Genomic DNA, 71426 nt, shown 5'->3' on the forward strand with positions numbered 1-71426 from the left:
AGTCGACATATGATACAAATAAAATAGATAAAATAGATAAAATAAAAATGAAAAAGAATTGGGACGACATCACATAAAAGTTTTAAGAAGTGATTTAAAAGAGATTCAATCTAGTTTCCGACTGTAATAAATCACTTGTTTTGAACGGTCTGTGTGACTTTAAATGGACCAAAATGTACTAAATGAACATCATGCTGTACAGGAAGTGACCATATCTGGACTGAGGAGGAGTGACGTAGAGACCTGTCAATCAGCGTGTAGCCCCGCCCCTAAAGCATCCCCTGCTTTATGGTCTGTTTGACTCTAAATGGAGCATAATGTACTAAATGAACATCATGCTGTATTGAAGAAGACTGTAAACTAGAGATTGAGACCATAAACTCATGTTTACAATGTTTACTGAGGGAATAAATCAAGAGAGAAGTAAAGTCATTTTAGACTAGACTTCTATACAAGCAGAGGAGTCGCCCCCTGGTGGACACTAGAGAGAATGCAGCTCTAACAGCTTTGACTTCACTTTAAAGAACAGGAGCTTGCCGCCTGGTTAAAAAACAATCTTTTCTTGTGCAACACGAGTTCGCTCTGAGCTCTGAGCTCCTCATGTTTAAACCATCACAGCGCTGAAATCAATCAGAAGCAAAAACACGAGTTCAGCTGGATTCTCATTAAATCAGAAATCTCTGAGATTAAAGAGAGAAAACACGGTGTTCCTCCATCGATCGGCTCGACGTTAACCGCCTCTCTGCTGGCTCAGCTGGTCTCGTGGATCACGGAGGCCGAGCCATGCCCGGAAGGCGCCTCCTGCCCCCCCCCCCACACACACCTCGGGCCATCCTCAACCTCTTACCACGCAGGATGACAGATGGCCGGCTTCCCACAACAACAAAATGTGCGCCCGCGAGCGAAATGCCAAAAAACCTCCTGCACGGCCTTTAATTACGGAGAGCGTTTTAGGTTAACACTCATGAAGAGTGCGCTGAAGGGGGACGGGCAGCGACAGACGGATCGGTCAGCAGGTTACTGAGCAAACTGGAAGTACTGATGCAACATGGGTAAATGTGTCTTTAAGGCATTACATCAGAGTCCACTGATATCCAGAATCCTCAAAGGATGATTCCTATTAGTTCTGGTGATCTCTTCATCTTTTCTATGGTGAGAAAACTGTTTCCATGACATTTATCAATGAATATCTAAAGTTCTAGACATGGATTCCTTATAATTTTATCCTCACTTGAATCATTCTAGATTACAAACCCTTTTCTGTCTCTAGCTGCTACTCATCATCGATATAAGAAGTGGACGCAGTCGTCACGACGTCTCAACAAGTTCAGCATTTTCTCAAAAAAGAAAAACATCAGCGTCTGATGGTCTGAACTATTAAACTGGGTTCTCACAAGAATAGAGCATCTTCTGCACACACACACACACACACACACACACACACACACACACACACACACACACACACACACACACACACACACACACACACACACAGTGGGAGATTATGCACATGAAGCCTCCAGGGAGCCGGACTGTTGCTGAGCTGAGAAGATTATTTTTGAGTCGAGGAAACAGAAACAGACAAACACAGACTGAAGGCCAACACACACACATACACACACACACACACACACACACACACACACACACACACACGGAAAAATGAAACGCAAGATGCCATTTTAATTAAATAAGCCCTATTTTTGTTATTTATACTATTTGATGTATTTGCTGGTTCTTACTTATTGGTTGAGTGTAAAGGACTTTGGTGACCCTTCAAATGGAGGACATCAACACATTACAATAAGTGCAACATGAAAAGATACAGTACAAGGAGTTAAGGGGTCAACCTGAGCAGCAGTGGTGAGGAAGAGGAGGTGAAGGGCTCAACATATCTACTAGGGTTGGTTCAACATATTAACTAGGGTTGGTTCAACATATTAACTAGGGTTGGTTCAACATATTAACTAGGGTTGGTTCAACATATTCACTAGGGTTGGTTCAACATATTCACTAGGGTTGGGTCACTGGAGGGACCTGGAGGCTGTTAAAAACACCTGCAGTGCACGTGACAATATGTCCTCAATGAGACAGGACGTTGACAATATGTGGAAGATGGAGGACAACAACCAGAGTGTCAAGAGGAGGAAGCTCAGGGAGGTGAAATGAAGTGGAGGGGAAGCAGACTGAACAGTCCTGGAGCAACAAGTCTCCAACGAGGATAAGAGAAGGTTTCAGCTAATGGAGACGGTCTCTAAAGACCTGGAGACCTGGAGCTGGTCCGGAGGCTGAAGATTGAAGATAGGATGAAGCTCCAGACCAGGACCAGCCAGGTCCTCCAGAAACAAGTCGAGGAGCTGGAGACGGACCTGAAGGTGAAGATGTTTGAGGTAATGAACGAGTCTCTAGAGAGAGAATATAAAGTTTTCTAACTGCTGATTTGAAGATGAAGTTTCCAGTGTTTTTGAAAGTTCTCACAGAGGGTTGTTGCTACAAACCAAAATCACACAATAACAATAATGACATTTAAAAAATAAAATGAACACTAATATAATTCATTCAAACAATACAAACGCTTCAGCTGCCGTCATCCATCACTGTAACGTGACAGGAAGGGAAGAAGTAATGATCTGTGCAGGAAAACCTCAAAGAAGAACATGTTGTACTTCAAAGAGACGCAGTATTTGCACATTTGCACACTGGAGTGTTGTGTGTTTTTAAAGTGTGAGAGCTGACTGATGGAGTCAGAGGAGGAGAGTTAGCTGAACATCTGTGCTGGTGTGCTACAGATCCTGGTCCATCAGCAGGAGTAAAACACGTCTTTCGTAGATCATAGGAAACAGGTGGATGTAAAAGCACCAAGTGTGTAATGTGAGCGGTGTCTCAAGACTGACGTGATGAAGCTGGTCGGATATCTACGAATTACAGCACATCCATATTTAGAGGAATAGGATTTAGTAGCTAAAGAGACAGATGTTTGTCTCAGGAGGTGGTGGAGACCAACAACAGAGCAAAAAGAGAGAATACTGGACTCCTGATGAATCCTCATGTTGATGATGTTACTGTTGGATGTGGAGATAAACAACTGTTTGCTAACAAATCAACTTAAAACGTGATGACATGTCAATGTGTTCACTACTTGTTTCTGCTGGAAACGTCAGTCATTGCCGGTTTGAGTTGCATCTGAATTGAATTCCTGCAGTGGGTTTTTGGGACCTTCAGCTTTCATTTCAGGTGTTCTGCATGTAAAAAGCTGGCGGTGTCTCTTGAGTATTAGCATTAAGCCTGTCATGCATAAGCCTGGAGTCTTTGCACACTTCAAAGAGAGCTCATCGTCACATCCAGTAAAACGTAATCCTCCCACACAAACAGCTGTCAGTCCACAGTCGCTCCTCAACGTCTCCGACTGGAAGAACTCCAGATCACAAACTGGCTCAGGTCACGAGGATGCTAGTTTGACTAAAGTTACACGTCTCGGATCTATTTTTACCTTTTAGCTTCACGAGTTAAAGCTGCATTCTCTCTAGTGTCCACCAGGGGGCGACTCCCCTGGTTGTATAGAAGTCTAGTCTAAAATGACTCTACTTCTCTCTTGATTTATTCCCTCAGTAAACATTGTAAACATGAGTTTATGGTCTCAATCTCTAGTTTACAGTCTTCTTCAATACAGCATGATGTTCATTTAGTACATTATGGTCCATTTAGAGTCAAACAGACCATAAAGAGGGGATGATTTAGGGGCGGGGCTACACACTGATTGACATGTCTCTACGTCACGCCTCCTCAGTCCAGATATGGTCACTTCCTGTTCACTGGCTGCAAAAAAACCAACAACAAGCGATGTCACGATGACTACGTCCACTTCTTATTAACATTAATGCATCGTCGTTTCTGTAATTAGCATGCACCATTTGAATTCCTCTGTTCTCTATTCTCTATTGCTTTAGCTGGTCGCTGCTTCTTCTAACAAAGACGATTAAAACAAACAAAACATTTGCACCAGATCATTGTGGTTCAGAGGGTTCATCGGTTTACCAGTATGTCTACGTTCAGACCCTCACCTGTGGCCTCCAGCTTTGGGTTGTGACTGAATGAGATCAGATACAAGCGTCTGAAATGAGCTTCCTTCGTAGGGAGTCTGGTCTCAGCCTTACAGATAAGGAGACAAGCTCAGAGTAGAGACGCTGCTCCTTCGTCTCAAAAGGGACCAGCTGAGATGGTTCTTGACGCCTCCTTTAAGAGGTTATCGGGGAACGTCCAACTGGTAAGAGGCCCCAGTAGACCCAGTAGACCCAGAACACACTGGGGGGAGATTATATATCTCCTTGGGTTTCATCAGGAAGAGCTACTGGGGCCTCGGATAAGAGGAAGATGATGGATGGATGAAGAACAATAAGAGTTATAAATCAATACTCTGCTGGATCAGCCACCAACCAAACTCTGTACATGTCACACTCTTTTATTGATTCATTTAACGTGATATTCTCTGTATATTTCATCCTCCTAAAAACAATATTAGAACCAACCTAAAAAGACTCACGTGTACAACATGTATTTCTCTCTTTCATGGAAACCTTTTAATTAGCTTTTAATGTTTTTGTTTTTGTGGAAGATAATGGAGATCCAAATAAAGACTAAATGTGTGTTTTAATGGAACATAAACACCCAGAAGTGTGACAACAAAACAGCACTGTGAAATGTGAGTCCAGCTTCAATGTGTTCCTCTAATTGAGGGGAATGAACTGCTGGGTGTGTTTGACCGAATGCTTGTTTACTCAGGATAAACTCAGCCTGCTTGTGTGAGGAAATAACACGGCGGCCATGTTTGTCCTCGTGCAGCCTTCGTCTGCTTATTTTACGCTCATTATGTGTGTTTTTTATTTTCCCATGAGGAGCGGCTGTGGCGCCGCTGTCTTCCTGCCAAACGTTCGCCCTAGTTTGCAGTTGGCAGCGCTCGAACACGGAGCACCTGTCGGCTCGGACAGAGCCGCTCTGTGTCCACCTGAGAGGGTTCAGGATCACTTGAATCGGGAGTCGGTTACGACTCACGAAGCAAAGTGACCAACCAAAGAACCGAAGCCGTGTCGGCAGCTTTAGACTTCAAACCAGTTCATGATCATTCATTTTAATGAGGTTAACGGGATCATGAAGCGTCGTTCGGTATCCGTGTGATTATTTCCACAGCAGCAGACTTTCTCCTGAAACACACTCAGGAATAATTCTAAAAATAGCTTCACTGTGTTCCCGTCAGGAGGCGCCCACTAATCTCCCTCTGATGTTTGGAGATGTTTGGAAACGTGCTGATAAGAACCAGAGATAAAAGACTCACACTTTGTTTGTTCCAAGCTCTGAACGTCTGGTCAGCTGTTCAGTCTTGTTGAAACATTTATAAACTGGACATTTACTGATTCAAATCTTTATCTTGTCAAATTTTAGATTGTATTTACATGACGGTGGTGCATCTGAACAAAAGTTGCATTTCTTAGAGTAAAGTTTTTTTGTACACACTCCTATCACCTCCTAGAGATGATTACCAGCTACTCTTGGTCTCCTTAGATCCACGTTGACCTTCCAGTTTCCTCTGTCAAGATCAGTGTGTGTGTGTGTGTGTGTGTGTGTGTGTGTGGGGGGGGGGGGGGGTCCTTGTCCTCTCTTATACTCCAAAGGGATTTTTCCTGACACCTGACCCCAAGTGAAAACCATTTACTGTTTGGTTTTAATCTCATAGAGGAGTTGTTGAGGCTGCAGGTTTGTTCAATTTACCAGATTATAACCAGATGACGGGGGGGGGGGGGGGGGGGGTCAACTGCCATCAACTGCTCACCAGGAACATGTCAAGATAATACAAAATAAAATAATAACAACAACAACAATAATAGTATAATAGTAATAATAATAATAATATAAATATTTATAATGACTGAAAAGGAGTTTTCTCTCCTGTGAGGAGAGAAAACACAAAGCCTCCAGAGAAGAAGACAAGTTAGTGATGTGAATTAATGGAGTGTGAATTCATACAGAAGGAGAGAGAGAAGAAGAGAGAGGAGCTCAGTGTGTCCTAGGAAGTCCTCCAACAGTCTGGGTCTTCAGCAGCATAACTAGGGCTGGTCCAAGCCAAGGCAAACCTGAGTCAGCCCTAGATATAAACCTGAACCAGCCCTAACTATAAACCTGAACCAGCCCTAACTATAAACATGAACCAGCCCTAACTATAAACCTGAGCCAGCCCTAACTATAAACCTGATCCAGCCCTAACTATAAACCTGAACCAGCCCTAACTATGAACCTGAACCAGCCCTAACTATAAACCTGATCCAGCCCTAACTATAAACCTGAACCAGCCCTAACTATAAACCTGAACCAGCCCTAACTATAAACCTGAACCAGCCCTAACTATAAACCTGAATCAGCCCTAACTATAAACATGAACCAGCCCTAACTATAACCCTGAACCAGCCCTAACTATAAACCTGAACCAGCCCTAATTATAAACCTGAGCCAGCCCTAACTATAAACCTGATCCAGCCCTAACTATAAACCTGAACCAGCCCTAACTATAAACCTGAACCAGCCCTAACTATAACCCTGAACCAGCCCTAACTATAACCCTGAACCAGCCCTAACTATAAACCTGAACCAGCCCTAACTATAAACCTGAGCCAGCCCTAACTATAAACCTGATCCAGCCCTAACTATAAACCTGAACCAGCCCTAACTATAAACCTGAACCAGCCCTAACTATAACCCTGAACCAGCCCTAACTATAAACCTGAATCCGTCCGGAGTCCACAGCTGCTTCCTGCAAGGACCAAAGGTGTCAGGTGAGCCGGAGTACTCGTTTAAACATCACATGAGTTTTATTCTCGTTACATGAAGGTCTCCGGCATCACGTTTGTAAAGCTCACAGGATTCACGTAGAACACGAAACATACACGTCGACCTGTGCGCCATGAAAACACATTATCACATCAAAGAGCTGCAGTAGACTGACGATCAGACGCCAACAGGAATTAACATAAATGTTAATCTACACTCCTAAACCGAGTCTCTTTGAAGTACATTTTCTTTCTTTTACTTAAAGAACTATATGTATATTGTTTAGGAGGCTTCTCACCATCTGCTTCAGAAGAGAATCTGTGTCACATCTCATTGTGTCTCACAGAGAGCTCAGTAAAACTGCATACTCTGTGAAAGCCACTAGATGGTTTTAAGTTATACATTTATTAAAAAGACAAACCCTGAGGGAATTCAATCCAACTGCTTCAGCCTCTGTTAGCTCATCTTGGAAGTATATTTATATACTAAACTTCCAACAGTAGACCGCGGACTAAATGACGTATGAATAACACGCAAATGTATTAATTTTATCCCTTCGCATTGTTTGTTTTTTCGTGTTTTAATTTTGCACGTTTCTATATGATGACTTGGGAATGAGGACATTGTTGGTTGCTGTCCGTGGTGCTGAAGTAAGAGACGGATCCTCCTGGATCCGTAATAGACAGAATACAGAACCGAAAGAGTCGTTTGTGAGGCTGTCTGCTCGTTGCAGATAAACAAATAGAAAACAGGACCATCCCTCCTGTTAACACATTAACAAATCACCTTCTAGGAACAAGAACTTCTGCATCACATTTGATGTTGATTTGAGTTATTAAGATTCATCCTCTGGGCAATAAATCTGCTCCCTCACCTGCACCAGCTGATCGTCCAGGTTTAAACATTTAAAATGTAGTTGACTCGCTGCAATCAAGTTGATTTCTTATCATAACATCATAACCGATAACACCAACCAACGATAAAATGATAAACAATGAACGATTCCTCCCTAGTTCTTTGAAGCACAGGCCAGTTCACGTCAATACATTCACATCATCTCGGTGTTAAAGGTCAGAAGTTTAGTGCTCATGTTTCTGCTTGTCCGCCTTCATTTGCTCACATATTCCCGGTTTGAGCTGACGGGACGCGTCACTGTTTCTGGGTCACCGCTTGACTCTCCGCATGCTTCTGTGGGAACGTCGCTAAATGTCACGGATTCATCCGCTCAGGCTCAGATCACAGAGAACATGAAGGAAGACATATGTAAGTATCGTTCAGGACCTTAAATGAGAACGCTACTTAAGGCGCAACGCTCACGCAAAACAAATTATTTTAATTTTTTATGCCTCCATGCCAGCGATAGTTGTGGCATGAGTTATCATGCTTTTGGTTTGTCCGAGAAGTAGACGTAGTCGGTCTGACGTTTTGCAGCATCAAGTTCACCATTTTAGCCATCGCCATCTTGTTTTTTCTGAACAGGAAGTGACCGAGGAGGAGTGACATAGAGACGCCGTATACGTCTCTGGTAGAGACCTGTCAATCAGTGTGTAGCTCCGCCCCTAAAGCATCCCCTGCTTCATGGTCTGTTTGACTCTAATTGAAGAAGTATTAGTATTATTATAGTATTGTATTGAAGAAGACTGTAAACTAGAGATTGAGGCCATAAACTCATGTTTACAATGTTTACTGAGGGAATAAATCAAGAGAGAAGTAGAGTCATTTTAGACTAGACTTCTATATGACCAGAGGAGTCGCCCCCTGGTGGACACTAGAGAGAATGCAGCTTTAACACATGAAGCATCGGCTTCATTTAAAGAACTGGAGGTTGACATCTGGCTATTTCTCCTATATTTGTGACTTTAATCTCAGTAATTTTCAGATATTCTTCTCACAAATGTATGACTTTATATTCTCAAGAGAATTAAAGACAAAATTTTGTGCAAGTTTCAAATATTTTTCTCATAAATGTACGACTTTAATATCGTACATTTAGGGTTGTTTTTCTGTATATGAAAGGTACCGTTTGCTTTTCTCATTGATAATAATAGAAGCTGACAGAAGTCCATCGATGTGTCACTGCCCATTTAAAAGCGGGTAAACAAGACAATCCCCCCCCCCTCCTTCATATTAAAGCATTCAGCCCCGCTGATAAGGGAATGCTGGTTGCCTGTCAACAAACACTCACAAACCAGAGGGATGAGCAGGTGCCGAAGACTTCTGCTGGCGCGAGGCGGGCAGGCGGTTGGCACAGATATGGCTTTCATTGGTCAGTGGGGCTATTTTTACCTACCGAGCGCCGCCCATGAAAAAGAAACACGGCCTGAAGAAGTTCCACACTGACGACAAACGTCGAGGCCGGTTGACCCGAGCTGGAAGGTTTCACTGAAGCTTTAAACGGCAGAAAACAGCCTGAACGTGATAACGTGTGAGGACTGACACTCTGACAGCTGCAGCATTAAAGTACATCAGGAATATAAATAAACAATATGGTGGCTGACACCTGTTTCAATCAGGGGGATTTCCACAGAGAGACGAGGAAAACTTATTTTATTTAATTTCTAATAAAAAGTACAGTTTGCTGGATGATTATTTGTTACTTTTTACTTTACTACAAACTTTCAGACAAACTACACGAACATGTTATAACCTAAAATGTTGCTTTGGCTAGTGTTATAACCAGGAGACAACCTGCGTTTCTGAGTGAAGTCACAGCTTCAAGTGTTAAACCTGCATTCTCTCTAGTGTCCACCAGGGGGCGACTCCCCTGGTTGTATAGAAGTCTAGTCTAAAATGACTCTACTTCTCTCTTGATTTATTCCCTCAGTAAACATTGTAAACATGAGTTCATGGACTCAATCTCTAGTTTACAGTCTTCTTCAATACAGCATGATGTTCATTTAGTACATTATGGTCCATTTAAAGTCAAACAGACCATAAAGCAGGGGATGCTTTAGGGGCGGGGCTATAACGGGTTCAGACCTTATGGTATCAGCTCGATGATAACAGACCCAGCAGACGTACGCCGTCGGCTCGGACTAGGAACGACAATCAATCGCTTTATTCAGTGTTGTATTAGACCGTGCTACCCTAAAAAAATGTCTGTATGGTCGTCTGTGGCAGCAGCCGATTACGACCCATATTTAAATATTAACCATGACACGAGCAAAGAAGGAAGTCAGGTGACGTAAAGAAAGATGAGGATGTTGTTCGTTCTCAGGGTGGAACTGTGAAACTAAGTAAAGGTTACGAACAGAAACACAACGGCATTCTTGTTGCCAAACGTCGGTCCACACCTCCTCCTATCCCGATGACATCACGCTCTTTGTGAATGAAACCAAGCTACGATTGGTGGGCGGAGTCATGGCAATAATGTATGACACTGTCACCATGGTCACAGAGAGTGTTTTAGGCTCTTTGTAAACCAAATGTGTTTCATAGCAGACTGGTAGAAAATGATCTTTGAGCTTTATATTAATGTTTAAACATTCTCAGGAAAGTTTGAATGTGTTTGTGTTTCAATCGGGATCCAGCTGACTGACATTTTCCACCAATAAGAGATGTTTGTAGATGGCAAAGGTGGATGGAGTTCAGTGGACCATCACACTAATGATTCCCTGATATTGGACACACCATTACTCATCTGTGTGTGTGTGTGTGTGTGTGTGTGTGTGTGTGTATTGACACTAATTACTTCAAGACGTAGTTCCTCCTGTTCAGTGAGTGGGCCTCTAGAATTACCCCGAGAGCTCCGTTGTCTCCTGAAACCTCAAAGAGACAAGCTTTTTCTCTCGCTGCTTTGATGAGTAATCAGAAATGTGTTAGGATTCCTCTGCTGTGGACCCAAGGAGATCACAAGCAGGAAGGAGACAAACACCTCATGAGTATTAGGAGAAGATAAGAGCGTGAATGCAGTTGGAAACAGTGTTCAAGCTCCATTCTCTCAGTCAAAACGGTAAAACTACAGATTATTGGAACACGATTTATATTTTTAGTCCGCTAAACAAACTGCATCCAACTCAAATTAAAATAACAAAGATGTTGTTTTGTACCCGGTGGACATCAGGAGAAAGAAACAGAGCAGCAGACTGAAAGCAGCTTCTAAAGCTGAGCAGCAAATCAGACCAGCTGAGCTGAATTCTACCTGATGACAACAGGAAGCAGAGACGCCTGCTTTTCCTTCCTTAAACTCTCAACTTCATGGTAAAGAAGCCACAAATGTAATCAGCAGAACAGAAATAAAGATGTCTTCAAAGAGAACAAAGCAGTTCTCTCCTTTTTTTTCTTGCATTCAAACTTTATGTAAATACAAGCTGGATGTCCAAAAGTTAGAGGTGAAACCCTTGGTCTGTTTTTGTCATTGAACTTTAACCCTTTCACAGTGGGTTTTCACTGGTCGCCCAAAAATGTTTTATTCAGCGTTGGGTTGAACTAAGCTCGACCCCTCTCACTTCTGGTTGCAAAAAAAAAAGATGGCGACAGCCAAAACCAAGATGGTGAAGATAAAAACACAACATGGCACCTGCCAAAAATCAAGATGCAGACAGCCAAAAATCACGATGGTGACGGACAAAAATCAAGATGGTGACAGCCAATAAATAAGATGGCGACAGTCAAAAACCAAGATGATTGATTTCCGAAAAAGACCAAAAACCAAGATGACGACAGCCAAACATCAAAATGTTACGACCAAAAGCCAAGATGGTGATGACCAAAAGCCAAGATGGCGACTGTCTAAATGCCGAAAGTCAGTCCAGAAACCAGTTGAGTGACGTCACGGTGACAACATCTGCTTCTTATTTACAGTCTATAACTAAACATATTCATCTAAGGGTATTGAAGATTGCTACTTATGTTTCTATATATATTATTTTGAATCCTTCACTTGCTTCCCACCACACATCACTGGTCCCTGTAGTTCATGTTTTCCTGCATTATGTGGCCACTCGAAATCAAGTCTGCACCTTAACTGACTTTAGTATCTTTCCATCAGGATGACGTGGTAACAGTTTGTATCCTAATCTACCAAAAGATGACTTTGTACCATCATCAAGAAGGTCTATTATGAACTGTTAGTCGTGCTTCTGTGAATATTTAACTATTTCAATATAATATAAGCATTCTGTCTGTTGGATGATCAATAGATGAGTTGATCATTGACAAAATTATCTGATTCCGGTTGCATGTTAGAGCCACAGATGTTCACAGAATCCACAGAGGCGTGTCATACTTCCTGCTCCGTGTTTGTCTTTCAAATTCCTTAATAACCGTGCTGTAAAATAAAAGTCTTTTACTGCCGCTCATTTATGTGAAGTCATCTAAATAACACGCCCGACACCAGATGAACACACCGCAGCCGTGTTTTACCTGTGTTGTCTAAAGGAGGTTTATCTATAGGACTGATAATGGTGACGTCATCCTAATGAAGCATCTGGAACAGCAGAGCCGGTCTGATGTTAGAAACATGGTGCACTCGTCTGTTTTTGCTTTTTAAATGTACACCATACAAGAAACACAAGTTATTTAAATGACACTAGTCAGTATTTGCGGTGCACATTGTCCTTTTCTAAAGTCAGAGCCAGTGGAAGAAGTCTGATATTTATATTTGGTAGAATATATATTAGGCGAGGGTGTAGATTTTAGGTTAAAGAGAGATTTTTTTTTTTAAAGTGTTACAAAGAGGTAAGATGATTTATCTTGTTGCATTGTGCTGCACAAGAATTTTCTGAATGTTTTCGTATTTTTTAAAACATTTTTGCACTGCAGTGACAAAGAGACGGTTAAAAATCAGCAAAGTTTCCCTTGTATGACTTTAGAGAAGTTGTTTTGGAAATGAAAACAAAGTTTTTGCTCACCATATTGCTTTTAGCTACCGAGTACCACAAACAGTAAAGTGTGATTTTATATGACCAGTGGGGCTCGCTATAATCCCCTAAAGGCTCATTTGATTGGAAACGATGAGCCATCAAACATTTGAACCCGTCAAATAGTTTACTGATAAAAGCACTATTAACATATCTGAATATAGTCAATTTGTTCTGAACTGATCTTAAAAATGTACATTTGAGTAACTATTTTGCAGCCAAATTAAATTGTTCAACCTTCGTTTCTTCATAATGCATTTAATAATAAAGTAGACCATGAATATTGATATGAGTTTACAGTTAATCACAATTCCTCCTCGACATAGTGGAGGTTGGTTTATGGAGTTCTGCTGGTTACAAAGATGATTTTGTTCATACGCCCTCTGGCGTTTTGGAGAATAATGCAACAAATAGCACATATAAATCTGTGGAGGCCTGTATATAAGTATAAAAAGCTCAATAATTCTCTCAATAATAATCAATAATATTTTATACGTCACTTATTTAGAGCGTAGCATACTCAGTTCACATGGTGGAAAAACGTACACACAAAAAGCAAGAACAGCGTTCTTCTTTTCACCAGAACGACTTTCAATAGTCGTGCCATTCATTCACTGATTGGTGAGAGTGGGCGGGACTTTGAGGGTACTGGTTTTGGTACTGGTGTCGTCATTTTTTAAACCCAGCCAAAATGATCCTTCTGTTTTTGACACATCATAAAGAAGCAGCAGAAATACTGAATGTTGCCATTTCTTTTGTAAGAAGAACCCTGTGAATAAAGTTTAAAAAGTTTTTCTTCAGTTATATTTTGCGCCAACAACTCCCTCAATGTTCCACAGCCGCCTCACGAGTGTTTGATTCCCAAATGAATTTCACTGGATCAACATCTAAGCAATGAAAACAGCTGAATGGCTTCATACAAAATCAAAAGCCTCTTCACTCGTCAGGTGAACAGTGACCTCAGAGAGCTAATTAATGACCCGACCTGTTAAGGTTTAATAAATGGAGGAAATAAAAGCGGCACTTCAATCAGCGAGAAGGTGTTTATGGCGGCAGTAAAGCGTCTCACAGGTTCACTGCCATTACTGGAGACGAGCTGTCAGCCAATGACAGCGTCACCCTCCAACACATCAGAGAGAAGAAGGAACTCTGCAGCCTTCACTTTGGATCACAGCGAAGACCTCACCTGAAAACTGATGTGATCACATCAAAAAGTTTCAAACACGATGAAAGAGAAGTTGATCCTGGTGAAAGAATCAGAACAAAGTTTCAGTTTAAAAGTGAGCTGAGAACCAGATATGGTTTAGAAAAGTCTTTAAAAAAGGTCTTAATCAATGATAGCACAATTCATTATATCACCAGTTACTGTTGTTATACTCTGCTGAGACAGAAATATGGGATATAATTTGCTTACTTTGACCTTTACGATCGGTAAAGAGGTATTTAATTTCATTAAATGGGGTATTAAAAAGACTTACAGAATCCGTAAATGTTATAAATATATTGCTGTTACTGAAGGAAGTAATGCTGCGGCTGCGCTTTTTTTTAATAGCCTCAGATGTTAATCAACGTAGATCAAAGCGTTTTAAAAAGCTTTAATATCTTTAAAATGTATTCATTTTTTGTGTCATGATGTTCTTTTCTCTGCACTTTTTATACTTTTAACATTTGGACATAAGTAAAAGCAATTAAAGCAGTAATGTGATGAAGATGCTCCCTTTAGAAGAAGGATTTATTTATTTATTTTTAATAAACTGAAACTAGAAAAACAATAATCTGGATCCAGATGTGACGATTGATGCTGATCTTCTTCTGTAACGTTAAAATTAGAGAAAATTAAAATGAACATTTCCTCAATTACTCGTTTCTTTGTCTATGGCCTATACCTTTCCACGAAATGTTATAAAAATAAGTAAGTAAATAAATAAATAAATTTAAAAAAAGATGAATAATTCCCAGACAAACAAACCTAACAGAGGTAATAACAGTGAACGGGCCTGTTTATTTTAAATCACAAACATCCCTCCAGCCTTATTATCAGCATTCCGGCAACATGAACGTCTGCAGGCTTCGTTGCGTCACATCTTCATCTGGAATCTTTTATTCGTTTTATTCAGATTCGCATCATTTCCCTCGAGATCTTGTGTCAAATGGACTTTGACTGCAGAGGAGCCGTCTCTCGTCTTCATCACCGAGATCACGAGAGACGAGGACGAGCTCTCCTCAACGCTTCGCCGCATCGCTGCAATCACCCTGAGTGTGTGTGTGTGTGTGTGTGAGTGTGTGTGTGAGTGTTCACATGAGCATGTATGTGCTGTGTGCAGGAAGAGGGAGGGGGGGTTCGCACTTTCAATCTACAAGGCCATAAATCATGTGATGAACACCACCTTCACTTCCTCTCTGCTGATCAATAACAGATATTAAAGGTGGAGAAGTCACTGATGTTTTGTTCATGGAGAACTTCTATCCTGTTTTATTTCTCCTGTTTTATTTAGTTCAAATTAAGGGAACAAACTTGATTATATACAGTAAATGGTGAGTACTTTATAAAGTGGAGGAAATGCCAAAATAGTAGCTTCCTTAAATGGGTTATAAAGTAGTAACAAACACAGTCTCTTTCTTTATTCACTCCTAAAAAAAGGAACCAGTTCTTTAGGTTGAATGGAAGTTTCACAGCAGCTGTTAATCAATAAAATCAAAAACAGAACAATTCGACCATAAAGAACGAGCTGCTGCTGGTAAAGGAAGTGTTAACACAAAAGAGAAGGGGACCTACAATAGAGCCCTGAGGGACTCCAGCACCATCTAAACCAGAATAAAGAAGCATTATGTTGAGCTCAACATGTTGTGAGACGAATGATATCAACGGTTTCTCTTCTTTGATACTCCAGAGTTCTTCTTGGCTGAACAAACAGCTGGTTTTTGATTTTGTTAGAACATAAAACTTAATATTCAAGTAAAGTAACTGACTGTTAATGTCCAAATATTAAACAAACCAGAAAACCTTTTATTATATATTATTATATATGATCATTTTCACATTTGTTATACTTGTTAGAGATTAAATTGTCACATTACACCAGGATGAATGTGACAATTTAAGAAAACAATCATCATAATGTACAATCATTGTGTTGTTGACCATCCACTTTGCTTAAATATGCTGCACTGTGACTTCTCACTCTTCAGTTGGTGTTGTGAGGAGCAGCTTCAGTCAGTTCTTCTTGTTTTCTTGTCTTCACAGGAGACCACGGAGCTCTAACCAGGTGTTTACCTCAGCAGCTCCGAGTGCTGCCAGGAAAACCACAGCAGCCAATTAGAGCACGGCAACACCTTCGACTCAGAGTCCGGATCCAGGAGACAGACTGAGGATCAATGTCTGCACTGTCTGAGGTTCAGTAATGATGCTGCAGAGGACGTGACTCGCTGAGAACTCGCCTCTAACTGGAGCTAAAGTTAAAGGCTTTTCAGCGTCCGTCATCTGAGCCGCATTGTTGTTGTTCCTGCAGCGAGAGGAGCGGCAGGAATGCTGCTGGTGGTGGAGGGAGTCTAAACTGAGAGGAGTGACTTCATGCTGCACCTGTCCAACCCCCCCCACACAACCCCCCACACTCAACCCTCTGAGGACGAGTCCACATCGGGGGAAAAACTGCCGGAGCTGGTTTCCTCCACAAAACTGCAAAATCAGTTGGGAGGCGTGGGCACTGACAGCACTGCATACATCAGTGTACATCCCTCATTCATAGACACACAGCTGCTCCAAACATCTCCTTCATAGCTCATCAATAAACTTCCTAGAATAATAATGTATGCAAAGTTTGACCCACTTTGTCCCTAATTAACTGCCTGAAACACAGGTGACTTCATATTGATCACTGATCAATCCAGAGTGAATCCTTCTCTGTCAGTCAGAAGATCAATGCAGATGAATAGTCAATGCACTGATATGATGCATGAATTATGACGGCCCTGAGAGCTGAGAGTCTGATAATTGTCGTGCTAAAAGCCTCCCATTAGCGGTGTCACACCACTGCAGTGTGTCTGATGGGTCCCACTTAACATTGTGAATTACTGCGGCCGCACCCGGTCTGTGAACTCAGCAGCAGTCGGCCTTTAAAGGCCTCTGAACACCTGCAGCCTCAGCGGGAACAGAGACGTCCAGCAGAAACATGTGGTGATGAAGCATCCCAGTCCGGCAGCGCTGGTTCTTAATCGACTTATTAATCTGAATGAAGGTCTAAACTTTAAACGAGCGTTTCACTAATGACCAGGTGAACACACAGCGAGCTGTCACACTGAATGACTTCAGGAAGTAAGAATATGAGAGGACTCGCTGTTATTCCTCACCCCCTCCCCCTCCTGCTGCAGGTAATTAGGTGCTTGACAAGGACATGAAGCCCCCCCCTCTCTAGTGACACCAGGCTTTGCCCACGTGACAATAGAAGCCTCCACACATCAGCAGCTGTCTCCTCCTGTCTCAGTTCTGCTTTGTTGAAATTAAATTTTCAGCGTTTGTCAGGAAACGGTTTATTACGAACCATCGATCAACATCTGTCACATCTGTCAGCCGCCTCCTACTGGACCACAGAGGGGGGCGTGGTCAGCTGTCAATCGACAGCAGCTAATTTAAAAAAACAAAGATGAGTGCAACCAAAAATATATACAAATATTATGCTGACATGAGGGACACCTCTGTAATACAAAATAAATGCTGTTTCTTTATTTCTTTGTCTTCTACATGGATGATGAGACAAACTGTGGCCATGGATGGATTACTGAACACAGAGTGAACTACAAAGAGACAAAAACAACCACAAAGAGACAAAAACAACCACAAAGAGACACAAAACAACCACAAAGAGACACAAAACAACCATCAAGAAACAAAAAACAGCCACACATACAAATGCAAAACAACTACAGAGATGTAAAACATAAAGCGCTGCATAATGTCAGCAAACAGTCATTAGTAGTTGTATGTCTCCTTCAGTTTTTGTGTATTTGTCTTCTTCTCATCATCACATGGCGAGGAGTTAGCATGATAGCATGTATGTAGCAGTCAAATGCATATTGAAGACCACATTTGCATAAAATTAATTAACTAGTGAGCTATCGACATTATATCTGCTTTAATACGTCTGAAATCAAGGAGTTTTAAAAAATCCTATAGTTTTTGGTTATACAAATGCTTATTTATGATTTAAGAGCTTGTTACATGTGATGTTTTGTTCACTTCTTCTTGCATTGTTCTTCATGTTCCACAGCAGTGAACTGCAGCACTTTGAGAGGAATGTGGGGTTCCTCACATATTAATATCTGAGCTATATGGATCTGTGAAACACCCTCATGTTATCTATTTTAAGCTACTTTATTGTCAACAAAACAATGAATTTACATCGAATGCAACACTGTTCATCAGTCAACTGTCAACTCTGGGATTCTAATCAGCACTTGAACGCACCAAAGAAGCACTATTTTCCAATAAGGTTTCTTTGCAATGATTTTACATTCGAGCTCACTGGTCTTGACCCAGAAATATCTTGACAACTATTGGATGAATTGGACTGAAGTTTGGTGTAAATGGTGCATGGTCCTCAGAGGATAAATCCTATCAAGTTTAGTGAACGTCTGACTGTTCCTCTAGTGCCACCATGAGGCTGATATTTTAGCAAAATAACTCAAAATAAATTGGAAAAGTTGGGTACACATGTTCATGTTCCCCAGAGGATGAATCATATTGACTTTGATGATCCACCAACTTTTTCTTGGGGCACCAGAACTGCCAGTGAGTGACATTTACCTGCTATTAGAATGTGTTGATTTATCTATAATTCTACAGCACGACGTAGAACAATAAGACGGTATAGCTGTATTTATGAACACCACATCAGTCAGTCCTGAACCATCTTTGGTCTTATGTACATTCATGGATCCGCTTCGCTTTTGTCCATATAGTGAAGGTTACTCTGTTAACGCAACTAATAACAATAAAGGACTTTAACATACTATCATAACAAAGTTACACACAATCAAAAAACAGCAATGTGTGCATTGTATCCATTGATTCTAGTGCCACCATGAGGTGGACATTTATATTTTTAGTAAAACTGCCGGATGGTTTTGACTTACATTTGGTTCATGTTCCCCTGAAGATGAATTTGAACAACTTCACCTCTTAATTTGTGCTAACATGCTAAACTAAGTGATGGACATGTTAGCATTTTCATTGTGAGGATGTGGAGATTATTATTCATAATAACTTATTGAGATGTCTCACTCTGCAGCAATGTGATGGACTGACGACACAACCAGCTTCAAAACACACTGATCCAGCATACAGTATTATCAATCTTTAGCCGGTGTGTGTCGACGCTGGAGCTCTGAGTTCTCCTGTGAAAGACGAACTACAGAAGTCCAGAGGCCATAAAAACAAACTTCTGAGGGACAGATGTTGGAGGTCTCAGCAGGAGGTCGGAGGAGGAGGAAGGAGAGTGTGGAGATTAAAAAGCATCTTTTAAATGCTTCATCCAGCGAGTAGCCACAGAGTCGTGACTGCTGCCGAGCTGTTAGAGAGAGGACGAAGGGTTTGAGTTTCGGTCCGTCTCCTGCAGGAGAACCACAGCGAGGACGGGAGGAAGGACAAACCTGAGACGGAGGACGTCCGACAGATGAAGACAGGACCGAGTCCAGAGACCTCTGCAGCCTCTTGATGCAGAGTGATCCGTTCAATACGCCATCAATGTTTGTGGAGCAGTCAGCAGTGTTTCCACCTATAAAGACCTTGGAGGTAATGTAGAGTCTCAGTGTGTTCAATGTACTCAAAGGAAAAGCTTTTCAGCCTCATTTTAGCTCCTTGTTTTGGTTTTGCAGCACATTTCCTGTTTCAGTCTCAAACAGACAGACTTAGAGACCAGCTGGTGAACTTTGTGGAGCATTCAGCAGCTAAAGAGACAGATAGCTCCCTCAGGAGATGGTGGAGACCAAAACCAGAGCTACAAAGAGAATATTGGACTTCTATTGATCAGGAGACATGAACACAAAGACTACTGATCAATTGTCATGCTGCTAGTTTGCCCGCTAGAGCCCCAAATACATTAAATGCAGCTTTAATGATAAAAGACAATCACTTTGGTCACACATGAGCATAACTCCAATTTTGTACTCATCTAAATATCCAAAACAAGTCAAGACAATACATTTGAGCACAATATAGCTGCAATGAACCTCATACAAGAACATTTCCATTCATCTTCTCCTAAAGTTCTCTCTCTTTGTAGCTCTGTTTTTGGTCTCCACCACCTCCTGAGGGAACTATCTGTCTCTTTAGCTGCTAAATGCTCCACAAAGTTCCCCTATCTGGTCTCTAACTGAGTCTGTTAGAGAATGTTTGAGAATGAACCAGGACGTGTGCTGCAAAACCAAAACTAGGAGCTAAAACAAGACTGAAAAGCTTCTTAGAGCCTGTTTTCAGAAGTGAAGAGCGAGCCGACCTTTCTGAGCCACTCAGCAGTTTATTGATTTGGTTGGAGGCTCCGGCAGAAAGCGTTTGTCTTCTTTTAAAGTTCTGCTGCTCTTTATGCAACATGTGCTTCTTTACATACATCTGCCCACAGAGTGAACCCAGTCACTCCGTCTCCCACTCTTCAGAAGGAAGGCAACGCGACCAAACACGAGCAGAGGCCGGAGGAGGACGTCGACGATGCTGCGGCTTTTATCCACCAATGATAGAAGTTGTTGAGGGGCGAGGTGCACTCTGATTGGTTGAAGTAGTTGCCATGTGAGATAATAGAGTTATTAATCGTTGCTGAAGCAACAGGCTTGATGCTGGCTGTGTTGCGTTCAAGGACATAAGAAAAATATAACAAAATACGCCCGAGCATGTCAGAGAAGACGTTTCTGAAGGTGTAGTGACTCTACGTTACTTAAATATAATATCATTATTTATTCATTCATTTCTAGTGTTTTTACCTTTGGTTATTCTGGTACAAGTTAACAAACTGGTAGTGTGTTTGTCACTCAAGCATCAGTTCGGTCACGTCGGGATGAGGTCGCTGCAGCAGATCATTCAGACGGTGAGCTGCCGATGAGCCCGGTGGCTGATGGGTAATAGAGGCCGTGATTGATTGTCTCTGCTGGACACCGGGGTCAGAGATTGAAGTCGGAGGTCGATGGTCCATCAGAGGAGGAAACCGAGAACGCTGTAATAGAATTCCTCCAAAGAGAGAGGATCAGTTTTATGACGCCGTTAGTCTCTGATGGAAGCGCCCAGCAAGACACTTCCTTCTATTACGAGTCATGAAGCGGAAACGGGTTTTTATTCATCTTTAATGTCGTGTTAAATCTACATGCTTGGTCATTGGTGCTAAAGTTAAACATAAAAACCTGCAATAAAGTTGAACTCCAATAATCCTCAATAATATACAGAAGAAGAAGAAGAAAAGAGGAAAAGACGTCTCTGTTGTTTTCTGACTAAAGACGTTTTAAATTGATTCACTGTCCAACTGTGTGGAACAAATTCACACACATTCAGTAAAATACATACATAACATAAATCACAAACATGATTTAACAAAAAAGTTATGAAGAATACATTTTTCATTAACTGACCTTCTGTGGTAACATTTTTACACAATACTTCCTGTATGCAGGTATTCAGCAGGAAGAGAAGCGGCTGCACATTGAGCAGTTAAAAGACATTTTTCTTTCTTCCTCTGTGAAGGTGCAGCGTATCTGCTTTACATAACGAGAAGGGCAGAACACAATTATTACAATTACCCACAGCGAGATGACCCCAATCAGAGCCATTCAGGAGGAGCAATTATAACGAGGTGCCAGACACATGACACTGTCATTTAAACACCAGAGCAATGACGTTCATAAAGCAAACTGCAGAAACAGCAGGGCCTCAACGTACACATTAATGCAGCAGAAACATGATTTTACTGAGCAATCAATACTTTTACTGAAGGTTTCAATGTAAGAAGTCTACTCATCGTGGAGTATTGTGTATTAGTACTTTTACTGGAGTAAAGGATCTGAATACTTATTCTACGACTGCCTCTACTAGTCATGCACTTCATTTAAATGTATTTTTTGTCAGAGCGTGTTTTCCTTTTTAAAAACAGATTGTTTTCCCTCACTAACAACACTGCATCATCTGCATACAGACTGACTTCACAGATTAAATATCACATTTAATGTTCCTCTACAGTAAACAATGACAACATTAGTGCCAGCTGGTTCTCTGTCATGATATTTAACTTACTATTATTTATTTATTAACATTTCTTCTGCAGGGTGGATGTTTGGGATCAGCCAAAACACTATTTTATATAAGTTAGATTATGGACATCGTCACTGGTTTTGCTTTTGTTGCCTCTGCCCCCCCAGGCTCCTGGGACTACATTTGGTTCAGTTACGCTTGGGGATTGAAAGCACTGCTTGTGACTTTTAGAATTTATACAAATCCATAATTCAGTGGTGTATGAAGCGAGGAAGCAGCCTGAGTGACAGCCGCCTGTTGACCTCCACGTACGACCTCTGAAAAGAATAACGTCATTGAATCCCACAAAAGGAAATATGCACGTACATTCTGAGTTATTTCCCCTCAGCTCTCCTCCTACGGCCTAATTCAAAATATGCTGTTGTACGGCAACTACTTTTATATGGAATACCATTTCATTCAATATTAAATAAATTACAAAATATATAATAATAATAACAATCAAATATATTAATGAAATAAAATATGTGGCTATGAAATAAATAATAATCTGTGTCAATACAGTTCAAATGAAAGGCAGAACATCATAAAACCTCACCGGTTCTTAAAGCTTCTGGAGAAACAGGCCTTTAAAATACTATGAAGGAAACATAAAGGAAATAATTTACAGCTACGAGTCTTTTGATGTTAATAATAACAATAACTGTGTTTTTGGCGGTTGAACTGAGTCAGTCCTGAATCTGCAGAGTCATCGGCCTGCAGTCGGTCGCTTCCCGTCCAGACTGGCCCGCCCTCACCACATGAACCCAGAGCTGGCACCGGGGCACCGAGTGTCCGTCCAGCCGTTATGTAACCGCCTCCATCGGAGAACAACCTGCCTGCTGCCAACCAGAGAGAGAGAGCCCCGAGCTCAATGTCTAACAGCAACACGCTTCAGTGTTTTCACATGAAACAGAAGAAGTCACTTCTTAGCATCGATGCTAGGTTAGCATTGGTTTCATCACAGTGTCTTCATTGAAAGAAAAGCACTTTTACTAACGTGTCTCACATTAAAGTTCTTTTGAGAGCATGATAAAACACCATTCGTCTTAAGTTTACTTTTAATTTGAAAAGACCTCATTGAGCAAGTCTTCTTCCTGAAACCAAACCTGCAGAGTTCAGAGGAAACTTTGTATTAAGGTCTGGAAAGAACTCCAAAAAATCCAGCTGTTAGATGAACAGAGGAGTAACAAGTATGACAAGTAGAACGTCTCAGTGCTCGGTACAGTAAGCGTTTTGTTTTGGAGGGTTGAAGTGGAATTGTGGTCTTGGCCGGCGGGTCAGTTTTCTGATCCCAGCGTTCCCAGAGCGCCCGGACGCCGCCGCCACAATGATTGATGGAGCTATTCTTATTATTATGACCCGTTACGTAAAAACACCGTCAGACCCTAAAAATAAGAGCAAGGCTTCTCAGGACACTCATTGTTTGCTTTAGTACAGGACCAGGAATCTAGATCCAGCAGTCACTGTACACCCCACACTGAATTAGTCGCATTAGCACCGGCTGTGTGTGTGTGTGTGGTGGGGGGATATCAACTCAAAAATAGAAACAGAGCTTTCCAGGAAAATATGAATAAATGTGTCTGAGTTCACGTCGTCTGCTGGATGAAGTTTGTCCAGTTGTTCATAGATCTTCTACATCTCTACTTGAAGACTTAAAGAAGTATTTTACCGCTGGATAGATAACACAGGGCTGTGTACGTGGAGAAAGACGTAGATATTGTTGAGATCGGTGCTACATGACCAGAGAAAAAGGTAAAAAAGACGAGTTTTATTATCTGAAAAAAAACAGTGTTTGTCGTTCTTTATACAACATTCTAACTGCCTTTTTTCTAAAGATAAAGTACTTGGATATATATATATATTCCGTACTTCTGTACTTTGTCATTTACAGATTTTTTCTGTTTTTTTCTTCTATGTTTTCTTAATTCTTCAGATTTTCTAACAGACCAAAGGACTCAATAAAAAGACAGAACGACCTTGTGTTGGCTGTAAACATTAAAACTTTAAAACATTAAAACAGCTGCAGATGCTCAGCCGTGACCTCCAGACTCTATTAGCGTGGCGGATGAAACTATCTCACACACACACACACACACACACACACACACACACACACACACACACACACACACACACACACATCTCCTCCCCCCCGACATCAGCACAAATACAGCAGCAGAGTAACAGCAGCACATTTCGTAGGGAAGAGAACCAATATTAATTAATAAATAAATAAATAAATAAGTCACAGAGTTGTATTTATTTAGATTAACTCTTAACAAACCTGCGTAACATTTATTTGACAGTAATATCTGTATTTTCAGGTTTCTGCAAACGTCTGGCATTTGTCCTGAAGATTGATGAGTGATTAATTGACTGAAGATTAATTCTGTTTCCTGTCCGTTGATCTGCTGAGTTTGGGATTTTCTGACGCGACTGTTTGACCTGAACGTTACATTTCTGCACTTCCTCCTGAAATCAGAGTGAGGACTTAACCGGGAGAACAAACAGCTGTGTGTGTGTGTGTGTGTATGTGTGTGGGACTCTGATAGCGAACCATGTAATCTTCTAATGCATCCCCAGGAGATCAGTGACATCCTGAGACTCACTCACATTATCGGAGGAGTCACCTCCACACAGACACAGCAGTAAACAAACAAACAAACATCGTGTGGATTCATATAAACACTTCACATGTTACTGAGGAGTTTTATTTTGAAGGGCTGAGGACAACCTGTTTATAACTGGATATTATTATTATTATTTTATTTTATTTTATTTTGTTTGACGGATGTTTTATTTTGTTCATGTCGTCCATAAATGTTAATAAATGATGATTAAATAAAGAAAAAATAAATACATGAGGGACTTTTATATCATTTAACATTATATATATAAATATCATACAATGTTTTCATATTCAATATATTTATCTTAAATATGCTGCAAAAAAATAGAATCTACATTTTTACTTTCTCCGGTTTCTCACTTTAAGTTCTAGTATTTACTTTAGTTCTCATGTATTTTATTTACTTATGTACTTCTAAATGCACTCACATACTTGTACATTAACTTATATACTTGTACATTAACTTATATACTTGTACATTAACTTATATACTTGTAGATTTACTTATGTTCCTTTATATTTTCTAAATCACGTACTTGTGTACATGTTCTCACCTACTTACAAGTTTTCAAACATGTTAAATTACACACTTACCTATTTACTTAATTGAATATTCATTTGCGTATGTAGATATATCTCTATATATATTTCGATATTTGTGTTGTTATCTAACTACATACATATATGTACTTACAGTACATGTTTTATCTAAATATATATTCTATTATTATGATGATATTATATAATAGATATAGATAATAGATATTTACATACTCACATATTTACTCATGTGCTGACATAATTATATATTTTGTCTTCTTACACATTTAATTACGTATTTACATATTATGATATGATTCTTATTTATGTAATGTTTCATTTGAATATATATTTACTTACTTGTTTATGTATTTATACATACATTTTTTATAATATATCATTATAATAATATATATGTTGTGTTCTGGGTGTCTGCTTGAGATTGTGTCGTATTAAAATTCATCTTTGCACCTTGAAGCGAACGAGTCATCAAACATAGAAACACGTTTCCTCATCGTCACTGTTGTGCGGTTATGAATCATAACGAGGCGTTCAAAGGCCTTTAATGAATCCGGACGTGTCAACGACTTCAATTATGAACGTCTCTGCTGCTGAACCTCTCTAGATCCTCTTCAGAAGCATCGAGTGAGACGTTCACAGCTGCAGCTCACAGAGTCTCGGTAAAATAGAACGTCTGAGGTTTCAGAGAACCTTCATGTGGATTCTCATGAGACAGGAACTCCTCAGAGACTCATCAGGTCCTGAAACATTAACCCAGATTCAGGAGCTTCAAATCCGAGACGACCCTCAGCGCTCAATCATCCGGTCGGAGGAGACACGGCGTCCTGAAATGTCCTGAGAGACGGAGGTGAAACTAGCACACACTGAGTACTTCTATATTGAACCTCTAACAAATCAGCTGACATGAGTCCAAAACATCTTTGACTAAACGGGGTTTCCTGTGACGAGAGAAGTTTATTTTGAAAGGACCGTATTCGATGGAGTTACAGCTGACGAGCTGCTGGCGTTCGTCAGATCTCAGCCGGTTCTCATGTCACACTCTGGTACGTTCTCCAGATCTGTACAGTTCTAAAAAAGAACAACATGATAAATTATGGTGACAGCAGAACCCAGTGAACCGTTCACGTAAACCAACAGGCGGAGGTCACCAGAGACATGTTCTCACGTTAAACTCCTCCGTCAACTACGACTCCCAGGACGCACCTCACTAACTGACCAATCACAGAGCTTTAAATGCACTAACGCGTGGCGCTAACAGTTAGCTGAAGCTAAAGGTTATGCTTTTTACAGAGACGCTCTACTTCAGATTAATGTGATGTTAAAGTTTCCAACAGAAGAACTGTGTGTGTGTGTGTGTGTGTGTGTGTGTGTGTGTGTGTGTGTGTGTGTGTGTGTGTGTGTGTGTGTTGGAGGCGATGAGCTCACAGGAAACAGGAAATGAGGTCGTGGCAGACAGAGGTCTTCTACAGGCGGCTGAAGTCGTTGTTTCAGTGATGATGAGACGAACACACACAGAGACGTTTTAATTCAGAATTATTAAAACTACGACTTCATCACGTTTAAACACCAACACGTGTCTTTTCTCTGTTCACAAGCAAACAGAACCTGCAGGTCTGAACCGTGAAGTCAACGTGTGTTTGAAATGTTTCAGGTAAATATGTTTATTCATTTATGTATGTATGTAAGTATGTTTAAATTAAATACAGTGAGCATTAAGGACTCGTCTTCACATTCTGCACCCCAGACCTCCCACAAGTACTACCTGTAAATACAGAAAGAAAACGCAAAATAAAATAAAATAATAAAAAAAAAATAATAAGAATAAATACAAATAAAAATGTATAAAAAACAAAAAATTAACAAAAACATTTAAATAAAAAATTAAATAATAATATTAAAAAAAAAATAATTAAAAAAATAAATTAAAAAAAGGAAAAACGCAAAAAATATATGAACTAAAACTAGAAGAATTGTAAACGTTTGTTTATTTCCTGTAATAATCCAGAATCTAATGGAAGAATGTGATTGGCTGTTAGTGGAGGAACCCAGCGATAACGACTTCCTGTTGGACTACAGACGTTCATCATCTGCAGCTTCTCTCTTTGGTACAGTTCATGTGTTTATATATGTTTCTTTTATCTGTTTTATTATATTTTATTATGAATCATTTTGTGACTTTCTGCTCATGAATAAAATACATCTGAAGCATTGACAAAGTGCAGAGTTTAATAAAATGTTTATTTTTTTGCATATTGTAGAAACAAACATTTGATCACGTCCTTTAGTCTTCGGAGTATTTTATTAATAGTTTTTATAGTTTTCTTCTTCTTTAAATTGTGTTTTTCTGAATCTGAATGAAGTGACACAGATTTACTTTAACACAATCTATTAGTGTGTTTTTAACAGTGTGATGGATTTACTAATAATAACAAACACGTGTGTAGAACAATGTGTCGTCTGCATATTGAGTGTTTTTATGCATTGTGTTCTCTGCTTCGTTAAATCTTCATATCTTCTCAATGACTCTCTGTTTCTTCTTCTTCTCTGTTGTGTTTTCTTCTTCATGTCGTCTCGTGTGTTGTGTTTTCTCCTCGCTGCTCCCTCGAGTCATTCACTCATTCCATGAGAAACTTTTCCTCCCTGAGAGGAATCCTGCTATTCCAGGAAACCACGTCAGAGCTCTGAGCTGCAGCCAGAAACTCTTTCCATCATCAGCTCCTCTCTCTCTCTCTCTCTCTCTCTCTCTGTCTCTCTCTCTCTCTCTCTCTCTCTCTTTCTGTCTCTCTCTGTCTAACTCTCTCTCTCTGTCTAACTCTCTCTCTCTCTGTCTAACTTTCTCTCTCTGTCTCTCTCTCTCTCTGTCTAACTCTCTCTCTCTGTCTCTCTCTCTCTGTCTCTCTCTCTCTCTGTCTCTCTCTCTCTCTCTGACTCTCTCTTTCTTTGTCTCTCTCTCTCTCCAATTATCTCCCTATCTCTATCTCTCTCTCTCTCCCATTCTCTCCCTATCTCTGTCTCTCTCTCTCCCATGTTCTCCCTCTCTCTGTCTCTTTCTCTCTCTCTCTGTCCCATTCTCTCCCTCTCTCTCCCTCTCTCTCTCTCTCTCCCATGTTCTCTCTCTCTCTCTCTCTCTCTCTCTCTCTCTCTCTCTCTCTCTCCTCACATTTACACCAGGAGAGAAGAATAAAGCTGTTTCGCGCACAATGCAACATGCAGCACGAGACAGAGAGAGTCTCGTGCACAACTTGTGGAGCAGCTGTGCCGTCAGCGAGCTTTCGCGTTGAAGCGGCTGCGGCGTCGCATCGCGGAGCCTCTCTGCCCGCCTGTGTGTGTCGTTAGAGGATGAGTGGATGAGAGGGTGAGAGGGTGAGAGGATGGAGGACAGAGCCACAGGTATTCACCCACAGGGCCGCGTCACGAGCGGAATGCATATTTTTTGCATGAGAATCGTTTTTGCACGACATGTCTCGCGCTGTCCTCGTTCATCTCCGCGTGCTCGTGTTTTGTAAATATCTCGTCACAGCAGCTCAGGTGGTAACCTTGAGCTCGTGCCACGCTGGAGACAACAGGTTCATTACGCACGACTCCCTCTGTGAACGCGCACCCTCCACATTCCTGATGTCTCCTCAAATCGAGAGGATTTCGTGCATGTTTGGTGTCAAATATCTGGACCGGATTCATTAGGAGCATATGTGAGCGTGTGTGTGTGTGTTTTCAACCCCCCCCCCTTCCTCAGTGAGAAAGCGTGCACACACACACACACACACACACACACACACACACACACACACACACACACACACACGCACACACACGCACACACACGCGTCAGCTCGGGGAGGGCAAAACCTGCTTAAGATGCAGCGAATGTGACAGCAGAGTCCAGACTACAGCGGCGCGTGGACGGGAAAGGTGAGCGTGGTGGCGGCGGCGGTGGGGGGGGAAGAGGGCACACGCAATGCCAGCGGAACCAGCTCACCCGCAGACGTGACGCCGACACAACGAGCAGACGAAGAGGAGCGAGACGCGCAGCTGGTTCCCAAAATACGCGCGGAGGACTCGGAGGGGGGACCGAGAGGACCGAGGAGCGGGAAGAGACGCCCTTGTCTGTGGAGGGGGGTGGGGGGGGAAACATGACAGTGGTGCCCGGAGAGAACCTGGATGAGACTGTGGCACTGGCCGCGCTGTCCGCGCAGGATGTGTACGACCCGGAGCGAGCCGAGAACCAGGACTGCTGCGAGCGGGTGGTGGTCAACATCTCCGGGCTGCGCTTCGAGACGCAGCTGAAGACGCTGGCCCAGTTCCCCTCCACGCTGCTGGGGGACCCGCGCAAGAGGATGCGCTTCTTCGACCCGCTGAGGAACGAGTACTTCTTCGACCGGAACAGACCCAGCTTCGACGCCATCCTGTACTACTACCAGTCCGGGGGCAGGCTCCGGAGACCCGTCAACGTGCCCGTGGACATCTTCATGGAGGAGATTAAATTTTACGAGCTCGGGGAGGAGGTGATCGAGAATTTTAAGGAGGACGAGGGGTTCATTAAGGAGGAGGAGCGCCCGCTGCCCGAGAACGAGTTCCAGCGGCAGGTCTGGCTCCTGTTCGAGTACCCGGAGAGCTCCGGACCCGCCAGGGGGATCGCCATAGTCTCCGTGCTGGTCATCCTCATCTCCATCGTGATCTTCTGCTTGGAGACTTTACCGGAGTTCAGAGAGGAGGCCCGAACGTTCGACGAGCAGCCGGCGGGGAACGGAACCGCGCGCGCAAAGAAGCCGAACCCGTTCACGGACCCGTTCTTCATCGTGGAGACGCTCTGCATCATCTGGTTCTCCTTCGAGCTGCTGGTCCGGTTCCTCGCGTGCCCGAGCAAGCCTGCGTTCTTCAAGAACATCATGAACACCATCGACATCGTGGCCATCATGCCGTACTTCATCACGCTGGGGCTGGAGCTCGCGGAGCACCAGGGGAACGGGCAGCAGGCCATGTCCCTGGCCATCCTCCGGGTCATCCGTCTGGTGCGGGTCTTCCGTATCTTCAAGCTCTCCAGACACTCCAAGGGGCTCCAGATCCTCGGGCAGACCCTCAAAGCCAGCATGCGGGAGCTGGGCCTCCTCATCTTCTTCCTCTTCATCGGCGTCATCCTCTTCTCCAGCGCAGTCTACTTCGCGGAGACCGACGACCCGGACTCGGGCTTCAGCAGCATCCCGGACGCGTTCTGGTGGGCCGTAGTGTCCATGACCACCGTGGGCTACGGGGACATGTGTCCCGTGACCATCGGCGGGAAGATCGTGGGCTCGCTGTGCGCCATCGCCGGCGTGCTCACCATCGCGCTGCCGGTGCCGGTCATCGTGTCCAACTTCAACTACTTCTACCACCGCGAGACGGAGCACGAGGAGCAGTTCCAGTACACGCACGTGACCTGCGGCCAGCAGCAGCTGCAGTTCGGGGAGTTCGAGCGGAGCGACAGCAAACCGTCTCTGTGCAAGTCCGACCTGTACCCGGGCAGCGAGGACGCGGACTCCATCAAGTACACCAACTGCAGCCCGCACAAAGCGTACACCGGGAGGCTCACTGACGTCTGACTCACCCGCGCGCGGTGACGCACCGGACGGCGAGTCCATCAGAAACACCTCGCGCTCCGGTTTGAGCTCCTTTTTTTTTGCGCCCTTTTTGTGGATTTTAAGAGAACCCGCATCAATCACATGGACTGGTCTTCCATTACACGCCACGAGGAGAGCGTTTAGAAAGGATTGTAGCACTTTATTGTTATTATATGATTATTATCATCATTAATAATGTGTATCTTAGTAATTTATTGCCATAATAATGCAGGTTTAAAGTTTACATTTGCTTTTTATGCTTTCTAAAGCAGAGACAACACAGGACCAATCCACACACACACACACACACACACACACACACACACACACACACACACACACACGTTCGGGGTGGAATCAGGTGCAGCTTCTTCTGTTATTTGTTTTTTTTTCTGAACCACGAGCGCCACCGCGTGGACGCGCAGCAGCGCCGCGTCTCCCATCAACGGATGCAGTTTCTATAGCAACCTCCCAGACTCTCCTGCCACCAGGACTGAGCCAGGAGAGGAGAGGAGAGGAGAGGAGAGGAGAGGAGAGGAGAGGAGGAACCTCCATGTTGTGGAAGCCTCCATGTTGTCTGACTTCAGCTGAACCGTTTAAACGTGACGTCATGTCCACAGACGATCACGTGACCTATTGAGCTCTGCAGTCACTGAGAAAAAAAACTGTTTATTTAATAATCTGATATTTTAGGATTAAACATGTGGAGACATTAACCAGAAGTTAGCCAGAGACACAAGTTAAGGTTTAGTTGGTTGTACTTTGGATGTTTCAGAGCTCGACTAATACAATATTTATATTTATTTACTTAATATCTCAGCTGACTTGAGGTATTCATATAAACAAAGTGTTGTGAAACATTATTTATTTTCTTATTTAAAAAGTGAACAGAAAAGTTTTACAAAACTCCAAAAAAACAGCTAAATGTGATACAATGATGTAGTTCAGCCTCTTGTTGTGGGTAAAGTACGGCAGCCAAAAAGTGACTAAATCGGAATCATCATCAAATTTATCGATTACGTATTAATGCAGTACTTGTAAGGTTTGATCGTTTATTTCAAGACTTTTGATCTTTTAAAGTTTCTCAAATTTAAAAAATATTTAAAAAATCAAGTTGCTTATTAAGTTTAAAATCTCTTAAATTCATCAAAAAACATCAAACTTTTATTTCTGGTGTCAGTCTTTCGATGAAGACCATGTAACATGACTGAAAGCTCCACAACAGCCACTAGATGAGACTGAAAACAACAAAAAGTTGAAAATTAACTTTGAATCTGAACTTTTAAGCCCAAAATTAAAATGTAACATTATCAAAAGCTCCACAACAGCTACTATATTGATCTTTTATTTTGTGATAAGAAAATCAAAAACGTGATCGATTAGTCATCCAATCAGGTTGCGTTCTGTCAGTCACATGATGGAAGAAAGGAATGTTTAAGAGCGACTGAATTTAAATCACAAAAACTTCTAATAATCTAAAAAGAGAATTCTAGAACCACTTAAAGTCAGATAGATGGCTTTTCAAAGTAAAAGCTGTATTTAAATGTCAACATTAGATTTTCAGTTTTAAATGAAGAGAATCCTGTTCGTATCAGTCGAGCTCTGACACTTCAACAGAATACTTTCAATGTTTATCGATCAAACCGGTCGCTTCCTGTTCGATGAAGAACTTTATTGATCGCTCAGTGAGCCAACAGGTCACCACGCTGCGTTTAAAGCTTCCACAACGAGCTCCGACATCAGAGCAACGGATCGCTTGACTGAAACCTGACGGACAGAAACACAAAAAGAGGATTTATGAACAAAGTGAAGGAGGTGAAGAGGAGCTGACGGGTCGATGGACGGAGGCCCGATGGAGTTTAACTGCTGAGTCATCGACACACGGACGGACGGATGGCTCTTCAGCTCAGACGACCAACGGATTGGTAACACCAGTGGGCTGATCGCACAGACAGGTGAGTTTATTTATGTTTTATATTATGTCATATAGTTTTCATGCGTTGGTTGTGCGTCTGGTTTGAGCTTTGTTTTGCTCATCCTGTTGGTCATCGCGCTGCATCGAAGGTGGTTAGAAATAGATCTCTTTAAAGCTGCAGTCATTGGTTGTCAGCCACCAGGGGGCAGCAGAACTCGATCTCACAATGAAAGAGGAGGAGTCTTCTCTCGTTGCTCTGGTTTTGGTCTCCACCTCCTCCTGAGAGGATCGTCTGCTGTTTGTAGTGAACAGTGAGTTGAAACTGCTGCTAAAAAAAAAATACACAAACACAACAGATACATAATATATCTGTCATGTATTATAATAATAATAATAATAATAATAATAATAATAATATCAGAGCAGGAAGACACAGACAACCTAACCGGGTTTATTTGAAGCCTCTACCTTTAATTATAAAGATAATTATACATAATGTTACATACATAAGATATGACGACGTAATAATGTGGACAAAGTATTTTTACAAGATATGATATAACAATAACAATACATCATCAACAACAAAAGGAAGACGTGTGTGTGTTCTTGTGTTTGTTAATATTATATATATTATATAATATATTAGTTATATCTGCATTAACTCCTAAACAATAGTAATATTACGAGCCACTATGAGTGAAACAACTAGAGATAGAATATATAAAACCTGACATATAGAATACATGAACAATAAAACGTGAGGAAAACAATTACAAAACAATGAAATGCTCTATAAACATTATATCATATTAAGTTGTCAAGTGGGACAAGCTGAAGTGTTCTGGAACATTCTCTTCACCTGAAAGCATCTTATGAATAAAAACACTTATTTTAGAATTATTAATGTCATAGATAGAAATAATCTGAAATGTGTCTGAGGTTCTCCTAATCAACTACAATCATAACTACTCACTACTGGATGAATAATAATAATAATAATAATGTTTGGACTTAAACTTCAGTCATTCTGCTTCACGTTCAGCTCTTCTTAGATATTAATATGATGTAAGGTAGTGAAATATTATACATTTAACATTCATTGATCTAACATTCACAACACATGATTTAAAGTCTTGAAGTGAATCCCTGCACTTTAAATTCAGAAATTAACAATTTCACATTTTGTAATGGTTTGAAAAAAAGTTATTTATTTACAATTATGACCAGATGAGAAACACAGAATACTAATTATTTAATAAAAATAAGATTTTATGATTCAATAACAAAAAACAAGAGTAATAAACCAGATAAATATGTGTTAGTGGAATCAGCTGATCACAATGATCTCCATTGAACAACAGGATCTTTGTTTCTTTGTTAAAATGCTCTGAATGCAGTTCAGCTGTCAGCCTGCAGGGGGCAGCAGCTGTTGCAGGAAGTCTGAAGATCCACCTTCAACACACAACTCTTTAACACGTGCTCAAAGTAGAACGGTTCTCCATGAACAGCGAGGAACAGGAATGAGTGACGCTCATGTTTAAGTAGATTTAGTAAACCCTAACGTGAAATATAAGGTTTTGATTTTTGAGCGACAATTCTCCTTTAAAATATTTAGTTTCTTCTTTAAATAAACATTATTAACCTGTTGTTGTATTAGATACATATCCTCTCTATTTTAATAAAACACCGGACATGGTTTGGAGAAACCCTGAACTTAAAGTAAAGTAGCTGACGTGTTCTAATGAGGAACATTAAGAAGTTCAGGAGCAGAACTCTAAACGTGTTAACGTCTGACATCAGTTCACTAATTCACTGCTTTGTTTCCACGAGTTCTTCTTCTTCTTTTATAACGTTCCTCCGTCCGGCTGCTCCTGGTCTCACTAACGAGGACTCACTCAGGTGGTTTGAGTCGACCTCGTTAAGCTTCGTCTGTTAGAACAGGTTCTAGTTGAGACAGCTTCAGAGCCGTGTTGTGATCTCTGGAGACTGTACACATACACATAACATGTACTTCTACTGCAACACTGGAACAATGAGCAGGAAACATCAGTGACTTTACTTTGAGAATGTTTTCCAGATGAAAGTTTAAAACATGTTGAATGAACCTCTCTGTGTTATTAGACTGAAAGCTGTGAAATAAAACTGTTCATTGACATTAAACCTGGAGACCAACTGGACCTTCAGTTGAGTTTAAGTTGCTCCTAAAAGTTGCTCCTAAAGACACCACGGACGCATACAACTGTATTCTCTATTACGGTATATAGAGAAACTGATTTTATCTGAGATTATGGTCAAACCTGAAACATTGTGGAACATTTTGGAACATTTTGAAACATTTTGGAACACTTTGAAACTTGTGGAACATTTTGAAACATTTTGGAACACTTTGAAACATTTTGAAACATTTTGGAACACTTTGAAACATTTTGGAACATTTTGCAACATTTTGCAACACTTTGAAACATTTTGGAATATTTTGGAACAATTTGAAACATTTTGAAACATTTTGAAACATTGTGAAACACTTTATAATTTCACTTCTATTCTCACTGCTTTGATGGAAGTGATGATGATGTGCTGATGAAAACATTAAATTTAAGTAAAAACTAAACTCAAAATACTCTGAAATAAAGTCTATCAATCTATAAAATATCAGAAACAGTCCAAAACACAAATAAATCCAGTTCACTGAGATTTAAACAGAGAAAAACTGTAAACGTATGGAACCAAAAATTGTTAAATATAAAGTTAATGTATTTTTAGAATCACAATATAAAAGTCAATCTTTTTTCTGTGACATCATATTTAAACCTGATGGATCCGTGTGATTCAAAAAGAATAAGGTGTTATTGATGACGGTTCAGAGGTGTTATGTGACATGCCGGAGGTCCGAGGTCAGCGTTATTTAAGGCTCTCGTGTCACTTTCACTTTGATGAATCACAGACAGTAGAACCTTGAGCCGCCGCCTCTAAACCACCGCTGACAGCAGCTGCTGAGCGGCCGGTCGCTGTGCTGGCACCTCAACGTACTCCGTCCTCACCGTCCTCACCGTCATCACCGTCCTCACCGTCATCACCGTCATCACCGTCCTCACCGTCCTCACCGTCCTCACCGTCCTCACCGTCATCACCGTCATCACCGTCATCACCGTCTTCACGCTGTGTTGTTGTAGAAAACTCAGTGAGACAGTTGATAAAACTAAACTAAGAAATAAAATAAACAATAAAATAAAATATAAAATATAAAATATAAAATCTATATAAAAAATGTTTGTAAAATAATTGAGTAAAATCAACAAATAAAAATAAAACAGTAAAGCGATGACATCACATAAAAGCCAGTCTGTAAAAATATGTTTTTAGAAGTGATTTAAAAGATAATAGTGATTGAGTGAAATATGTGAGGTGACGTTACGTCTGTAGATTGTAGTGAACAGTAGAGGGCTTCACAGCGTTCTGAACTAAATGTTCTATATTTGTAAGACAGCACCTTTAATTATAAATCTTCTGAGTGTCAGCAGGTAGAAAGCAGACAGACCTGTTCAGGTGTTATAATAATAATAATAATAATAATAATAGTTGGTCGAGGTTCTGGAGGTTTAGTCTCAGAGCAGTTTGTTTCAGGTGTCTTTTTATTTTAATGAGCTTAAAGATGGAAAGTTTGTGATTTCTGCTATTCAAAGACTTGAAATATGACACAAACAAATCTAATAAATGCATGTTGTTGGTCCATGTGTCCCTATTGGCCCTTTAACTCTTTAGTTTGGTCCTCCATCAGGACACGATTAACAGGAAGTGATGGCTGCTGGTTTTGTCCTTGGCTCTGCTTCCTCAGCATGTGACTGTGATGGAGATGGCCTGGAGTGTGTGTGTGTGTGTGTGTGTGTGTGGGTGTGTGAGTCCATTGTGACCACATGTTCAAGTTTCTGGTAAATAAAGTAGAACTGAAGTTTGAGGTGTGATTAATTGTAATTCATGACAGTTTATTCTAAATCATAATTCATGACAGTTTATTCTGAATCATCTTTCACTTCAACAATAAATAAATCAACAGAAAACAGCAGAAACACATGAAGATTTGCACTATTGTATTTTCTGTCAGATCTTTTGAATATTTTCATATGTTAAAAAACAATTTTTTTTCTCGCAATTTTGTCAAACCTTTCAGAATTGTTTGGGGGCATTTATGAATGTCCACACATGTTTCTCACATTAAATGGATATTTTCTCAATTTTGGGACATTTTTACAGATATTTTAAGAACATTTTCAAATTTATGGGACATTTTTCAGATATTTCGACACTTTTAACATTTCTTCACACATTTTAAACTGGTAAACATATAGCGTTTATATTTTATGACCCATGATTTTGGTATGGTGTACATATTTTATATATCTTGTATTTGCACCTTATTGTTATTGTCATTTTAGATTTGTATACTTGCACTTTTTACTCACATTTCTTTTGTCTCTTTTAACAATTCTCGCTTGTGTTTCATTAAAACTTCTTTTGTCTAAAGTCTCTCACAGTAAAACAAACACATGTTCTTCTTGAATGTGAAGAAATAATACTTTACGTTATTTCACTTTGTTCTGGAACAACAGTGTTTGTTTCTTTTTCGTCTTCCAGGTGAAGATCGATGAGCCGCTCGTCCAGCTCGTCCGACCAGAAGAGTACGAGTTCCCTGCTCACCCAAACCCTTCCTCTTCCTCCTTCTCTTCCTCTGATGAAGGTGAAGTAAAACACTGACTCTCATAGGAAACGCGGCGCTAACGGGACGTCCTGACTGACTTCAGACGGACTCTGAGGTACAACAGACGTTACTTGAATCATCTGCTTCATGTATTTACAGTATACAAGTCCTCCATAGATATTCATGGGAAAAAACTACCCGTCGGTCTGTGAATCATAATCAAAGCAAAACATATTATTGCATGGAGAGTAGAGCATGTAGACAGAAGAGGTGTGACTTTATGTTGACGGGAACAACAACAACAACAACAACAACAACAACAACAACAACAGCAGCGCATCATCATCGTTTGAATGGTGGAGTTAGTTGCTAAATCTATATTTTTTTTAAAGTATCATGCTGTTTTATATGGAGAGGAATTGGTTGATTATTTTGTAGATTTTTAACATTTTTGCTAATGTGTTTTGATTTTTGTTTCTGTTAATTTTTTTATCTTGGTAAAAACAAAGCAGCTGTGATGAAAAATGTCTGCCTGCCAAAAACACTTTAAAGAGAAGAACAACTGTCCCAAAAAGAAGAATGTATAATAAGAAACAAACAAAAAGAAAACATCTATCGCAGACATTTGACATCTGATTTTCTTCGAATGATTTTGAATGTTTCTGATTGTGTTTTGTGTTTTGATCAGAATGCTGTATATCTGTCATTATTGATAACATCTACCTCAGTGTCCGCTCATTATCGACAGAAGCTTTAACACCCGGGTGATGTTCGTTGTCTCAACACTGTCATCAGACCTGGATTCAGTTCTCTAATTATCTGGTCTGATTGAATAAACCCAAACTCTCTAGAAGGCGCCAGTTGAGTCCAACAAAAGAAGCTAAAGATGCTCGAGGAAATGTGTAAAAACACATGGTTGATTATATATATATATATGAAGCCAATATTGGCCTTTTAATTAAACATCCAGCCAGACTTCAGCAGCTCAGAACCTGACTTCATGATTTTCTTTGCACATTTTTAATTTATTGGTGAAATTGATCAGAAGTGTGAGCGAGTGTGTGTGAATGAATTGTTGATTTAAGGGCAATAAAATAACCTGCAGAGGTTTCCTACCATTGAATAAATGGTGAGGATCAGCCTGTCTTAAAATAAACTTCTAGCCTAAAATAATCTATTAGTTTGAGGTTTTAATGGAGATTTGTAAAATATTGCTTCAGAGGTTTCTCCACACAGACAATAAACAGTCCTAACGTTTAATTCCTGCCAATTTCAGACACTCAATGAAATTAGTGGGAAGAATATGAATATTTTATAAATCCCTCTGTCATCTCTCTTTACCAGATTCAAATGAGAAGATGGGAATCAGTTGAATCTCTGTGCGTCCAGTACAGGGATAGTTTCCAGGATGTGTTAGCTTAGCTTAATTTTGCACAAAGGCTGGGAGCAGTGGGAAACTGCTAGCTTAAAATACAATTTCCAACAATTCCAAGCTGTCTGGTTTATGTGGTTTTAGGGTCAGTTAGTGCCCGAGCTTTAATAAAAGTTAGGAAAGTGACAAGGTGCTATGAGAATGTGTACGGAGGTATAGGCTAGGTCCAGGATGCTACATTAAGAATCCCACCCTACTCTGCCTCTGATTGGCTTATCCTGATATTCTTACCCTAAACCTGACCAATCCCACCAACCAAGGCAACGAGTGCTAGCCAATCAGAGGCAGAGGCATCCAGACCTTGTTTTGCCAATATCAAGGTGCCTTTAGCGTAGCTTAGCAAAAAAGACCAGAAGCAGGGGGAAACTGCTAGCCTAGCTAGCAAATAAAAATCTACGTCCACAACTCTAAAGCTGAAGTCATATTTACACGTTATTTGGTGTATATATAAACAAATATGTAAAGGTGTGACGTTGTGGTTTTTAGAAGTTGTTAGCATTGGAGCTACTTGTTAGCATGGTAGATGCTAGCCTTTCAGAAGTCCTGTCCTCATGGTGGGGTCGTCTGGTTTTAACTTGGTCTCAACTACCTTTAACAAGCGTATTTATATTCCTGCAACATGTAGGAATACGAATGCAACATTTTTTGTTTTTTCTTTTAATGGAAGCTAACAGTCGTCCCCCTGCTTCCAGTCTTTGTGCTAAGCTAGGCTAAACACGACTTATCTGTACTGCAGATTATGAAAACTGATTTCCATTTTCTCATCTGACTCTGAAGAAGATGGACAAAAAAAGAAAACACGAACCAAAATGTTGAATTCCTTGTCATCACCATCTCAAAGTATTCGTAGACTATAAAAACTTGAGCATGAACTCAAGTTGTAATTCTGCTTTGCTCAGACATAAAAAACAGCCGTGGGTGGTTCTGTTTGACGGAGGCACTGATGAGCTGTGACTCGGCATTAGTGGTGATGATTAATGAATTCTGCATATGTGAAACAATAATCCAGTATGTCCTTAATGACTAAAGACTATAGGTCAGCCTGGTCAGATCACTTTATATTCAACAGCATGTAAAATCTACTGCTACATGTTGGATGACATTTTCATCCATTATGAACTGCAGAGTTCAGTTCAGACACAAACATGTTCTCATTTTCATGCAAAAATAAGAAAAAAGCAATAGTGATTATTGTGCTCTGGGAACTTCAGTTGGATTTCTTTCTTTCCTTCTTTTCTATTTATTTCCAGTTATTGTTGCCATGTTTATTTTGACAATCTTCAATTGTGATCTATTTTTCTATAAAATAAATCTTTTATCCTGATCAGCTTCAATCTTCATGTGTTTCAGATGAGAGCACATGCAGATGTGTCATTTTCTGTTTCTTGTTTTTTCATGATGTGCCATAAACATTTAAACTGTGTGTCTGTTGTGTGTTTGTGTACGTGTGTGTGTGTGTGTGTGTGTGTGTGTTGTTTAACGTCTTCTATTGGTTAGTGGAGAGGAAAGGACTGATTTTCAACGCATACTTACTGATGTTCAGTTTTGAGAAAAGAGGAATCAGAAACCAAAAGGGAATAATTTACATTTTATATATTTTGCTTTTCATGATGGTGCCCTTTAGATTTGTACTCATTCGACAGAAATGATCAGTTTGCGGGTATAAAAGCTAATTAGCTGCTCAGCTAACGTCTCTTCGAGGTTAGAAGCTGCTGTGGTTCTTACTCGTCAATGCAAGCTCCAGCGCAAGTTCCCTCTGGTGTAACACCAGTACACTACATTTAAAAAACATAATTTTAACCCACAAAAAAAGATGACTAAATGTGATTTCAGTTGGAGTTTTTGGTCCAGCCTCTAATGGAGAGCAATGTGTCCGTGTGTCAGTGTCAGTTAGCATTGAAAATGATTCCAATCCAAATCATCTAGAAATGTCAGCGGCTGCCACAAAATGTCCAACCACCATCTAAATATCTGTGATGAAACATTTCTCTTCTCAGCCTTGGTGATGTACACTTTAGGTGTGGCCTTTTTGGCCTCCGTCATCAGCTCTCTTAAATGCAGTTTGAACGTCACGACTACAAAGAGAGAGATTCCCTTTCATCAGTGGATCCCAACAGCAGACACTCACTTCAGAAGAAGAGACCCCAGACTCAACATTTAAATGTACATCATGCATCATGTGCTACAGTCGGTATCGTTTGAAGCGAATAAGGGTGTGTCGTCTGCAAATGGTTCAACCCTGAAAGTGATATTTTCCTATAGTATTACAAATGTTCTGCTTAGTTCTCTATAATACAGTGACTGTATGATTATGGCAACATAAATATTTGATCCCCCAGTATCTGACTGAAGATTTCACCCTTGTTGCAAGAAGAAATTATGTCAAAAACATTATTATAAATTTTGCCATTGAACATGAATATTTACCAGAATTGTCCGATATCAACATCCTAACCCTAACAATCCATAAAGGTGGCTACTTATTTGTGGGATTTTTATTTGGACACTGCTGCCAGAAACAGTTTATTGCAAAATATCTTTATGTCTATGAATTTGTCAAAAATATTTAAAGAAATGCTAATATGTCGATTTATATGTGGCAATTTGTAACCATAAAAGAGCCGGTTCAAAAAGGTAATTCAAAAAAGCCCAGAAATAAATCACACGGTATCAATAGAAGGGAATGAAACCACGTTTGAAACCAACTGCACATAAATGAATAAACATTTGTCAGTGAAACCATGACAACATTCATATCTGGAGGGGTGCAGCATAAATTGAAATGTTAAGTTTTGAAATGCTTCATAGGTTTAGTTGCATATTAACTGTAGACAGAAAAACCAGCAGATGTCACTTAGAAACATGCAGTAACCACAGTTATTCATCAATAAGCAATAATGCATGAAAAGAACAATATCATCAGCAAAAGGTGATTTGTCTGCTTGTTCATATCTGTGTATAAACAAAGTTGATAGTGCCTTAATCATAACCTGATTCAGTTGATAACACTTTAAAATGCATCTGTGTTATAGAAGAGGAAAGTTTTGTTTTTTAATTAGTGTGCAATCGACTAGTTGCACATAGAAATAATGTATTGTAAATCAATGTATTGAATGTACAGTAAGAAGTCTTCCTGGTGTGTTTTTTTTTTTGAAGGAATCAAATAAAGTAAAACAGAAATCTCTCCGGAGCTCAACGTTGACAAAACCACTGATCTTTATTAGGCCAATTATCTTGTTTACCAATTATTTATATTTTGTTGTTGTGTTTTTTTTAAATGTACTTCTTAATTATAACCCCAATTGTTATAGTGTGCACACATGGTCCTTGTCTTTCATGTGAGGTAGTTCACAATCTCCAGATAAATAATAGGTTTTAATAAATCTTGAGTAATTATCTCGATCATATTCTTCACCACAAAAATTTGATTTGGTATCCTGAGAAAATCGGTAGAAATCTATAAAGTAATTTGTGATATTTTGGGATTACAGACCTACAATAATATTTGCAATCATGTCCACTTTGAGCTCCCTCAGATGAATTTACTGTTTTAACATTCCTCAGCCGTTTCACGACTCATCGGAGTAAATTTGTATCTCATCCTCACTTTTCACATTTTCATACAATCTGATGTTTGTTTATTATTTGTTTTAGTCTGGGTGCTAAGTTCTGACCAATTTTAGTATCATTATTGAAAACTAAAACTGAATGAAAGCTAATTAAGATGAAAGTGAAACTAAACTAAAATATATATATATATAAACACATTCCCAGTGACTTTTTATTGTTACATTTGTTTAACTTAAAAGTTCTTTATTCAGCTGTTATGAATAAATATCAACTCAAGATCAGCATCTCTTAGTACTGAAGCTCTGGAAGAAGTTTGTTTTTGAGTTTAGAAACAAGACTGAGAGAAAAGTTTCAAAATAAAAAGTAGAATGATGATCATAGACTTTTACCGACATGAGTGTAACACATGCAGGTGGTCTCCTTGTATTTGAGGTCAGTCCTGTATTCATTCACTGATCTGTGTTTGTCTGCTAACAGCTGATACAATCGTGACAAAAATATCTTTCTGTCTGCAAAACCTCAACTTGTGTCGTCAGTGTTTTAAAAAAAAAGTTTTTATTTTTGTTAACTTGAGTGTCTGTGTATGTCACTGTGCGACAGGTATAAAGTTAAATAACAGAAAAAAGAGAACAAGTCTTTCATAATTGTGAAATGTGTTGGGCTTAGAATCGTACATACTGTATATGCACAACCAAGTCATTCTGAATAGTCGTGACTATGTTTATTGTGGCCTTTTCTTTCTCTTTAATGTACTGCAATGTTGTAAATGATTTGTATAATATGATATAATGTATATTAAAGTTAACAAGGCTTTATGTTTCTACCACCTATGTTTAATAAATAAATGAACTGTGCTCAAACGTATAACACGCCCACTTTTTATCTAAACGTCGTTCAGGTCACATACATTTTATTACAGTAATACTTCGTTAAATACACCAAACTTATAGGTGAAGACTGTAGTGTTAGCGGCTTTTGTTATTTGACGTATGTTTGAAAAGAGACAATTATATTATTATATATTTATTTTATAGTTTTCTTTTATCTTTTGCTTTTGTCTTTTGTGATTTTCTAGGATCAACAGTAAGTGAACGCATCACTGTCTACAGCTGGCACATGTTTTTATGCTAAGCTAACCGGCTGTAGCCTTGTAGGTAATGGGTGAACATGAGAGTGGTAATGGTCTTCCTCGTGGAAACATTTGAGTCGTATGATTTTCTAACTTTTTGACTCTGCAGAGATGATCCAGCAGGTCGCGTGCTTTAACTTGAGCCTCATTCAAAATTAATGACTGTTGAGCTGCAATGAAACAGATCCATTACATAAAAGAAAGCTGCTCAGCAGGAAACAACCTACAAGTGAGCTCAGACCATTAGGAGAGAGAACTGCTGAATCAGCAGTCATAATAGTTCTCATCCAGTCAAAGGAGAAGGAAAAAAACAGACTCAACATCTAAATGTACATCTTGGATTATGTGCTTCAGTCGCTGTTGTTTGAAGTGAATATCGATGTGTTGTTGGCAAATTATGAAAGTAGGTTCAATCCTGAAAGTGATATTTTCCTACAGTGTATTTGCTTATCTGCTTTAACATAATGACTGTAGGATTGTCATATAATATATTATATTCATGTGTTTAATATCATAAATATATTTGTTCTCAGTCATTCATCGACTGCCCTTCGCAGGTCTGTGTCAGTCACATCAGCTCCCTCTTTCTCGGGGGTTGATTAGCTTATTAAATCATTATAAAACAGGGAAAACATATTCTTTGAAGTGTAGACATACTATGAAATGATGTGCTTATTTGTTGTGTATAAAGTCACTAAAACAGCAACATGGTGACGGTTGCATGATCAGCACCACAGAGAGCTCCACACACAAAACAAGCAAGAGTGTAGTTAATAAAAGCTGCATTCTCTCTAGTGTCCAGCAGGGGGCGACTCCTCTGGTTGTATAGAAGTCTAGTCTAAAATGACTCTACTTCTCTCTTGATTTATTCCCTCAGTAAACATTGTAAACATGAGTTTATGGTCTCAATCTCTAGTTTACAGTCTTCTTCAATACAGCATGATGTTCATTTAGTACATTATGCTCCATTTAGAGTCAAACACACCAGAAAGCAGGGGATGCTTTAGGGGCCATTTAGACTACGATACCTTGTATTAGTACACAGATCGGACGGATGTGTATGCTGAGAGACGTGATCACTTTGTCTTTGTGTCTCTAAAAACTCCGCTTCACATCAACGATCGGTCGGTCCGATGTGGTTTCACTTGTCCCGTCCAATGAGGCCGCGAGTCCGAGCGGGAAACTGGACTACAGCAGGTCTGAGAGGAACCATCTGTTGACGAGGACGTGATGTCAGCGTCCTCCTCATGACCCGCGTGAATCAGCGCTGAGCTCAACTCACTGAAACATATTAGCTTTGTCTGCTAAGCTGGACATCTTCATGCCGTTATCATCTGCACTCTTTCCGTTAATGTGTTCAATGTTACCGACGGGCGGATCAATGGCGGCCTGTGGAGTCTTTTTGGTAAAGCGGCTGATTAATCAATGAACAGCTTACTTCACTTAAACAATGGGTTTAACAAGGATCAGCTGAGGGTCCGGACCACCGTGAGGAGTGAACCGAAGGCTCTCGGAGTGACACATCGCTGTTAGACCACTAATCTTTGCAGCCATTACTGCTTCATCAGAGTTCTCTCATCCCTCAGATCTCAGCTGGGATTAGCCTTTTAATCCCAGGACTTTCCCGTCCATTTGAAGACGGCCACTAGTCATTAATCTGCTCGGCCTCAGCCGGTCACGTCGGTCACGTGATCACCGGGAATCCTTTTGCTCTCTTTTGCCTCAGAGGAAGCGATGACGAATTCAGGCAGATTATTGAACAGCTGATTTCATGTTTTCACTGATCAGTTATGAGTTGTTATTGGCTGCAGAATGACACTTTTAAGTTCAGTTTAAAAAAAGATCAGAAATCAAATCTAGTTTATTGAACACCAGAGCAACATATTGGGAAATTACATAAATAAAATACAAACTAAATAATTAAAAAATCTATATAAATAAAAACAAATGTCACAATTGATTCATTGATATGCATAATTATTGGAAACTTAATTTTCTATATATGTTTATTTGTATTGTGGTCTGAATGCAACTCTCATTGATTTCCTTTTTTTTAAAAGTACATCTGACTAAAATTATTAACATTATATAAATTAAAATAAATATTATAATAACACTATATATATTTTCTCTCCAGGGTGTTTGCACCATTTTAAACCAGAACTTTTCCAGTAAAATAAGAAAATAAATCAGATTTCATGCTTATGAACATTCAAAATATTCACAAAAATAATAGATTTAAGATACAAAATACATTTATGATTATTTCGTCACGTCACTGAGGTTGTTAAGTTGTCATGGAAACACATCCGGGTTAGTTCTGCAGGCTGGAGGGCAAAACAAGGTTGATCCCGCCCTCAAAGTGTAGACTCTGTTTTATTTTTAATAATTTTTTGGGTCGTACCATCAGAGAAAAGAATCACAGGGGGGGGGGGTGGGAAATCACACAGCATGTCGACCTGACACACACACACACACACACACACACACACACACACAGCAGCAGCAGCATTAGCTAATAAATATCGTACACTGGCTTAATTGCATAAATTGTTACGCTCTGACGGGTAAACTGCTGCGAACCCCCCCCCCCCCCCCCCCCCATCTGGATGTTTAATGGTGCAGCCTGGCAGGACCCTCAGCGAAAATAGACTCCAGAATCCCCTCAAAGAAAGAGGAGCGTTCTAAAAATAGCTCACACACACACACACACACACACACACACACACACACACACACACACACACACACACACACACACACACACAGTTAAAAGCCAGTGACATGCTGCATGCAGGGATTCCCTGAAGGTTGTGTTTTTAAGATTTACATGAAATAATGAAATAAAGAAACACATGCAGGATAAAAGGAGCTGTTTGTTCATTTTTACCTTTGGATATATTTATTTCACAGTAAAGGTCAAATACACAATAAACACTGTAATTGTGGCAAAAAGTTATTATAAATATATATATATATATATATACGTATATATATATATATGTATATATATATATATATATATATATATATGTATATATATATATATATATATATATATATAATATATATTTAGTGAACGCATCACGCTGTCACATCGGTTTAAACATGAACATTAGCTTAAAGTCTCCATGACGTTCTAAGATCGGAAAAATTAAAGCGGTCACTCGCATAATCGTCATTCCTTTATTCAAAATACATGAAGTCAAATGTTTCATTTATACTCTCCTAAATGTGGACTCTACACGTCAATGTTTAAATAATGCACGGTGGAGGAAACCTTCATGAAACCAGCGGAGGGTTAAATGGATTTGTGCCTCGTGATCTCGTGTTTAATTCATATTTATTTCCTCCACAAACAAAGACGTAAACATTCCAGACCAACCCTCTGAAGCAGACGGCGTTCCTCCTGCTGCTCCTCTTCCTCTGCAGCGTCCCACTAACATCTGACCTCTTTGTTATTCGTCCTGCAGAACGCCGTCCGTCCTACTGCTGCACCACTCTGTACTTCATGTTCCGCCGATATCATTTATTCATGCAGCAGAGCCGAGAGTCTGCTCACAGACCCAACCAACAACCGCTCCACGCTCCTCCAGTGGAGATGAAGATCTTCCTGCAGTCACTCAGATGAGGCTTTAGAGGGATTGAAGACTTAGACTTGAAGAACATCTGACTGATGGTTTAACACATGAAGAGACTCAGAATACATCTGGTATTCAGATCCTCAACCACACTAAAAGTACAAATGCTACACTGTGAACTTGCTCTGTTTCATTACAGTACTACTACCACACTGTAACAATACTCTGTTACAGTAAAGTACTAATACCATACTGTGGAAATACTTTGTTACAGTAAAGGTACTACTACCACACTGTGAAAATACTATGTTACAGAAAAAATACTAATAGCACACTCTAAAAATACTCTGTTACAGTAAAGGTACTACTACCACACTGTAACAATACTCTGTTACAGTAAAGTACTACTACCACACTGTGAAAATACTATGTTACAGAAAAAATACTAATAGCACACTCTAAAAATACTCTGTTACAGTAAAGGTACTACTACCATACTGTGAAAATACTCTGTTACAGTAAAGGTACTAATACCACACTGTAACAATACTCTATTACAGTGAAATGTTCAGTAAAAGTTAAAAGTTAAAGTTAGAAGTCTTGATCAAACCAAACTCCATTCAGAAAACAAACATTTTAAAAGTTGTCTGCTTGTCGTCTTTCAGACCAGAGAACTCATGAATTCAGACTTTTAATAAATCGTCATCATTATGTTTCTACTTCTGAATCCGTTTGATCTGTTTATTGTAAGTAAATCACAGTAATTTTTTGGGTTCATACCGCTGTAGTAAACCAGATTAATACAGCAGATATGTGGCTTCCTCTACAGTGAATACAGCCTGGTGAACTCAGACACGGACTTCCGCAACATGAAGCTTTAGAAAAGGTTTAGGTGGTAAACACACCCATGGTTCATCCTCTGCCGACCATGAATCTCCACAGTGAAAAGTGTTGTGTGTTCTGGACCATATTGTTGATTACAGATACTGTGAACTCCATAATTTGTATTGTATTGACGTTTCGTTTCCCTCTGGAGTTCTGCAGTTATTTAAAGACACTCATCAGTCGTCGGCAAAGAATCTCCTCCGACATCAAACGCTTCGCTCTTCCCTCCGACTCGCTGCCGTCTCGAGTGTTTCGCATCGATCGGCTCATTGACGCCGCGCCGCGTCCGCGTCAATGTTATGATGATGGAGCTGCCGTTTTGGACATCGAACGTGGTCAGACGACGCTTCTTTATTTACCCTGAACCTCGAGACCCGATCGTAAATGATCTCCTCCAGACAGCAAGTCAAACTGGCTCCCATTCACTCCACAACAAAGTGTTCACATATAGAATGATCCCACAACCTTTAAACACACCTGACATCACCGGAGCAATAAGTCCCATAAACAGCCAATAAGAACCTGGTGCTCAGCTTTAGAAAGTGGACCGTGATGTAGGGGCAATAGCACAGCAACAGTGCTGCATTTCTACTATATGTGCATGTACTTTAGACCAGCAGCTGTGATGCGAGGCGCATTGTTTGCATACTTCCAATGCATACTTTGTGTGTACTTTGAGGATTTACAATTTTACTGATGTGTTGATGTGTTTCATGCTAGTGAAGGGGATGATGGTCTACATGCTGTTTTCCCTCAAACCTCCAGCACACGAAAGACATTTTTTTGGCGTGAACCTTTAAGCTCAGGTTTATGTTTAGGTTTCTGTTCATTGTCATGTATTATTATGTTACATTGTGAGTCATCCATCTGCTTAATGTTTGGTACATAGTTATATAGTGATGTCATAGTCTCCCTGTATCTGGTGGGAAGACTGAAGGAGATAACTGCCATACCTGTGATCCAACCCAACCAATGAACGACCAGTATTTACCTTCATTCTCGGTTCCTACTTCCTCTTCATGTTTACATTTCTGCTCTTTACATGAATACAGTGTTTTCAAAATAAACTTTTGTCTCCACAGGAAATAACTTAGTTAGGTTCAGGGAAAGATCGTAAAATATTAAGATCGTAAAATACTTAGTTAGGTTCAGGAAAAGATCATAAAATATTAAGATCGTAAAATTATTACTTAGATTTAGGAAAAGATCGTAAAATATTAAGATCATAAAATACTTAGTTAGGTTCAGGAAAAGATCTTAAAATATTAAGATCGTAAAATACTTAGTTAGGTTCAGGAAAAGATCGTAAAATATTAAGATCGTAAAATACTTAGATTTAGGAAAAGATCGTAAAATATTAAGATCGTAAAATACTTACTTAGATTTAGGAAAAGATCATAAAATATTAAGATCGTAAAATACTTAGTTAGGTTCAGGAAAAGATCGTAAAATATTAAGATCGTAAAATACTTAGATTTAGGAAAAGATCGTAAAATATTAAGATCGTAAAATACTTACTTAGATTTAGGAAAAGATCGTAAATATTAAGATCATAAAATACTTACTTAGGTTCAGGGAAACATCGTGAAATATAAGTCTGAATTAACTGACAGCTCGTATCTCAGATTTTGGACTCTTTTTTGGAACATGAACCTCATGACACTCCCTCCATCATCGTCATCAGCACCGCTACGTTCCGTGTCCCCCCCCTCCATCACTCACCCCTTTTCCTCCCCCATCTGTCACTTCACCTCCCTCTCTCTTCGCCGGCTCCCCCGTGACGTGACTCTAATAATAGCTCCCTGAAGTCGGGGCCCGGCAAACCCCCCAAGGGCCATGTGTTGGTCTTGAAGGGCACGGCATGAATCGGCCACGCTCTTTTCCCTGCATGCTACTGGGCTTATAATAGCTCCAGAGAAAGGGGGGGGGGGTCATTATATAAGCTTCCTGTGTGTTTATGAATGACGGGGGGGGTACTACATTCATAGTTCTCACTGCAGCTGCTGCTGTGAACATTCACTCATCCATGTGTGAACGTATTGAGAATTTACATGAATAAGAGATACAAATAGTGATCACTTCTACGAACAGTGAGGTGAAGGAATCCAGCTGAATTATCTCAACACTAATTTACACACCTGTAAAGTTCAATATTTGGGTTTTTCCGCCCGTTCGCTCATTGTTTGTAGTGAGTTTTTTACTGAAAGCAGCCCTGTTGTTTACGTTTATTATGATGATTTTAAAGGTTATCGTTTTATGTTGAAGAGTTTTAAGGAACAGGCTGGTCTGTGCCATAATTCGTAGATATCCGACAAAATCAAAAACGTAGGAAATCCACGTAATCATGAACGAGACCGCAAAAGCCGACAGAGGATGTTAAGAATTTATTTTTCACGTATCTTCTGTACTGAAGTAACAACACTTCTGCAGTGATTTTAACACAAACCGCGATCTTCTTCTAAACCTAACAAAGTGTTTCTGTATTGAAGAAGACTGTAAACTAGAGATTGAGACCATAAACTCATGTTTACAATGTTTACTGAGGGAATAAATCAAGAGAGAAGTAGAGTCATTTTAGACTAGACTTCTATACAACCAGAGGAGTCGCCCCCTGGTGGACACTAGAGAGAATGCAGCTTTAACACATGAAGCTTTGACTTCACTCTTCAGAACCAGAGGTTTAAAATCGAATGTTCTCTTGCTAGTTTCTCAAGATTTTGCGATACATTTGGATTGAAACTTGACTACTGAGAGCCACTAAAAGCAGAATGAAGTGAACTGATGAATATGGGGTGACCGTGGATAAGTGGAGAGGAGGGCCGACTTTCAATCAGACCAGGGTGGTTTGATCCCTGGCTACTGCTCTACTAGTCTCATGTCAATGTGTCAATGAGCAAGACACTTAACCCCAAAATGTCTCCTGTAGCTGCGTCTACGGTGTGTAGATAGATACTGAAATGTAAGTCGCTTTGGATAAAAGCGTCTGCTGAATGACCGTAATGTAATGTAAAGAATCCTCTACCAGAGCTTTATTGTTTCCACGTCTCCGTTAGCATTTGGTTCTTCACCAGCAGAGAATGAGTATTTCATGAAGCTGCACCATCCCTTCTGTCTCGTGAGGCTTTCAGGGGCGAGGTACAACTGAGGCAGAGATAAGAGGGATGTAGGACGAGATGATGGCTGAGGGAGTAAAGGAGAGAGAGAGAGAGAAGGAGAGGGGGGGAGGATAAAGAGGAAGAGGAGGAGGAAGAGGAGGAAAAGGAGGAGGAAGATGGAGAGCCCCGTGGAAAAGAGGAACGCTTAATGAGTATGTTGCCCCTGATTCAAGGAGGGAGAAGATGGGACTGAGTGCTGCCACGGGGGGAAGCATCGGCCTACATGAAGGAGAGGCATCCCTCCTCCTCTTCCTCGTCCTCCTCCTCCTCCTCCTCTTCCAGAAAACACAAGAGTACAGAGCTCTCTGTAGGACTTAAGTAGTCCTGGAGATGTGCATCAATCTAAACTGAACTCGTTATTAATTCAAAACTTTTACTCCGTGGAAAAAAATAAAATCAGTACCCAAGTTCAAGTATCTTTGTAGTTATATTCACTCACGTAGAAGTAAAAATACAATAGCTACCTGGAAACATGTTTTCAGCAGGAGGCAACCTCCGGTTATTTAAAGTTCTTCAAAGCTTCATGTGTTAAAGCTGCATTCTCTCTAGTGTCCACCAGGGGCGACTCCTCTGGTCGTATAGAAGTCTAGTCTAAAATGACTCTACTTCTCTCTTGATTTATTCCCTCAGTAAACATTGTAAACATGAGTTTATGGTCTCAATCTCTAGTTTACAGTCTTCTTCAATACAGCATGATGTTCATTTAGTACATTATGCTCCATTTAGAGTCAAACAGACCATAAAGAGGGGGATGATTTAGGGGCGGGGCTACACAGTGATTGACAGGTCGACACCACGGGGTTGTCCGTGTTTTCCTCTTACAAATTTATTCGCCTAAAAATGTCTTTTCAGAGCTCAGTTGAACTTTTACTTTGACTTCAATGCTAACATGCTGATGTTTAGCGGGTACAAATGTTCACCTTCTTAGCTTAGCGAGTTAGCATGCTAGCAATAGCTCATTAGCAGCAAAGACAAACCACAGCTGACTGTCTTTAGTTCTGCAGGTGAATGAAAGTTCTGGACACATTAAACTTTCTGCCTCTTAAAGAAACAGTGTGTATGTTTTTAGTGGCATCAAGTGGTTTGTGGAAGGTTGCAACCAACTAAATACCCCTCAGTGTGTCGGAGAACTACAGTGGCCTGCAGGTAGTTGAAGTATCTTCAGGATTTAGCAATACCTGTTTATTTTGGGTTCATACAGCCGCAGTAAACCACGTATTGGCCTCCAAAGCACCAAAGTCATCTGTCCTCATAAACAACAGCAGTCGGCAGTCGACTAACAAGGCTGCTTATAAAATAATACGAGTGAATTAGAACTAATCCTGGTCTACGCATACCAGGGAACAGGAGCTCAGCAACCGGAGGACGAACGCTCTCCAAAGTTCAAGTGCACATTAAACTTTTCCACTTGCATTGAGGAGGGGGGGGCTCTGTCTTCCATCTTCAGTTTCAGCGGCGCTGAAGCGTCCGCAACCCGACGCCAGGCCGGTTTTAGCAGCAGCAGCAGCCTCTCCTTTGTGCATGGTATCACCTGACACCGGATAAAACAGCAGCGGCGCGTTTCAGGGAACGCCAACTGGGATGAAGTCATCCCAAGGTGCATCTGTGCGCCCGTGTGAACGTGTGAATTTGTTGACGAAGAGTTTTCAGGCTTCCGTTCACAACAGAAGTGGTGTCCGGCTGCATTAATCCCTCCGCAGGCTGAAGTCACCGTTTGGTTTTGACCTTTTAACAAACTGTCTACCGTTTACCGTCCTCATTAAAAAAAACTACAAGTCAATAACTATAATACCACAAAGTCACTTTGTCTGGTGGGCGGAGCTTAGTTTTGCTTTAACTGTTTCCAACATGGCAGCCAGTCACAAACTTTTAGATGTAAACAATGTTTCCGTTACAAACTGCCCCAGAGAGGAGAGGGATGAGAGAGCCGAGATGGATGCTAAGCTAACCCAGCTAGGACCTGAGGCTACTCCACTACCCAGCATGCACCTGGCTGTCTAAAGTTCAGTCGCAGAAAAATAAGATGTAAAGCAGCAGGTCGGTGACTGTTGAGCCCACATCTTCACAGAGACCTGGATCCACATGATCAAGCTGAACTTATCTCACCACTTATCAAACTATTTAGTTATTTATTTCAGCGTTTTATGCGACCTCTGCAGCTCATGATGTTCTCTAATCCCTCGTCTCTTACCCACAGGAGTTTGTTTTTCTTCTTTCAGAGAGAAAGTCCTTTGGTCGTTGGTTTTTCAAACTAAATTTAGTTTTACAGGAATTCACGGCGCCGTGCAGCCATGCAGAAACTCGTCCAGCTGTCGGACGGTTACAGTGACACGTTAACACTGTTACAACAAACATAGTTCAGTGAGTCAGACAGACCAACTTCACTTTAAACATCTTTTATTTTATTTATTATAACTGATATTCTGAATCAGCTTCAGTGGACACATATGTGAACACTTACAAGGAGTTTGACTTTGTCTTTGTCTCTGTCTCTGTCCTTGTCTGTGTCTTTGTCTCTGTCCTTGTCTTTTTCTGTGTCTCTGTCTCTGTCCTTGTCTTTGTCTTTGTCCCGGATGTTTCGTCCCTTCAGTAGAACTTGGACTGGTTCCAGCTCTGCAGCCAGCTGATCCTCCAGCTCCCTGCTCTCTGCTGGTCTGGTCCATCTGCTGGGCTTTTCCCTCCAACAGCCTCCAATCCTGCTGGAGAAAAATCAGACCGTCCAACGAGATGACGGCGACACAAGAATCATGATGACAATGACGTCACAATAAAGTCAAGAGGAAGAAGAAGGTTTAGGGGTGATACTTGAAGACCCGGAGCTCTCCATGGTGCTGAACTTTAAACGTCTTTGAAAACCAGTGAAACTGGTCATCCACGTGTTCTGTGGTTATTGAAGTGAAAGCTTGCTAAAGATTTACGTCTTCTGTTGGGAACCAATGGAGCTGAGAGCCACAGACAGGAAGTAAGAACGTCTTGAGAGACGGACTTGTTGGTTTGGACATAGACAGGTCAAAAAAGGAGACGGTCCACTGAGTCCACTAACTCCTAGATATCCCACAAAATCAATTCTAATGTAATCCACATATTGATTAACCAGGAAGTATTAAAAACATTTAAAAAACTGATAAATGGAGAAGTCAACATTGATTACGACACTTCTGTAGTTCTTTTAACCCAAACCACCAACATCTATTCCTGAACCTAACTAAGTTTGGTTGCCTCAACCTATATTAACGACACTTCTGTAGTTCTTTTAACCCAAACCTAAGTAGTTTCCTGTAAAGACAGAAGTTTATTTTGAAAACACTGTATTCATGTAACGAGCAGAAATTGACACATGTTGCTGGACTTCAGTAAGAAAACACAAACATTTTCTTCATAAGATATCATATGAACCGTTTTTTTTTTTGTTGACAATAAGGAAAATATAAAAATCTGTTAATTCTCCTTAAAATAATCCAAACTCCACTGACACACTATAATAATGGAGGAAACGTATCTTATAATGAATTCAAGCTGCTGCAGATGATTTTGTCTTTTCAAACAGTAAAGAGTCAAACTTTATTATAAAACATGAAAGTAAACATCAGTAAATATGACCTGCGAACATCTGACGAACAATAATGTAAAATAAAAACACAAAGTACATTAATTAAAGTCAAAATACAGAAACATTGATGTTAATAACTGTGTGATAAACTACGGAAGCTCATTTGTGCAGAGAAAGGAAGAAGTGGATGAAAAGTTAAGAATGATTTTATATCACAGTTCTGACGCATTTTATTCTTTTGTGTTTCTGAGAACGTACAGTTACAATCTCATAATTATAATAATTATCTTGAAGTCCTAAATTTCCCCTTTAGGCGTATAAATATCATACTTTTAGAAGACTTAGAAGGTCAACATTCTGAATCTAATAATTAGCATTTTGTTTGTCATAATATTGATCTTATAGTGGAAACTTAATATCTCATCATTTATATTTAAAATGTTAAAACGTTGATGAAAATATTTAAAATACATTTAGAGAGTCACATTTTGGAGCAACTATCTTTAAATTTAGATTTACTATCTCACAATTTGACTCTTGGTATCTCATCATTGTTGACATCATTTATATTTTCTAGTGTTTTTAAACATCATAATTGACATATAATTTGATTAAGTGAGTCATAATTTGCAGTTACTATCTCTTTATTTTATTTCATAATCTAACAATTTAAATTTAGAATTAATAAATCAAAATCATAACATTTAAGTTTTGTATCTTGGGAGTTTCAGTCATCATTTTCATGTATTGTTTTATAATCTCATAATTTTTGTTAATTAATGAACCAGAATCACTGGATTTAAAAAAGTAATTATATTGACTTAGTAAACATTTTAATCAAATTCTCATGATTTTACGTTATATACTTTGTACTCAGTGTTTCATAATTGTGATTCACTATAACTATATTACATATATATATATATATATATATATATCTATATATAAAAATATATATAGATATATAAGTTATATATCTATATATAGATATATAACTTATATATCTATATATGTATATATAAGTTATATATATATATATATAAAAAAATTATATATATATATATATCTCTATTGTATATATATATATGTTATATAGTTATATATGTGTATTATGAGCATTAAAAGTCTTCTACACAGCTGATCATTTATATTGATCTTGTGTCTCTGATCTACACTCTCGCCGTCACGTGGTTTTAACAAAAGGAACCAAAACAAATGAATAAATAAAATTTAAATAAATAAATAAAAACACACTGCTGGTTTTTTTTTGCCCCCGTTACCATAGCAACACCGGGATATTTACACCGACGTGCAGCACCGACTGTCGCAAACTGCTCAGCAGCCAATTACGTTGAGTAAAAGCCTCTCTCTCTCTCTCTCTCTCTCTCTTTGTCTCTCTCTCTCTGTCCCTCTCTGTCTCTCTCTGACTCTCTCTGTCTTTCTCTCTCCGACTCTCTCTCTCTCTGACACTCTCTCTCTCTGACTCTCTCTGTCTCTCTCTCTCTCTGACTATCTCTCTCTCTGACTCGCTCTGTCTCTCTCTCTCTCTGACTCTCTCTCAATTTTTTTTTCAATTCAATTGCTTTATTGGCATGAACGTTTAGAAACAGTATTGCCAAAGCATCAACACAATTAAACATACAATAACACAATACCTCTCTCTCTCTCTCTCTCTCTCTCTGTCTCTTTCTCTCTCTGTCTCTCTTTCTGACTCTCTATCTCTGTTTCTCTCTGACTCTCTCTTTCTCTCTCTCTCTCTCTCTCTCTCTCTCTCTCTCTCTCTCTCTCTCTCTCTCTCTCTCTCTCTCTGCAGATTCCTCCAGTCAGGAGTCAGACCGGGAGCACAGGAACAGAACCAGCTGGTTACGTAACGGACCGGTGTGTGTGTTTATTGAATGCATTTATAACCAGCTGGATTTAAACTAACGCGCGCTCTGGACCTGCTGCTGTCCGGTACCGGAGCTGGTTTTTATATTTCTTTTGCAGACACTGTGTTGTACAGTCTGTCTGCATTGCGTCGAACCCCCACCACCACCACCACCTCCTCTCCTCTCCCCTCACTCCCTCTCTCCTAACCCCTCCCTGCCTCCTCCACTCCCCCCCCCCCCCCCCCCCCCCTCTCTCTCTCTCTCCATGAAATCCTGCAATATGCTTCCAAATTACCGGAGACACGTCCTCGGTCTCGTGCGCCTTTAGTGCGGGATCTTAAAAAAACCGGTTTCTCCCTCAAAGCCTCCGCGTGGTTTTTATTTAGTATTTTTTTTATTTTTACCGCAGCATTAAAAAAAAGAACACGAGAGAGAGAGAGAGGGAGAGAGAGAGTGAGAGAGAGAGAGAGAGAGAGAGAGAGAGAGAGAGAGAGAGAGAGAGAGAGAGAGAGACGCGTTTCTGCTGATGCTGCAGTGTCCAGTCCTCCCAGTCCTCCCACAACAGACTGGGAGCGTATTGATCCGGCGGCTGATTCTCTCCTTATTTCCCGTCATGCTTTTAATAAATTCTCAGTCAGGATTTTTGCAGCTGAGCCGCGGTTCAGAACCGTCTGAAGCCTCCTCGTCCTCCTCCTCTTCCTCCTCCTCCTGCTGCTGCAGCGGGCTGACAACCAACACCAAGAGGATCCGGATGTGGACCAAGAAGACAACATAGTCTGTAAATTTTTAAGAGATCTTTTAAAACGATATCAGGATTAAACTCCAAGTTGGGGGAAAAAGGTGTGTGGAAGGGGGGTGGGGGGGTGGGTGGAGGGGGGGGTGGTGTGGGGGACCTTCCTCTCCATCTGCTGCTCTCCAAAACTCAAGGTACGTTTTTTAAATCCATTATCTTCTCTTTTAATTTACATTTAATGATCTGTTGATTTGTGTAAGTGTTTAAATGTGGCGAGTGAGAAGAAGAACTGCAGGACCTGATGTGCGCAGAGAGAAAGAGAGAGAGAGAGAGGGGGAGAGAGAGAGAGAGAGAGAGAGAGAGAGAGAGAGAGAGAGAGAGAGAGAGAGAGAGAGAGAGGAAGCGCAGCAGGACTGCAAACTTGAATACTGATGTATGCGGTAAAAAAAAAAAGACATACAGTGAATGCAGCACAGAGCTGCTGAAGTGTAGCACACGGCGGGTTTCATATCTGACACGTTTGTCCATCTTTACAGGTGACGAAGCGTTCTATGAGGAGAAAGAAGACGACGGTGATGATGATGATGAAGGAGAGGGAGGCTCTGCACAGCTCGCGGCCTCAGTAGAGGCTTCTTCTCTTTCGACCTGCTGTCCTTCACCTTCACGCCGCTTCCTCTTCTTCCCGCCCACCACCACCACCGCCCGCCAGGAAGGATGACCGTGGTGTCCACGGAGAACATGGACGAGACCTCCACCCTGCCGGGCCACCCGCAGGACCCGTACCCGCCCGACGACGACCACGACGACCACGACTGCTGTGAGCGGGTGGTCATCAACATCTCAGGCTTGCGCTTCGAGACCCAGCTGAAGACGCTGGCCCAGTTCCCGGAGACCCTCCTCGGGAACCCCAAGAAGAGGATGCGCTACTTCGACCCTCTGCGAAACGAGTATTTCTTCGACCGGAATCGCCCGAGTTTCGACGCCATCCTGTACTACTACCAGTCCGGCGGGAGGCTGAGGCGGCCGGTCAACGTGCCGCTGGATATGTTCTCGGAGGAGATAAAGTTTTATGAACTCGGCGCGGAGGCCATGGAGAAGTTTCGCGAGGACGAGGGATTTATCCGGGAGGAGGAGCGACCGTTGCCGGAGAAGGAGTTCCAGCGGCAGATCTGGCTCCTCTTCGAGCATCCGGAGAGCTCGGGTCCCGCCCGGGGGATCGCCATCGTCTCGGTGATGGTTATCCTTATTTCAATAGTCATATTTTGTTTGGAGACGTTACCGGAGCTGAAGGAGGATCCCAACCAACGGATGCGCGTCGTGGGGAACATCACGGTTTACTACAAGCCGAACGTCCTCACGGACCCTTTCTTCGTGGTGGAGACGCTCTGCATCATCTGGTTTTCTTTTGAGTTGATAGTCCGGTTTTTCGCCTGTCCCAGCAAGGCGGCGTTCTTTAAAAACATGATGAACTCCATCGACATCGTGGCCATCATCCCGTACTTCATCACGCTCGGGACGGAGCTGGCCGACGACCAGGACAGCAAGGAGAGTAAGGGAGGAGGAGGGGAACAGGCCACGTCTCTGGCTATTCTCAGGGTAATCCGCCTGGTGAGGGTGTTCAGGATCTTTAAGCTGTCCCGGCACTCCAAGGGGCTCCAGATTTTGGGGCAAACTCTAAAGGCCAGCATGCGGGAGCTGGGCCTGCTCATCTTCTTCCTCTTCATCGGCGTGATTTTGTTCTCCAGCGCCGTCTACTTCGCCGAGGCTGAGGAGAAGGAGTCGTTCTTCACCAGCATCCCGGACGCCTTCTGGTGGGCCGTGGTGTCCATGACCACCGTGGGCTACGGGGACATGTACCCGGTGACCATCGGGGGGAAGATCGTGGGCTCGCTGTGCGCCATCGCCGGCGTGCTCACCATCGCGCTGCCGGTGCCGGTCATCGTGTCCAACTTCAACTACTTCTACCACCGCGAGACGGAGGGCGAGGAGCAGGCGCAGCTGCTCAACGTCAGCAACCAGAACTTGGCGTCGGACACCAACTCGAGCCGCCGCAGCTCGTCGGCGGTCAGCAAGTCGGAGTACATGGAGATAGACGAGGACATGAACAACAGCATCGACAACTTTAGGGAAGCGAACCTTAGGACTGCCAATTGCACGGCGCCCAGCCAGAACTGTGTGAACAAGGGGAAGCTGCTCACCGACGTGTGAGGTGGCGGCAAACCGACAACCGACGCGTCCCGTGGCGGTGTAAATATTGTAGAAATATATAATATCTCGATGCTTTATCTCCATTGGTGCATTTTAATTCTTCTTCTTTTTTTTTGCATTTTGATTCAGACACGTGGTAAAATTACACAAAAAAAAGAAGGTAAAAAGGCTCAGTTAGTTCATGAAAACACAACCACAGACTTGTTTGGTAATCACACAAAGATCAGCTGGTGTCGGGGGGAATGTTTCTTTGATATTTTAACCATTTTTGGAAATTTGTGGCTGTTTATCAAACAGCGAGAGTCTAACGAAAGACATAAGTCAGGATGTCTCGACTTCTTCTGCTTTGATCATTCCAAACTTACCAGCATCTACCAGACAGGAAGTGACATCATGGAAGTTTATTATCAAGTTGCACTATGGGACGTGTAGGAACCAGTGTTTCTGCTCCAAACAATTGAGACAAAAGTCAAGATGTTTTAGTCTCTGTTGCACCAATTTGTACCATTCTCAAACTTTTACAGACGCGCAGTACTGAAGCGATGGATCTTGAGGTATTCTGTTAAAGCACAACTCTGATCTCTTTGACGTCTCTTAAAAGGAAATCATCGCTGGTTTCAGATCAATCTAGATGAAAACAATCTTGTTTTTGGATCTTTTCATGGATACAGAGGGATGCAGAAGAGCAAATATTTAGCAAATTAAAGGGAGTTAATTTCCCTCAAGGCAAATTTATTCGTGTAGCACCTTTGAACATCAGGAAATAATAACTAAAAATAAGTTAAAAAAGATTAAACAACAGAATAATAAAGAGTGCAGTGCAAGATATGAATGCAAAGTCCCACATTTAGTTCAATAAAAGGCAGAAAAGTTTGAGAGTTGAATATATAAATTCAACGAGGGAACAATTAACTAAGTTGACACCGGAATTTATCCACAAATCTCCCGACACCTCGCTTTGTGCAAAGGACTCGACAACAGGAAACAAACAACAGAGCCCAGCTGAAGAGCTTCGTCGGAGGACGCTACATTTCCCGAGTGGATTACAGTGGGGGTTTTTTTTAAGCGGCACATCCAGGAACTTTTTTTTGGGGGGGGGGGGGGGGGGGGGGACTCAACGCCAGATGTTGACGGATGATTTTTTTCAGGCACCTTATCAAGAACCAAACAGGAAGTGTGCCGAGCCTCGCGGAGGATTATCTGCACTGCTGCTGCTGCTACAGGTCGGCTGGAGGTTCCCTGTATGACGCCATGCAACACTCCTTTATATAAAAAGAAGCATGTGGAGACTCTCTTCTCTCTTATATTGGCATGCACAAGACGTTACCTCATTCTTACTTTTGCATTTTCTTTTTTTTCGTCCCTCTTTTAAAACCCTCATCTTCTCCTCCTGAAACTTTTTTCTCTTCATTTGTTTTTCACCAAAAGTGCACTGGCTATTTATTATTATTTGAATTATTTTCAAAAGCATTTACGTGTTGAATGTTAACGCATTAAGGGAACAGGAACACTTCTTTTTCGAAGATCATGGCATGTCAAAAATACTAAAGCATTATGGCCTAATTAGCTATGGTATAGCTACGTATACTCAATGCATGACTACAGTATTAAATTGCTTGCAGTTGTGGAGGGACCTCGGGAGCTGGGGGATGATGATGATGATGATGATGATGATGATGATGATGATTCTCCTCATTATTGTCAAGCTAACGACGGGATACGGTGCATGACGGAGCTATAACTGCCGGAGGGGACAAATCTGCTAAAAAAAAGAAAAAAACAAGAAACAAAACATAAAGGGGCAACAACAACAAAAAAAAATAAAAATCAGAAGAGACATATCTGATGACCTCTTTAAAAAAAGGACACTTCAGAAATAACATCCTCCTGTTTCACTCATCTGAAGCTTTGATCTTTGACGATGGAGTGCATGGGATCATTTTTTTATGTGATTTGTGACCCAATTTATTTTCTTTCATGCATTTGACTTTTAAAAACAGTTTGAAGAAGGGAAGCAGACATAGTTAAACAAATTTCACAGATATATCTAAAATTAGTTTCTAGTGCCTTGAACCCCGTCTCATTATAGATTTGACTGAAGTGCCTCCCGATACGATAGAAAACAAAGAGCTCACACGTGCGGCTTGTCTTCTCCTGCCATGAAGAAGCACGACTCCCTGCACACCTGGAAGAGAAGAGGGTTAAACCCATTCAATAGTGGATTTGTTCCTTAATCTGATAATAATCAGATAATAATAATAATAATAATAATTCTCGGGCCCACAGAAACTCACATTCGTCCTGGTTGATGACACATGGCTGCAGCACAATGAACACGATAGAGATGTTGAAGTGTGGATTGTTTGCATGGAAACTACAGAGAAACTATGGTATTTCTTTTACACATCTGCAGGTATTAGCATAAAGGGACATTCCAATATTTAGTTTTATTCTCCAGTATAATAGTTCTTTATTCTCTAAATTGTGGTCAAATGTTTGTTTTTAAATCCAAACGAAGGCTAACACATACATTAGCACCTTGGATTAGCTTTTGTCACTACAGAGGGCAGTACTGATCGGTCGGTTTGTCAGCTAAAGAAGCTAACTGGTAGCTTAGCTAACTACCAAACTACTAACCTTTCTCTCAGAGTACAAATGAAAGTAAACACAGAAATCAGCACATTTGATGAGCTATGTTAGCTGAATGCCCAGGGTTGTACTTATGGGGCAACTAGACGCCTAACCAAGCTAGCTGTCTGGTTAGCTAACTAGTAAACAACAGTAAAACCTATTTATACCGTTTCACTTCAAGTCTGATTCCATTTGTATAATTATTACATGTAGCTCCTTGTCTGTGTACTCTGATTCAGATTAACAAGGTTCTAAAAAGCAAGTTACTTTCATTTGGATTTGGATAAAGATTTGTGATTTATGTACAATTTAAGTTCATTTGGAAACCTCCAGGAGAATCGCACGTTTCCCAAAAAGTGCAAAGTCAGCATGACATGAATGGCCACAATTATGGGAATAAGTCTGAGGTTGAAAAACATGAGAATCCCCTCTAAAATAAAGCAGAATATTGTTACCGATAGGAAATATCTATTGTATAATGTGTAGTCATAAGTAACATGAAGGCTCATTATTTTCAATTTTCTACAAAAATACATTTGCAGACTTGCCTGAATTTCAAGTGTGACAGGTTGTAAAAACCTCCACATCTCCCCCAAAATACAGAGGCCCCGCCCTCTTTACCGGCAGCTATACGGCCCTGAATGCAGCACCAAACGTCTCAGAGGACTACAGCCTGCCACAGTCAGAGGAGCCCGATCAAACACTGCCGTTCTCTGAACCCTGGGACCAAAAACAAGCTCCAGCACATTCCACCTGCCCACTTTTTTATGAAAGTCTGCTTCTGTAAAGCTGAAAACAATGAGCCTGACGTCGGTGCTGTCGATGCTCGCTTCAGGCTTACGTCGTCGAATGTTTCGAGGCTGCAGATATCAGGGAGAAGTTGGGGAGGACGGAGAGCTCAGTTGTGGACGTTTTGCTGCAGAGAGATGAAGACGAATCCCTCTGCAGAGCAGAACGTTACCACGAGCATTAGTCACTCTGCATGCCAGCAAAATGGCGCTGCTGCTGTTTTGATTTTGAGGAGGGAGCACATGTCTGTGTGGCTACAGATCGATTAATACTGTGACTCCAGGACTAAATATGTGGAGTTTGGTGACACTCAAATACAATCATGGAGGTTGTTTTCAAAGTGTTGATCATTATAGAAGAAAACAGACCGTATTAATATAAATGTTTTGATGCTAAAGCTGATAAAATACTTGTATGATTTACTAGAGATTATCACCTGGTCACATGATAATTCAAGACTTTATGAAGATCACTGAATGAACCAGGATTCAGCCTTTTCTGTGACAGAAATAATTTAGATTAACACTTCAGAGCCGTCAGAGAAAACTGTTAAATGTTATTGATTCAAAACTTCTACACCAACTTTGTTTACATGCACAAAATATTCAGGTTTTTTTGCCCCAAAAAAGACAATATTCCTAATGTTGACTTGGCTAATTAATATTCCTGTTTACTTAACGGTCGCTGTCGGCGTGCCAGATTTGCAAAACTATGTTCTTCCGGCTTTTTTGTGACAAGCTTTTCCAGGGTTAAACTCTAAATCTAAAAATCCTGATTCAAAACATCGGAACAATATTGTTCGTTCATGTGACCCTGATCACACTAAGAATGTTTTAGCGTTTTGTAAATTATTTTAGAGTGAGTGAAGTGTTTTTGCGCTGCTTTTCTCACCATTTTCTCACCATTTTCAGGCCTAAAAAAAAAAGCGCCTGGACATCTTTAGTTTACCAACCGTAGTGCTGATCCGAACAGAAACCATCAGGGGGCTAATTACAGTTTATTGTCACTAAAACGGATATTTTTGAAAACGGCAGATTAAAAAAACCAAATTTGTTACTTTGTATCTGTGTGGACGACGGCTGAAAGACTCTCAATCAACGTTTTCTTGTGTTTTTAAATCACCGTAAAGTAACCCTAAGCAGCAGCTCCACCTCCTTGCTTGTCCACATATACGAGTCGTTTTTCTATTTTAGAGTTTTTGCCATTGCTCCAAATATAAAATTTGTATGAATAAAGAAATAATTAGCTATTTGCTTCACTATTGTTCACTATTTGTTTATGCCGCCAAAGGAGAATCGGCTCACTGAGCACGCTCAGAGTCTTCTTCTCTGGTATTTGGCGTATCGTGGACAAAGCCAGGCGAGTCGTTTTTTTGCGTTCTACTGTTTTGATGTTTTGCAAAAAGTTTGTGTGGACAGAATCTTATTTTAAAATGTAAAAGGAGAAAGCAGGCGTGTAGACGGGGTCTGGATCAAACTCAGAATATTGTCCTGTTGTGAATTATAGTGGGATATCAGTGTGCATGTTAACGCAGTCACGTCACCGTGGAGCTACATTGTTTCACAACAATAATTTGCAATTTTTTCTTAAAGTGAGAACATTTGTGATGAGACACATGCTGAGTGTTTCAGTGAGTCTCTGTTATGTTAATGAGGAAAGTTAAACTTTAAGCATCAACACTTTTTTTGAAATCAACAGAAATGCAACTTTTTGTTGAGCAGCTTAGCAGCAGAGCTTCTTCTGACTCAGTGGATCTTCTTACATAAGAGTCTGCAGGTCTTCTTTTTTATTTTTAAGTGATATCAGCTGCTGCAGGATTTGGTTTTTGGATAAAGAGTCTGCAGACTCATCGGACACGTTTAAACTCTTTCCTGCAACTCATATGCTTTTGGAGCTGAACGTGGTCCTCCTGTTCCCCAACTCAGCTGCTCCCACTTCTTCTACCTGATCAGTGGAGCGTGGAAACACCTGGTTCTCTCTTAAAGTCTCACTGGTTATTATTCAGAGGAGCAGCAACATGGAACAAACCTGCAGATGAATACAAATACAACTCGTTCCCAAAGTGCTTTTGTGGGAAGTTGAAGCTCTTTAATCACAATATATATATATATATATATATATATATATATATATATATATATATATATATATATATATATATATATATATATATATATATATATTTCTTATCTTGGGCATGCACAAAATATTATTATTTTCTCTGCATATTGTGTGAACAAGATCCGTTATCATGGAGAATAATAATTTGTGCACAAAAAAAGTTGCATGAGTAAATAATTTGTGCTTTCAAGGTGACAAAATGCAAGAGTGGTATGAAGGAGATAATATTGGAGGTGTATTGTTTGTGTGCAGCAGCTGTGTGTCATCAACCGCTCAGTGTGAGTGAAGATCAAATAATCCCTTTAAAATAACGTTTCAGTAAAAATAACGAAATGCTACGAAGGTGCTACGTGTTAAACATGCAGTCGGTCCGAGGTAGCAAAATTTAAAAAAAAAAAGACGTCACACGCTTTTTATTTTTTAAAGGATGAAATCACATTAAACAAAAAAAAAATAATATTACAACATGAGGTAGCTGGTAGTCGTGTGTTTGTTCATTCTCGTCGTGTTTTGAGGCCAAAGTTGGACACATTTCTGCACCAGAAGGGACCAAAATGAAGTTTTTGTAGTTTTTCATATCATCAGAGCAGCTGAACAGACGGATGACACACAATGAATAAAAGTCTTTTCTAGACTGGTTGGTCGTCACGTTTTTAATCTTTTTGTTTGATATGCAGTGAAGAGGACGACATGAGTTCATATCAGTTATTTTAAGCTTCAAACTGCCAAAAATTATGAGGAAGTTAATTTACAGACGATCACATGACTGATGTTCAGTGAGCTGCATATCAACCGTTTCCGTTTAATTCTCTCATGACATTCTGTGACAGAAGCAGAGTTTCTCAACCTCCACAGGACATTCTTAACACTTTTTATTGGATATCTGTATTTATTTAAATCAAGGTTGATTGTAAAGCTTCAGAGATCTGTGGGTTTCATCATTACGTCCACTTTAAATATTAAGATACTGAAACATTCAGCTTTAAAGAACAGTTAGACTCTTAAAAGTAAATTACTAAATTTGAAAATGGTCACATCGTTATCTGTATCAAGTCTGTTGAAAAGTTTATTTTGAAAATGTATTAATGATACTTTAATTATGTAAAAGTATCCAAAAGTTGCTGCTTTAGCAAACCAAATGCTAAGATTTATTAAATCCAAACCTGTATTTGTTTGTTTGGACTGTAAGCTGCTTTAACCTTTATGATTTGTATTATTGACATCATATTTTTATTATTAAAAGCCTAACTGATCAATTTGGTAATTTAAAGTTTATTGGCAAAGAAGCAAATGCAGATTTGTTTGTGTTGAACAAATTGAAGGTTTTTAAAAAGTGCTTTACATTTAAACTTTAAAATAATTTAAAAACAGTCCCATTAATTACAGTTTTACTCCGATTTTGGGACCTAAAAGTGAATAATTGAGCTTGAAAGTTAATAGGTGAATAAAACACAACAGAATAAAAGTTGACTTAGTGTCCCAGATAAGTTACGTTAAGTAACATTATGCTATATTTGCGTTATGTTAAGTAACATCTTACATTTGCGTTACTTTAAGTAACATTACGCTACGCTTATGTTACGTTATAAACTTCACAAGTTCAAGAATGAGCTTTGATTTCAAATCATTGATTTTTTCAGGTCCCAAGATTTGACTGTAACTAAAACACATTTTCATACACTAGCAGTAAATTATATATTCTGATCACCGAAATAGATCAGTTGTCTTTTTAAACATTTAAAAATAAAGACATTTGCACATCATCACTTCCCAGAGTTCCAGTTTGATGTGCTGAAGCTATTTTCTGCCGCTCAGAAATCCCAAAGGAGTCAGTTTACAAAGACGCTCAAAATAAACCGGGTTGAGAAACTCTGCAACGTTTCACAACAGGAATGTCTGAAATTTTAAAAAAAGCCATGACACAAGTGATGATGATGGAGGTGAATGACTGAGACATGATGAAGTGCATGATATTAACATTCACAAACAAACATTGATACTAATAAGAACTTTAATGTTGTCTCATTTTACAGCTGGAGGTGAAACAGGATCAATTCATTCATTTAGCAGTAAACATTGTGTTCCCTCTTGTTCAAACTAACAGTCATGAACCAACGTCTGGTCCGTGACGTCATCTAAAAAGATAAATAATAACAATGGTAACAATAAATGTACTCGTCGACCCTCCACTGAGCCCTGCAGTCCGTCAGATCACGTCTCTTCTTGAGAGACCTCACATGGGTTCTTGCTGCAGCAACGTTTGTCTTTAGTCGGTGAGTCTGTGACCGACGCAAGGCACGACTCCTGTCCATGATCTCATCATATTACAACCGTTTCAATAAATTTTGAAAGATACGACTGTGCTGTTTGTTTTTATTGATGACGTATGGATTTAAACATTTTTAAAGACTTAAATGTGGTGATTGAGAGGATGATGACTCTCTGGTTTTCTGTGTTAGGAATTATTATTTATATTATTGACATTTTACAATACAGAGCATCCTCCTCACTACACACATAAAATGTGTTGAAATTTAAATTAAATTAGAATAGATTTATTTTATGTTATTTTATAAATACATACTAATATAATGAATCTGTTTTTGCACTCTTCGGCCTCGTTAAGGGAATTTATTCTTTGACAAAAAATATTATCTCTTAAATGTGTGAATTTATAATCATATTTATATTATATGAAAGTTTTTTTTTCTCATAAATTCTGAGTTTTATCTCTGAATATTAAGCCCCTCCCCTATTTTAATGAATTATTAATCAACAAATTAATTTATTATTATTTAATAATAATAATATAATATTACATCATATTTAATTTATTTTAACATACACTGACCAATATGCCGTTGTAGTTACAGATACAGTATATATTTAAAAATAAAAGTGTTTAAATTGTGGTGTACATAGAAGAGCTTATGATCTATATTTAAGTATTTGCAGCTTTAATAAAAGATCTACAGAATTTCACAGCCCGATGTTGTTTCTATTTTCTGGCGTATTGATCGCTGGAAGTCGACTTAAGATCAACACAAGCAAAGTCAAACTGAACGTTTAGAAGTGAACTCTGAAATAGAGCCGCATGTGAAGCAGCTCAGACACTCAACATCTACACCTCCACTTCATCACAGAGCTTCTACTTACTGTCTATTACTGACTGTACACTGCTTCATCTGGAGATAATACATGAGATGCAATTCAATTCACACAATAGAAACAAGAGGGGGAGTCAAAGAATAAAAAGAGGGATGGAAAGTAAAGGATATTGAAAATAAGGGAAGTTGAGGAAATAAATGGAAAGGAAGCGAAGATGATGGTCAAGAAAAGGACAACAGGAAGACGAACAGTAAAGGAAAAGGAAGAAGGTAAAGAAAAACAAGAGGAAAGGAAGCAAAAGTGAAGTTAATAAAAGGAAAGTTAAGGAAAATAAATAAAAAACAATGAGCGAGATGGAAAATTAAGGAAAAGTAAAGTATTTAAGTGGTGGTGGAGAAGGAAAGGAAAGTTAATGAAAGTAAAGTTAAAGATACGAAAATAAAAGAAATAAAAAAGGGGAAAGATAAAATCATTAAAAATTGATTAAAGAAAAAATAAAAGTAAAGGAAATGAGAGGAAACGAAAGAAGAGGAGGAGAGAAGATACAATGATGGTAAAGAAAAATAAATGGAATGAAATGAAGGTAAAATGGAAAGAAAGAAAGAAAGAGGAAACAAGTTAATGAAAGAAAAGGAAGTGAAAGGAAAACAAAAAGAAGTGAAAGGAAAACAACTAGAAGTGGAAAAAAAACAAAAGGAAGTGAAAAGAAAACAAAAAGGAAGTGAAAGGAAATCAAAAAAGCAAGTGAAAGGAAATAAAAAAGAAGTGAAAGGAAAACAACTAGAAGTGGAAAAAAATAAAAGGAAGTGAAAGGAAAACAAAAAGGAAGTGAAAGGAAATCAAAAAAAGAAGTGAAAGGAAATCAAAAAGAAGTGAAAGGAAAATGAAAGGACACATGAAGCAGAAGAAGCAAAGGGGGATGGAAGTGAAAGCAAACAGAAAGTGAAGTGAAGGACAGACAGAATGTAAAGTCTGTGAACACGGTGCTCATGTGGAGCTCTGTGGGCTGCAGAGAACCATCTGAGTCACAAAGGAGATCTATTCTTACTGAGCTAAGAATACCACTCGTCTGTAGCAGCTCCAACAACACTCCACCACAACCACACCGACACCGGGCTACACACCGGGCTACACACCGGGCTACACACCGAGCTACACACCAGGCTACACACCGGGCTACACACCGAGCTACACACCAGGCTACACACCGAGCTACACACCCGGCTACACACCGAGCTACACACCGGGCTACACACCGAGCTACACACCGGGCTACACACCGAGCTACACAACGAGCTACACACCGGGCTACACACCGGGCTACACAACGAGCTACACACCGGGCTACACAACGAGCTACACACCGGGCTACACACCGGGCTACACACCGGGCTACACAACGAGCTACACACCCGGCTACACACCGAGCTACACACCGGGCTACACACCGGGCTACACACCGGGCTACACACCGGGCTACACAACGAGCTACACACCCGGCTACACACCGGGCTACACACCGGGCTACACAACGAGCTACACACCCGGCTACACACCGGGCTACACAACGAGCTACACACCCGGCTACACACCGGGCTACACACCGGGCTACACAACGAGCTACACACCCGGCTACACACCGAGCTACACACCGGGCTACACACCGGGCTACACAACGAGCTACACACCCGGCTACACACCGGGCTACACACCGGGCTACACACCGGGCTACACAACGAGCTACACACCCGGCTACACAACGAGCTACACACCCGGCTACACACCGGGCTACACAACGAGCTACACACCGGGCTACACACCGGGCTACACACCGGGCTACACAACGAGCTACACACCGGGCTACACACCGGGCTACACACCGGGCTACACACCGGGCTACACAACGAGCTACACACCCGGCTACACACCGAGCTACACACCGAGCTACACACCGGGCTACACACCGGGCTACACACCGGGCTACACAACGAGCTACACCCCGGCTACACACCGGGCTACACACCAGGCTACACAACGAGCTACACAACGGGCTACACACCGGGCTACACACCGGGCTACACACCGAGGCCCTCATGCTGCTTCACAACTGTACGAGCAGCTTCATCCCAACCTCAGAGGTCTCCTCTTAAAATATTTACATATAAACTAATGCTCGGCTCTTCTCTATGGCCGGCTGATGTAACACTTTAAGTGATAGAAGGAAGCCGACAGGAAGTTCATGTACGGCAAGATTTCACCGCGAAAAGCAAAGAAACGTATCTTCACACAACGGTTCGTATATGATGTGTTATGAAGAAGTTACTTTTTTGGGGGCTTTTTCTTGCAACACCGATTCGATTGTCAAATGTCAATTTCCGCTCGTTAAATGAACACAGTCTTTTCACAATACATTTTTAGTTAGGTTTCAGAAAAGATCATAAAACACTCTTTAACTTTTGATGGCGCAAGGCTAACAGTTACCCTTTACAGCCAGTCTTTGTGCTAAGCTATGCTAATCCCACCGTTGGTCCAGACTTTGGCTCATCTGAAGCTACTCGTCGACTCCTCGTTGGTGTTTTTCTCCTGACACTAATCCCTACGCTGTTTTTATCAGAAGCTGTGTTGTTGTTGTCGTTGCATGAATCATACTGAGGCGAGAGAACCACTGCGGCATACAGTAAACGGCTGTGTGTTGAAAATGAGAAGAGCTGTTTTTATATATAAATATATATATATATATGTGTGGAGACAGAGAGAAGGAGCCCGGGGCAGAGGGCATGTTAGGTTAGTGTGGGTGGATGTAGAGGGAGATCCAGAGGAGAAACAACGACAGAAACAAAGAAATAGAAGGAAACAAGGAGGAGGAGGAGGAGGTAGACAACCAGATACTGAGAGGTTCACTATTTGAGGAAAAAGTAAGATTGATGGAGGGCTACAGAGAAGATGTTGGACGCTATAATCTGGATTTCAAACCAGGCCGGTGTTACAGGTATTTACAGTTTCAAGGAGCTAACGTTAGCGGCTCTGTTCGTCAAATGGTTCATGGACAGATGGACGGATGACTGACTGACTCAATGGATGGATGGATAAATTAATAGATGAGTAGATGGATAAATGGAAGCCAAGATCTTCTCCACATATCTGTTCATTAGTGTGTCAGTGAAACAATGGAGATCAAATCAAATCACAGCTCACCTACTGGCTTATTGACATTTTGAAGCAACAAGTTTGGCAATTTAAATGTTGCCGCCTTGGATTTTTGGCCATCGCCATCTTGTCTTTTTTTTTTGCAACCAGAAGTGGATAAGACATTTTTAGGACCA

The 71426-nt window shown here is 40.4% G+C and overlaps 2 protein-coding genes across 2 annotated transcripts; both read left to right on the plus strand.

Moving 5' to 3' along the window:
- Nucleotides 1–29247: 29247 nt before the first annotated feature.
- Nucleotides 29248–40099, plus strand: LOC137889942 (shaker-related potassium channel tsha2-like). Its single transcript, XM_068733989.1, has 2 exons — nt 29248–32684; nt 37280–40099. The coding sequence occupies exon 1, from the start codon at nt 29266–29268 to the stop codon at nt 30709–30711; it is 1446 nt and encodes a 481-aa protein (XP_068590090.1). The 5' UTR covers nt 29248–29265; the 3' UTR covers nt 30712–32684; nt 37280–40099.
- A 17760-nt stretch (nt 40100–57859) lies between these two features.
- Nucleotides 57860–60528, plus strand: kcna1b (potassium voltage-gated channel, shaker-related subfamily, member 1b). Its single transcript, XM_068734065.1, has one exon. The coding sequence runs from the start codon at nt 57961–57963 to the stop codon at nt 59452–59454; it is 1494 nt and encodes a 497-aa protein (XP_068590166.1). The 5' UTR covers nt 57860–57960; the 3' UTR covers nt 59455–60528.
- The last annotated feature ends 10898 nt before the right edge of the window (nt 60529–71426 follow it).

This window comes from Cebidichthys violaceus, unplaced genomic scaffold (assembly GCF_023349555.1).
Source record: "Cebidichthys violaceus isolate CVI_PGR_0920_01 unplaced genomic scaffold, fCebVio1.0.p SCAF_60, whole genome shotgun sequence".
Classification (NCBI taxonomy): domain Eukaryota; kingdom Metazoa; phylum Chordata; class Actinopteri; order Perciformes; family Stichaeidae; genus Cebidichthys; species Cebidichthys violaceus.

Excerpts from the sequence above, each read along its gene's own strand:
- LOC137889942 (XM_068733989.1), top strand. The coding sequence starts at position 29,266 with ATGACAGTGGTGCCCGGAGAGAACCTGGATGAGACTGTGGCACTGGCC.
- kcna1b (XM_068734065.1), top strand. The coding sequence starts at position 57,961 with ATGACCGTGGTGTCCACGGAGAACATGGACGAGACCTCCACCCTGCCG.